This window comes from Lycium barbarum, chromosome 11 (genome assembly GCF_019175385.1).
Source record: "Lycium barbarum isolate Lr01 chromosome 11, ASM1917538v2, whole genome shotgun sequence".
Taxonomy (NCBI): domain Eukaryota; kingdom Viridiplantae; phylum Streptophyta; class Magnoliopsida; order Solanales; family Solanaceae; genus Lycium; species Lycium barbarum.
The window spans coordinates 54486716-54558804 of record NC_083347.1 but is presented as its reverse complement, the minus strand read 5'-3'; the positions used below and the strand labels follow the sequence as shown (position 1 = coordinate 54558804).

The window sequence follows — 72089 nt, the reverse complement described above, 5'->3', positions numbered from 1 at the left end:
CAGTGTGGGTTAGATGGTCTCACAAGATGTTTTCACATGCATGTATATTATTTTGATGGCCAAGAGGCAAATGTATATAAAGTATTTATGTTTTAATTAAATATGATTTTCATACAATTGGTATGTAAAATTGATAAAGGAGTATTAAATGAGCGAGACAAGTGGTAGAGTGAGCGGTGCTCGGTAACTAGCTCCGGGTACCCGTCGCGGCCCCTAGCTAGGTCGTGACATATACTAAGGAGATAAGGTATGTAAGGCTAACTCTTTCGTTCTAAAGGCATGATGCCTTTACTGTGAATCCACACATAGTATCCATAATGTCCTACTCTTAGAAATGCTAGAAGCTCATAATTCTCAAAGTTCCTATGATATTGTTGATAAATGCCCTCCATGATGATGATGATGAAAACGATGATGATAATGATCCTATTTCTAAAGATATCAAAGCTTATAGTTCTTGATGTTCCCGTAATATTATTAAGCTTGTTCCATGATTATTAATTTTACTGATTGTTGTTGATCATATCGTATAATAATTGTTCTTTCAAGGTGAGATATAGCGATGATGATGATTCCATAATGAAAATCGGAGGTTTACCGACCTTACGTCACTCCGATAGAGTAGTAATGTTTCATTGGGCTCTCATGCATGCTTTATATATATGTATGTATTTTCTCACACCGCGCCGCGCTATAGCTGGCTGGCAGACACATAGATGTACAACCACTGCAGTGGGCAGCATATGATATCGCCCCGGATGCGGGATGCCCGGACGCCGGATATATGGAACGGGCTGCACGTTTCGTAGCAATATATATAATGATGATATGATATATGGATCGGGCTGCACGTTCCGCAGCAGTATATATAATTATGATATGACATATGGATCGGGTTGCACGTTCCGCAGCAATATATATAATGATGATGACATGATGATAACACCGCGCCTATATGGCCGGGCAGTATACTATATATATATATATATATGTATGTATGTATAAGATGTTGTTTGAAAGAAAATTTAAGCATGCATGATATCCGCCTTAAGAGGCAATCAAATGTACAGGTTATCTCTCTTATCTCGTGTTACTTTCCATATCCTTATTATATTGCTATTCCTGCCTTACATACTCAGTACATTATTCGTACTGACGTCCTTTTGTTTGTGGATGTTGCGTTCATGCCCGCACGTAGGCAGGGAGACAGATCAGATCCTTAGATACATCATCAGCGGAGTCTCAGAAGCGCTCCACTTACTTCAGAGCTGCAGTCTATTGGTATTACCCTTTTCTGTACATACATGGGCACGACGGGGTCCTGTCCCGTACTTATGATTTCTTGTACTCTATATAAATGCCCGTAGATATATGTGTATAGTTAGACGTTCTATAACCTTCTCGGCTTGTATATATGTACATGGGCTTAGTTACTGATGGTCAAATAGACGAGCTATTATTTTGTGGATCTATGCCCTTTTAGATTATGATATTCATAAGTTATCTTTCATGCTCCACCTAGAATCTTGATGAGAAGTATGCTAAGAGGTGCTCGGTAGGTTAGATCCGGGTACCCGTCATGGCCCTTCGGTGGGGTCGTGACAGAGTCCCATAGTGAGGCCCCATCTCAGCCTACTCAGAGCCCTTCCATCCCAGCGGACCTTAGAGGGGATACAACTACAGTACCCCCAGTTCCTCCACATGATGCATCAGGCCAGGAGATGGGAGATGTTATTCAGTTATTGACTCAGTTAGTGGCCGCTCAGGCCCAGCGTCAGGGTACGGGTACTGGTTATGTTGACAGGGCTGTTAGTGTCAGGGTTTGAGGCTTCATTAATTTAGATCCTCCAGTATTCTTTGGATCAAAACCAGATAAGGACCTTAAGAATTTTATAGATCGAATGCTGAGGACATTGAGGGTAATGCATGCTTCTGACACTGAGTCAGTAGAGTTGGCTTCTTACCGTTGCTGAGATGTTTCTGTCCAGTGGTATGAGACTTGGAAGTTTTCTAGAGGGGATAATGCACCCCCAGCAGTAAGGCAGGAGTTCACAGAGGCTTTCCTTCGACATTATTTGCCAGCAAAGGCCCGACGGGCTCGAGTTGATAGGTTTCTGAATTTACGCCAGGGGAATCGGAAGTAGCAGCAGCGAGCTGATTGAGAGTGTGATAACGGCCAGAGTAAGAGGGCTAGATCTTCTGGTTCCTTTAGTGAGTTTAGGGGTGGTCAGATACAACAGTTCCTTAGGCGTTCAGCCTATTCAGTGGCTAGTGCCCCTTCACAGTTCCCAGGACTGAGGTTTGATAGACCCACTTATTTTGAGTCAGGCCAGAGTTCCAGGGCTTTCGGTTCCCAGTCTAGGGGTGGTTCTGGCCATATGAAGCCATCTCTACCATGATGTGCTCAATGTGGTAAGTTGCACGGCAAACAGTGTCGGTTGGGTTCGAAAGTGTGTTATACCAGTGGTCAGTCAAGCCACATTATGCGAGATTGTCCGTCGAGAGGTGGTGGAGGTGTAGTTCAGCCAATAGGATCTGCAGCAGCTTCTTCGTCATCAGTACACCCTCGGGGACTGGGTTCTCAGACATCAACTAGCTGTGGTAGAGGCAGAGGTGGAGCGTCTAGCTCGAGCGGTCCTCAGAACTATAACACCTCGTATCTTTAAACTAATCTACGTTCATGACGGGGAGTTTTAGCATTAAAATTCATTTTAGTTCAGCGATCCCAGTTTTACAGACCGTAAATTATTTACGACCCATAAAACGGATCGTAGATGGACCCCAGAAAACCCAGCTCACTGTAATTGATTTACGATAGGGCTTTACGGTTCGTATAATTTTTACGGATAGTAATTTTGTACCGTAAATATGGAGGAGAATTACCAAGTTTCTGTAACAGATTTATGGTCACCTTTTACAGACCGTAAATAGTTTACGAATCGTAAAAAGGTACCCTAAATTAGCCCGATGGCTGGACACTATATAAACGCGTCTTTTAGTTCTTTTTTCATATTTTCATTCTCTCCAAGCCCTAGAACGAAATTCTTCTCCTCTCCTTTCCTCTCCTCATCCTACTACGTCAAGGTAAGCCTATTCCAAGTATTTCAAGTGAATTGTAGCAGACATACATGAATTCTAAGTAGAGAATCATTGCTCTAACCTAGGGTTTTCAAGAAAACTCATCACAAGGATTCAAGATTAAAGCTTTTGGATTTCTCCTTTAAGTTCAGACCTTTTATACAAATTTTGGAGCGATTAAGGTATGCAGGGTTTCTATCTACGTGTGGAAATATCATTGTTCTTCCCCATGTCACGTTCGTCCATGATTATACGAAAGTTTACCAAAACTAGGGTTCTAGACATGCTTAAGATAACCCTAAGCTCGTGTACCATGATATACCATGTTTGTATTGAAAATTTGTTATTGTATTCTTGATATTCCATTTTGGTTATTGAGAATCTGTCCGTAATCTATAAAAACTAATACTTTGAATTCCATGGGTTCTTACATGCAAGATATGAACTATTATGATTATTTTCATAAAAATCCTATATGTCTCCATGTTGTCATGCAAGTTATATTATGTATATATGTTCATATTAAACTATAATTATAAACCATGTTACAAGTCATGTTCATGAAATTCATAGGCTTCTAAGCCCAACTATATCCATGTTCATGTTTTGGGAGTAGTACAGATTATCGAGAAGTCTCAGACAGCCTAAAACTACGTTTGCCAGCGTAGGATAAGAATCACTCCGCCCAGTTAGGACAATACCTTCATGTTTACCCATTGCAGCAGCTTATTCGATCCATTCATGTTCATGTCTTGTACCCCGACAAAGAACAGGATGGCTTAGCTGATCGGGCAGAGATCAGACACCACGTACTCACATGGTGGTTACATGTCGGTTATACTAAGGCTCTCCCACTTAAAATGTTTTACTCATGTTATATATATACACATGTCAGATATACTCATGTTCATGCTTAGCATTCAGTTTCAGTTTCAGTTCTATTATTTCATGTGCCATGCTTTGTTTCATTCAGTTGCTTTACATACCAGTACAATTCAAGTGTACTGATATCCTCTTTATTTTCCCGGAGGCCTGCATTTTACGATGCACATTTACTGGATGACGGATCAGCATGTTAGGACTTGCTCGTATCAGCTTTTGGTGAGCCCTATTCTATTCGGGGTGTTATCCTTATTTATGTTTATTTCAGTCATGCAGTAAAGGTATGTCGAGGAACAGTTTAACAGTCAGACTCATGCCAGAGGTTTCTGTCACGACCCAGCCCCGTGGGCCGCGACTGGCGCCCTACTTGGGCACCCGGACAGACAAACATACCAAATTCACATATCCAATTATCAAACCCAAACTTAGCTCAAATTTCATAATATCCATTTTAAACATAATTTAAATCAAAACTTGTCTTAAGCGGTCGCGCGCGCAAAAATATCATATCAGAACAGAAGGGAGCGGCGGAATGCACATCGCCGGTAATATGTACAAATATAAACATAAGGGCCATTTTGGCCACCATAACAGACGGACCGCATTAAGACGCAAGTCGAAAACAAACAGACACATATAGGACCCTCGACCCACATATATGACTACAGGCCTCTGCAAATCCAGAACGAAAACATGTGACGGGACAGGGCCCCGCCGTACCCAAATAGTCAGATATACAGAAGTATATGTACAGCAAAAGACATATATACCAAACTGTGGGCTCCGGATGAAAGGGAGCACTCCGAAATAGCAGAAAGTGGAGCCTACAGTGGTGGATCACCGGTGTGTGTACCTGCGGGCATGAAACGCAGCCCCCGAAGAAAGGGGGTCAGTACGAAAGATGTACTGAGTATGTAAAGCATAGAGTACAGAAATATAAGTCACAACTGAAAAAAAACAGGATACAAAAGGGGAAATACTGGATAGTATATAAAACCTGTACTGAAAACATATATACATAATGCAGATAAAATCATGCAAAAGCTCAGGAACGTGGTCACCACTCCGACGCTGGTGCCACACACAGCATAACACCAGAAAGTTCAAATCTCCGTACATCCCCGAACACACATATCATCATAACATATCACCCGCCATATCACAGCATAACTCCAAACGGAACCCGGCCCTATGGCGAGGTCTCGGGAACCGTAACACAGCATACGGCCGAATTTATCATAGCGCGCACGAACCATAACCGGCCCGGGAACCGGTGAATGAAATCATAATAAGGGCACGAGCGGAGTCGTGAGCAACAATGCAATTTATATATATCAAAACACCTTTTGAAACTTGATAAAATCATATGTTAACTCATTAGTCAAAGTAGTTCGAACTATTAGCCAATACGGGGTTAGTCTCACAAAAATATTTCCCAAAATGGTATTTATGGTTCAAAATATAATTTAGAATATCGTGGCAATCAAAACATTATTTTACAATAGCCAAATTCATAATCAAGAGTCCATTGCCGACATTATGCAAAAACGAGCCCAATAGAGCAAACAAAGGAATCTCGGGGTTAGCGGGCCCACCTCGGGTCGAGTCGAGGTGGCGGACATGAATCACGGACATTTGGGGTCTATGGAATCATACATAGGAGTTTCGAAGCGATTCGATTACATTTACAAAAGTTTCGGACATTTGATCACTTTTCAACAAAATATGAGTTTTATAGTTCAATTCAATTGAATGAATGGTTCTCGATTTCCAATTCGGATTTTCATGAACAGGATTGCCTCCGGGGCTCAAAAATCGACCTAGTATATCTAGGACATGCCAAAAGAAGGAATGGGATAGCCTTACATACCTTATATGCGTCTTACGCCCGTCAAAACTCAAATTCCGTTTCGCTCAGAATCTACAAATGGTCAAAGTTACCAATTAGGAATTTCAAGATCTCAAGAATTCATCTAACTATGTATTTGTCTATCGAAATTTCGGCAGCACTTCCCCTATACATATAACATCCCCGAGACTTAGCTCGGCTCAATAACAACAACAACAACAACCCAACCATACCAAATGAATCAAGAATCACAACAAAATAGGTTCTAGCATCAATATTCTTCCTTTCTACATAAGGCGACAACTTCCATTCAAACTCCACAACATCAAACTAATATCAACATTCCCATATTCATTAACTAATTCAACATTATTCAATCATAATTCAATAGCATTTCAACCAATATTCAAGGATTCAAACAATTCTGCCAATTCCATATTCTATCCGAAACTTCAACGAATACAACAACACTACCAACTCGCATTGTTTTCTTCCAAATTCATCAACAACAATAATGATTCACATTCTAGAACTCTACTTTCATAATTATATAAAAACTATATAAAAAACATATAATTTTCCATAACAACCCACAACCATTTTCAATGCCGACTCGATTCATTAAACCCTTATTCACGTCACAAATGCAACAACGACGCAGCTAACAGACTAAACAGAATTTAATCCATCACTTTCCATGGCACCATACTACACACGGCCACACACCCACTTACACACCCACACGGCCAAGCACACACACACCACAATTTCATGATTTTCATGCACTTCTAACCACTATAACATATATACTTTTTCCATAACATAAAAGATAAAATTTTTACCTTTTTCTTCAATTTCTTCACTTGCCACCAAAATACTTTCTTGCCACGAAAATTGGACCACGTTAAAGAGGGTCTCGAGCTTAGTAGGAATACAAGAAAATTTTGATTTTTGGACCAAAAGTTGAAGAGCAAAAAATTTTCCTTTTCTTTTCTTCAATGGCCGAATGGCCTTTTATTTTTTTCTCTCCATTTTTGTGTTCTTGAACCTTCTTAAAATGAAAGAATTGTAGCTCATCTCCTTATTTAACACATGGTTAATATTTCCCATGGGCTTGGGCCTTCAATGGCCGGCCACTCTATTCTTTTTTTGGGCCAAATTCCTCTTTTATTTTTTGAGCCCAAATAATTATGGATCCTATTTTATTTTATTTTTGTAATTCCCGAAACTAATTTTCAAAATTCCAATTTTGCCCTTAGCCTTCCTCCGTATTTCCGCATCAATATTTTTCATGAATATCACACATATATGAAATAAAATCAAATATAGCCCTCATTTCCTATAAAGAAAGATTGTTTCGAATTTTCCAAACGCACAAAGACACGGGATATAACATTCTCCCCTCCTTTAGAGCATTCGTCCTCGAATGTTAAATTAGCCTTATAGGGTCCGACAAACATTTCGGGGAGTTTCTTTTTAAGAGTAGCACATATCAATTACTCACCAACCAAGATAACAAATTTAGAAATTCAAATTACCAGTAGGTATAAAGAACAAGTAAGGATACTTCTTCTTCATTTCGTCCTCTGCTCTCCAGGTTATTTCTCCTCTGTTATTGTTCCGCCGTAAGACCTTAACAGAGGGTATGTCCCTGGTACACAACCTCCTCACCCAACAATCCAGAATAGCTACAGGTCGTTCTTCGTAAGATAATTCCTCCATCATCTGAATATCTTCTACAGGAAATATTCTGGAAGGGTCACCAACACATTTACGGAGCATGGGTACATGAAATACCGGGTGTACTGCCTCCAGATCGGATGGTAACTCTAGCTCATAGGCGACCTCGCCTATCTTCCGAATAATCTGACACGGCCCGATATACCGCGGACTAAACTTACCCTTCTTACCGAATCTCATTATCCCCTTCATGGCGACACTTCCAGAAATACCCAGTCGCCAATCTGGAACTCTAACGATCGACGTCGCATATCTGTAGGTAATTTCTGTCGACACCGGGCAGTCAATAACCATTCCCGAGTGAGTTTTACCCTATCGACTGTTTGCTGGACCAGTCAGCTTTGTTTCACCCACATCGAACCAATCAATCAGAAATTTGTACCTTCTACCATATAGAGCCTCATACGGTGCCACCTGGATGCTGGAGTGATAACTATTATTGTAAGCAAATTCAATAAGCGGCAATTCATCATCCCAGTTACCTCTAAAATCAATAACACAGGCCCGCAGCGTATCTTCCAGTGTCTGAATAGTACGCTCGGCCTGTCCGTCAGACTGAGGATGAATTTCTGCGTTAAGACTCACCTGAGTCCCCAATCCTCCCTGGAACGATCTCCAGAAATTCGCTGTAAACTGAGCACCTCTGTCAGTGATAATAAGTACAGGGATTTCCGTGAAGTCTTGCTATCTCTTTAATATACTATCTGTCATAATCCTCGGCCGAATATGTAGTCCCAACCGGAAGAAAATGGGCTGATTTCGTCAATTAATCAACGATAACTCAAATAGAATCGTACCTGCGTGGAGTGTACAGTAAACCTATAATGAAGTCCATATTAATCATTTCTCATTTCCGAACTGGGATTTCCATTTCCTGTAGTAATCCGCCGGGCTTTTGATGCTCGATCTTGACTTGCTGACAATTTAGGCATTGGCCAGCGACTCTGCAGTGTCCCTTTTCATACCGTCCCATCAGTACAAACATTTAAGCTTATGGTATATTTTCGTTGATTCAGGATAAACAGAATACCGAGAATTATATGCTTCGCCCATAATTGGCCGTCGCAGCCCTGCGTCAGGCACACATAATCTGCCTCTGTATAATAATACCCATCAGGTGAGACCTCAAACTGGGTCCTTTCCTTAACAAGGGTTGTATCTCTATATACTGTACCAAAATAGGGCCCTCCGGCCGACTCTGTTTTACCTTTTCCATAGTTGATGATTCAGCAATTTCTCGAACCAAAATCTCAGTATCTCTAGAATCTGAACGGACGTTGAGGCCAGTTAATCGATAAATTTCACGAACCAATTCTTTCTTATCAGACTGTACATCAGTCGAACTGCCCATGGACTTGTGGCTAAGTACGTCATCTACCACATTGGTTTTTCTAGGGTGATACAGAATATCGACGTCACAATATTTCAATAATTCAACCCATCTTCCTTACCGCAAATTCAGCTCCTTTTTCTTAAAACATACTGGAGGCACTTATGGTCCGTATAAATATCAACGTGGACCCCATGCAAGTGATGCCGCCATATCTCTAAAACATGAATCATCGCAGCTAATTCTAGGTCATAAGCGAAATAATTTCTCTCGTGCGGTCTGAACTGTCGGGGAACATAGACTATAATCCGACCATGTTGTACTAGTGCAAAACCTGTCCCAATACCGGAAGCATCATAATAAATAACTTGCCCGTCTGCCCCTTTAGGAAGAACTAGGACTGGAGATGTAATTAATTTTTCCTTCAGTAACAAGAAACTGCATTCAAAAGTACCGGTTCACTGAAATTCCACTGCCTTATGAGTTAGCTTCGATAATAGTGTCGTAGCAGACACAAAGTTCTCCACAAATCTTCTGTGATATCCGGCCAATCTCAAAAATTATATACCTCAGTCGATGTTGAAGGCCTAGGCCCATTCTTTACTACTTGATCTTCTGTGTGTCAATTGTTTCCGTTTATACGTGCTTTACTTTCATCCGCTTCCCCCTTTGGGGTTATACTCATACCATATCCATGTCTTTTCTTTCTAATCTATAACTTGATTTTCTTCGTATAAGACCTTAACAAAATCACAAAACGATGAAAACTCTCAACTATATAGTACAAAATTTTATCCGATAGCTGGCACTCAAATAATGTAATTAACATAGCGGTTTATCTTATCTTATCTTTTAATAATCCTATCCTTTCTTCATACCCGTTCCTTATCCGTCGTTCTGTTTTTCTCGATATCCGAATTATTTGATATTCACGTGATTCATCATTCCATACCATCGGTTTTCCTTTGGCCTGCATTGTTACATTCTAGTTCGTTTCCGCAAATAATTTCGTGCTTTGCCCGTCGCCTCTTTTAGAAGTTCTGCTTAATTACGTTCCTTACTGTTCACTTCTCTGGCATTTTGACCTTCTTATCTTCCACTCAACTCTCTTTTCTTTCCAAATATCGTTGTATTAGAATCTTCCAATCTCAACCGGTAGCAAAATAAACATCAGTTTATTTCGTAACATCTGCACCATACCTTTCGCTTTGTCTCATAAGTTCTGTTCGGGTAATGTCTCCCATATATTACAACATTGGCTATTAGAGTTTACCAATCGATCGACATAGTCATAAATGGGGCCCTACACATACACACATATATATATATATATATCACTGCCATTTCTTTTACAAGACATCTTCAATCACTTGCTCAAACTTACTCTAATTCCGGAGCTGCGTTGTTCTTTCTCCCTTTTTTACCAATCTAATCTGTCTCAGCTCACGCGACCCCTGTGAAGTTTCTAACCACTCCATATACTCTAATTTTCTTTTAGGTTACCCCAATTTCCTATTCGTCCCTTATATCTATATTCGTGAAAATTTTTGTATTTCCCAGGGGGTCACCCATCCCAGATTTGCTCTGGCCCTGGCACGCTTAACCATAAAACTTTAATGTATTTAGACACGTTAAGGCCGGTATAATTGCATCAATTACCCCGCACAGCCTTTGTCACATGATTTAAGACAAGTCGGGGTCTTAACAACCTTCAGAACAATCTCGTAGCGGGTCCCGCCCCGATCTAGAGAGGATTCTTTTACTTTTCTGACTATATAGTCACCGTGTCGCCCCCTGTAAATCCTCAATATTTTCCCTCATGCATATACATATATAATTTTAGACAGCCCACAAATTTAAGTTTTCATCCCACAAATTCCATCTCCAATTAGTAGATGAGAGCTGATAAAATGTTACTGTAAGGCATTCTCCAACCACCAGCAAAAGAAAACTAAAGTCCGACGAACATCTCGGAATCTTTTAGTACGTAATTCACATACTTACCTCCATATTTATTTTTATTTTTAAGTCGTGAGCGAACCATTTAATTCCCAACTGCCTGTCATACATTTAGTATTCTTCAAATGAATCGAAACTTAATCGTTGGGCATTTTTGCCCTCCAACATAGGATTTTCTAAAGCAAAATGGGGTTGGAACATATTCTGGTCCGTTTAAATAAGTTGCGAATTGCTGCTCATATAGGCTTCCTCGAAATAAAATTTCCCAAATAAGGATGAGGCTTCTCACGAATGACATGGAGGGTATCTATTGAACTTTAGGCCAACATAATAGATTTACCCTATCGGTATCGACTTTCAAGACATATTAAGAATTTATATCTTATTTTCCTGTTTATATTTCTGGAAAAATTTGGGCAGAGGTTCCCCTGTATTTCTTACTATCCCAAAACCTGCACGCAGGAAATACCAACCATGCCTCACAGGGCCAACACACATACGTATATACACATCATATTACATCATATCGTAGCCACACAGGGCTAACAATTTCAAGTAAAAGTATGAGATGTCGAAACTTACTTCACATGCCTAACTCAAACGGCATCGGAGGCACTTTCCTGTTTGCTTTCCCTTTCAATTTTCAACTTCAGATTTCAATTGTACTTCAAAATACCTTACCCAGCATACATCTTTCATACCATTGCTTACCTGTATACTGTGTAGCTTCCAATATCATCAGTCACTGTCTTACGTCGATACCGTTCTCCAGCTGAAATTAAGGGTTAGTAAAAGGAATTTCATTTCTTATGGCTGGCTCTATCGCACGATCTAAGATCCAAAGAAAGGTAACACCCTAAATGTCCTGTAGCCTCCTGTTTATAGATGTGGTGCACAACACACCGATAAAAAAGACTCTACGAGACACGGCCTGTAGACATTCCGAGGACAAACCGCTCTGATACCACTTTGTCACGACCCAGCCCCGTGGGCCGCGACTGGCGCCCTACTTGGGCACCCGGACAGACAAACATACCAAATTCACATATCCAATTATCAAACCCAAACTTAGCTCAAATTTCATAATAGCCATTTTAAACATAATTTAAATCAAAACTTGTCTTAAGCGGTCGCGCGCGCAAAAATATCATATCAGAACAGAAGGGAGCGGCGGAATGCACATCGCCGGTAATATGTACAAATATAAACATAAGGGCCATTTTGGCCACCATAACAGACGGACCGCATTAAGACGCAAGTCGAAAACAAACAGACACATATAGGACCCTCGACCCACATATATGACTACAGGCCTCTGCAAATCCAGAACGAAAACATGTGACGGGACAGGGCCCCGCCGTACCCAAATAGTCAGATATATAGAAGTATATGTACAGCAAGACATATATACCAAACTGTGGGCTCCGGATGAAAGGGAGCACTCCGAAATAGCAGAAAGTGGAGCCTACAGTGGTGGATCACCGGTGTGTGTACCTGCGGGCATGAAACGCAGCCCCCGAAGAAAGGGGGTCAGTACGAAAGATGTACTGAGTATGTAAAGCATAGAGTACAGAAATATAAGTCACAACTGAAACAAACAGGATACAAAAGGGGAAATACTGGATAGTATATAAAACCTGTACTGAAAACATATATACATAATGCAGATAAAATCATGCAAAAGCTCAGGAACGTGGTCACCACTCCGACGCTGGTGCCACACACAGCATAACACCAGAAAGTTCAAATCTCCATACATCCCCGAACACACATATCATCATAACATATCACCCGCCATATCACAGCATAACTCCAAACGGAACCCGGCCCTATGGCGAGGTCTCGGGAACCGTAACACAGCATACGGCCGAATTTATCATAGCGCGCACAAACCATAACCGGCCCGGGAACCGGTGAATGAAATCATAATAAGGGTACGAGCGGAGTCGTGAGCAACAATGCAATTTATATATATCAAAACACCTTTTGAAACTTGATAAAATCATATGTTAACTCATTAGTCAAAGTAGTTCGAACTATTAGCCAATACGGGGTTAGTCTCACAAAAATATTTCCCAAAATGGTATTTATGGTTCAAAATATAATTTAGAATATCGTGGCAATCAAAACATTATTTTACGATAGCCAAATTCATAATCAAGAGTCCATTGCCGACATTATGCAAAAACGAGCCCAATAGAGCAAACAAAGGAATCTCGGGGTTAGCGGGCCCACCTCGGGTCGAGTCGAGGTGGCGGACATGAATCACGGACATTTGGGGTCTATGGAATCATACATAGGAGTTTCGAAGCGATTCGATTACATTTACAAAAGTTTCGGACATTTGATCACTTTTCAACAAAATATGAGTTTTATAGTTCAATTCAATTGAATGAATGGTTCTCGATTTCCAATTCGGATTTTCATGAACAGGATTGCCTCCGGGGCTCAAAAATCGACCTAGTATATCTAGGACATGCCAAAAGAAGGAATGGGATAGCCTTACATACCTTATATGCGTCTTACGCCCGTCAAAACTCAAATCCCGTTTCGCTCAGAATCTACAAATGGTCAAAGTTACCAATTAGGAATTTCAAGATCTTAAGAATTCATCTAACTATGTATTTGTCTATCGAAATTTCGGCAGCACTTCCCCTATACATATAACATCCCCGAGACTTAGCTCGGCTCAATAACAACAACAACAACAACAACCCAACCATACCAAATGAATCAAGAATCACAACAAAATAGGTTCTAGCATCAATATTCTTCCTTTCTACACAAGGCGACAACTTCCATTCAAACTCCACAATATCAAACTAATATCAACATTCCCATATTCATTAACTAATTCAAGATTATTCAATCATAATTCAATAGCATTTCAACCAATATTCAAGGATTCAAACAATTCCGCCAATTCCATATTCTATCCGAAACTTCAACGAATACAACAACACTACCAACTCGCATTGTTTTCTTCCAAATTCATCAACAACAATAATGATTCACATTCTAGAACTCTACTTTCATAATTATATAAAAACTATATAAAAATCATATAATTTTCCATAACAACCCACAACCATTTTTAATGCCGACTCGATTCATTAAACCCTTATTCACGTCACAAATGCAACAACGACGCAGCTAACAGACTAAACAGAATTTAATCCATCACTTTCCATGGCACCATACTACACACGGCCACACACCCACTTACACACCCACACGGCCAAGCACACACACACCACAATTTCATGATTTTCATGCCCTTCTAACCACTATAACATATATACTTTTTCCATAACATAAAAGATAAAAAGTTTACCTTTTTCTTCAATTTCTTCACTTGCCACCAAAATACTTTCTTGCCACGAAAATTGTACCACGTTAAAGAGGGTCTCGAGCTTAGTAGGAATACAAGAAAATTTTGATTTTTGGACCAAAAGTTGAAGAGCAAAAATTTTTCCTTTTCTTTTCTTCAATGGCCAAATGGCCTTTTATTTTTTTCTCTCCATTTTTGTGTTCTTGAACCTTCTTAAAATGAAAGAATTGTAGCTCATCTCCTTATTTAACACATGGTTAATATTTCCCATGGGCTTGGGCCTTCAATGGCCGGCCACTCTATTCTTTTTTTGGGCCAAATTCCTCTTTTATTTTTTGAGCCCAAATAATTATGGATCCTATTTTATTTTATTTTTGTAATTCCCGAAACTAATTTCCAAAATTCCAATTTTGCCCTTAGCCTTCCTCCGTATTTCCGCATCAATATTTTTCATGAATATCACACATATATGAAATAAAATCAAATATAGCCCTCATTTGCTATAAAGCAAGATTGTTTCGAATTTTCCAAACGCACAAAGACACGGGATATAACAGTTTCATAGACTAGTCAGTTATGTTATGTCAGATGCTCAGAATCGTATAGCCATTTTTGGCTCAGTATTGATCATGTTTATTCAGACTATATGCGCATCATATTTTTAACCAGTATCTTCATTACTATTATGAGATTTCATGCTTACTCAGATCATCCGTGTTTTATATTATATTCCACATCATCTTATGTCCCATGTTGATTCAGCAAGCCATGTGGTTCGCTCGATTACATGCAGCAAAGTACCGAGTGCCTTTTTACTCCCAGGTCATGGTTCGGGGTGTGAAAAAGGTTGGTATCAGAGCCTAGGTTCAAGTGTCTTAGGAAGTCTATGAAACCGTGTCCAGTGGTGTCACTTTTATGTGTGTGTGGCGCCCACACATATAAACAGTTGACCACCAAGACATCTAGGATAGTCTCACTTCTTTCATATTCTAGATCGTGTACTTAGAGCTATGCTTTCAGGAATTATTCTAACTCGTGCGTATTCCATATTTCAGACAATGCCTGTGAAAAGAAAGTACACCAAGAGGACTACAGCTACCAGCCAGAGGGCTATCGCTAACGTTACTCCGGAAATGGAGCCTCAGACTCAGAGGTTGCATCAGATACTGCACCCCCAGCTATAGAGAGGCCTGCGGATGTCCGTCCCACCGTCACTCTGCAGCCCAATGCTTCGGACATGGATGTTAGGGGAGATATTCAGCTGCTCACCCAAATTATTACTAATCAAGCTCAACGTCAGGAAACGGCTCCTAGCACAGGTGCTACTGGAGGGCAGAACAATTCTAGGACCAAGGAATTTCTAAACATGAAGCCTCCAGTGTTCACAGGGTCTCTTCAGGGAGAAGATCCCCAGAATTTCATCGATGGGCTTCAGAAATTCTTTCGTGTTATGCATGCTACTGAGACAGAGGCCGCAGAGTTGGGAGCTTATCAGTTACAGGATGTTGCTCATATTTGGTATGAGACGTGGGAGTAGTTCCACAGGGAAGAGGCATCTCCAGCAACTTGGGATGAGTTTGTCGATGCTTTCGTTAACCACTTCCAGCCTATTGAGGTCAGAGAGGCGAAGGCCTATGAATTTGAGAGACTCAGACAGAATGGTATGAGTGTGAACGAGTATTATCTCAAGTTTGTCTCCTTGTCTAAGTTTGCTCAGTATATGCTTCCTGACATGAGGGCCATAGATAGGAGATTTGTGTTGGGCCTTATACCCAACTTGTATGGTGAGGCAAATATTGCTGCTCAGAAAGGGACGATGACTATCGCCAGGATGGTTGCTTTGGTTCAGGGACTTGAGGACTAAATAAAGGAAGAAGAAGCTCTTCAGAAGGAGAAGGACAGTGAATTCAATAAAAGAGCTAAGTTTGCCCGTAACTTCAATCATGGGGAAGGTGGAGGCCAAAAATTCTTCAAGAATAGATTATCAGGACTCGCTCAATCTGCAGCGAGTGCCCCAGCGCCAAAGTTCAGAAATGATCAGAAGAGACAGAATTTTCAGGCTAACTTACTCCTATTCTCCGGCTAGTGTGGGTCAGCAGACTTATGATAATTCGATTTGCAGCAAGTGTGGTAAGAGTCACCCAGGGGAGCGTCGTATGGATATGGATATATGTTATAGGTGTGGCCAGTGGGGCCATTTTCAGAGAGACTATCCATTAGCGAGACAAGGTACCAGAGGTAATGTGGCTCGGTCCATAAATTCAGCATGTCCTCGAAACTCTCAAGCCCAGTCAGGGCATGGTAAATGTAATTCTGGCAATGCAGGCGGAGCTCGAAACTTCTTGTATGCTTTAGCAGGTCGTCAGGCTACAGAGGAACGTGCAGATATTAGCACAGGTACACTAACAGTCTTCACTTTCGAAGTTTATGCCCTTATTGACCCAGGCTCCACCTTATCTTATGTAACCCCATTTATTGCTAAGAAATTTGGGATAGAACCAGAAAAGTTGCATGAACCTTTCGAAGTGTCCACACCAGTTGGAGAGTCAGTTATAGCTAGACGTATCTATAGGGGTTGCCCAGTTTTAGTCTATTACCGCAGATCCATAGCTGACTTAGCAGAATTAGAGATGGTAGACTTTGATGTAATCATGGGTATGGATTGATTAGATTCATGTTATGCCACAGTGGGCTGTAGAACCAAAATAGTAAGATTTGAATTTCCTAATAAACCAGTCATAGAATGGAAAGGTAATTCGGTAGTACCCAAGGGTAGATTTATTTCTTACTTTAAAGCCAGAAAGATGATTTCCAAGGGGTATATCTATCACTTAGTTCGAGTAAGGGATACAGATACCCAGACCCCAACTCTCCAGTCCGTACCAGTCATTAATGACTTTCCAGAAGTCTTTCCAAAAGATCTTCCCGGAGTTTCTCCCAACAGGGAGATAGACTTTGGAATTGATCTACTTCCCGGCACTGAGCCGATATCTATTCCGCCATACAAAATGGTTTCAGCAGAGTTAAAGGAGTTAAAAGAGCTAAAATCCCAGTTGAAAGATCTCCTTGACAAGGGATTTATTAGGCCTAGTGTCTCACCTTGGGGTGCGCCAGTCTTATTTGTCCGAAAGAAAGATGGTTCCTTACTCATGTACATTGATTACTGTCAATTGAAAAAGGTCACCATTAAGAATAGATACCCTCTTCCCAGAATAAATGATTTGTTTGACCAACTTCAGGGTGCACAATGTTATTCCAAGATTGACCTCAGATCAGGATACCATCAGTTAAAGGTTAAGGAAGTTGATATTTCGAAGACCGCTTTCAAAACCCGTTATGGTCAATTCAAATTTCTTGTCATGTCTTTTGGGTTGAAAAACGCACCAGCCGCTTTCATGGACCTCATGAACAGATTCTTCAAGCCTTACCTCGATCTTTTCATCATTGTGTTTATTGATGGTATTTTGGTGTATTCCCATAGTGAGACTGAACATCTCAGATTAGTATTGAGCAAAGCGCTCTACATTTAATCGTGGTGGCTTGTGAATAGATCTCCCTTTATTGAGTCTTTAGGTGGTGAGCATCCATCATGATCCTCTATTAAGGTGTTAGCCTCTTTTAAGAGAACCTGCGTTGATTCCACTTGTTGTGCTACACGCCCTACTTCTATCTTAATCAATACCAGATTTTCACCTCTAGGATAGAACACGTTACGCTACCTGTTCCTGGCTAGCCTTTGTAGAATAGTAAAGAACAGTAAAGTATAAGATACAACAATTTTACGTGGAAACCATCCGGCTCACAAGGGTGAAAAAACCATTTTTCCCTAACTCCACTACAACTGTAAGCCTATGCAAATTCAAGTCAAACTCTGTAACCTAGGAACTAACCTCCAATTTCTATCTCACTAATCTCCCTAGACTAGTAAGCAACCTTCAAGTTATCCCAACTTGAAGTTAAATTTGACTAACAATTTATACCTATAATGTATGCTTCTATAAAAGCGGAAAAAGGTACAACTCGATAAGCAGCCTAATACACAAGTCTAGACTCAAGAACTGTAAAACATAAACTCTGTAAAATAGCTTCTTTAATCTTCTTCGTAGTATCAGGTCGCACTACTGTAATCAGAACTTCTCTCAATTATAGTTATGACAACTTTTGCTCAACTTCTTATTTTCTCTTTGTAGGTGCGCAAACTTTCTTCTTAGTAAGACTTGGATATATATAGCATTGAGTGCACAATAGTCATCAAAACCTAAACCCTTCGTGAATCGGCCCATTAGTTGTAATAGGGTTTTAGTTGACTTAGGATTCTTGCCTTTCCATCCAGATTCATTGTCCTCGTAGGAGTCTGAAGTATCTTGATAATTATGGCAAGAAATCCTACAAATCTTGACCGCCAAGTCTTTATCATAAAACACAAATTCGATTCTGAGTAGGACTGTGATCTGGAACATGTTCTTGAACCCGGTCCAAGAACCTGATTCTTTCTTCTCTGAATCTTCTCACTTGTCTGAGATGGAACATGTCCATAAGTCTGTTTCACTTGCCATTGTTCTGCAGCTATCTTTGGCTCATCTTCTCTCTCTCTCTCTTTCAGCTGGCCCCTTACTCTGAGGCAGCACATGTTCTCAGCCATAATTTAATCAGCTCCATCTTCATCAGAGTAAGCTTAATCCAGGATAAGCTTAATCACATTCTGCTTGCAGCTGGACCTTTCTACTCTGACAAACTTCTCCCCCTGTACTTGCCCATTACTGCATATCTGAACTCTGAAGAACATACATCTTATCTTGCTAATTCCCCTGATCTATTTCCTGCACTTGGCACTGTGTTGGAACACGCTTGCAGACCTGGTTCATGTGTACAGTGTTTTGTATGTTTTCAACCTCTTGAGTAGATTATATCACCACACTTGATTCATCCACCTTGTTTAGTGGCTTTATGATTTGCCTTTACCTGGTTCAATCACTCCATCTGTTTCTAGATCTGGTTTATTGTCTTTGTTCATTTTGCTTTATCAATCATCAAAACACATATGCTTAAGTCAACAGAAAGTATGGAGGTAAACGATAGAGTTTTTTTTTGTAATTCAATCATCCTGGCCAGCTCCACATTCTTTCAGGATTTCCTCTATATGTAGTTGTTGAATCCTACTACACCTACTATTTCTTTGTCAAAATAAGATCTGAAGTTGATTTCCATAGCGATAATTGGAAGGTAAGATAACATAATAGTTGTCTCCTTTTTAACTAGCCTTCTTCTTTCCCGAGTAAATTAGAGATGCCATTTACCGATAGAGAACACTTTGCATGAGCTAAAAGAGGATCCTCTTGGAAAAAGAATAGATACTCTATATATAACATAGTTGTTGCTAAAATGTATCTTTTGCTGTAAATATAAAGGTTCTTTTTCTTTTTTGTCTTTGGGAGGGGTTTAGATTTTCAAATGTGATACAATCTCGGATAGCACAGCGAGCATAAATTGGAATTCAGAACAATTAAGAGGGTGTTTCCCGTGCTAAGACCAAGAGCATCCACGTATTTTAAATCAGGGAACTCCGTGATCTTCAAGATACGGTTAGATGATGTTGGAGCCATCTTGAAGATTCTTACAAAGATTACAATATTTGGGAGCTTGAGAACTTGGTTGGAGATGTTGAAGAACTAGGCGCTTGGAATTCAGCACCAGAGGGCAAAGCTGGCATTGAGCATGTTTCATTGGTTTATACACATAGCGCTGAGGGAATTAATACCCGAATATGAAGATCTAGAATTTTAACTTGATAAGTAATTGAGGACACGAATTAGGTTAGAGAGTTAGTTAGTAATTGAGTGTTTTCTACTTATCCTTGCATACTGGTAGTTGTAGTATTACGCTTGTAGGCCCTTGTGTTTGATAGTAGTTTTCCATGTCTTGTTATACTGATTTGGATTGCTTGTTCTTTTTTTTACTACATCGTCCTATTATCTTGAGTTATTACTGCCTATTATTACTATTTATTATTACTGATGCTTTTTCATCTCCCTGTTACAATAATGTGCAGGATTATATGGTTGTTATGAAGATGCTGATGATGAGTGATAGCAATTCAAGAAGAAGAAGATGATAACTGAAGTTGACAGCTGGATTCGAGTTGTTCCAGAAGTTAGTTATGATTTAAAAGTTAGTTACTAGTCCATTTGTTAGTTAGCAGTTCCAAGTGTTACTTACAGTTTGTTATATTGTTTTGTGTAGCTAATGGCAGCTATAATCTTGTAGATTAGATGTTAATCACTCATAAGTGATCTATAAATACTTGTGACAAGATACAACTCATCTTTCATGAATATTCAAGATCTTTTCTTCTCTCTATAATTTCTTTACTTAGCCTATTCTCGGATTGTTTCCCTGAGTTGCTAAACTGCAAATCTTCGATTAAACTCCTAGAATTGTCTGTCCTATTGATCATTAATCGATTGCATTACAATATATACATCAGTCTCCTTGAGCCGGGGTCTATCAGAAACAGCCTCCTACCCGTAGGGCGGGAGCTAGCCCTTCGGGCGTGGGTTCGGCCGAACCCAATAGCTTTCGTCCGAATCATATTTTTGTATTAAACTTTTTTTCAAATATGTACAAATTATTAATTTAGAACCCAATAACATTAAAGAATTAGAACCCCGAAACCACAAGCTTCAAATCCTGACTTCATCTCTGCCTACCCGTCAAAAGGTAGGAATAAGGTCTGCGTACACTCTACCCTCCCCAGACCCACCTGGTGGATTATACTGAGTATGTTGTTGTTGTTGTAAGTTTAATCTTTATGATTTTATCACCATACTCATTACACTTTTGGAATTAAGGTCCAAAATGTAATATTTACCGCAAATTTAGTGGTTTTTTTTAATGTATTTCTAAGCTACATGCTCGGTTCATTTGAACCCATACTTTATTAGCTGCATCCACCGCTGATATCGCCCCGGGCAAGGGGGGGGGGGGGGCACCGAGGCAGGAGAATGAAAGTCCACTCAAAATGCAAGTCTAGGCGACACGCTGAACCTTGCAATTTTGATGCAGTGGTAGTTTGGGCAATTCTTTTTGTTCTTACTATTAGCTATAAATACTGGTGGGACACGTTTTCCTGGGGAGATAGTAAATTTTGAAGAGTGATAAACATTATTGTAAGATTGTAAATTTTATTATTTGGTTGAACTTCATGCATTACTGTCAAGTTGTTTCCTTGATGAATCTTTTCTTTTCAATCTTTATATCTTGTTTCTTTCTTGTGCTTCTTTTAGGATGGTTGGTTTGTGTACCAATTGTTACTGCATACACTCAGTTAGGGTCTGACATTCTTTCTGCTGAAATTTATCTTGTTATTTTCGTTAATTTATTTATTTGCTAATTATATCGTTGCGTGTATCCTGGACCTTATCAAATTGGTTGGAGACTCAGAGTCTCTGTTGTATGAAATAGTTGTAATCATCTCTCTTTCTAGTTATATCTCTATCTCTTTTTAAATGCTGTAAGAATAATGACTTAGCCTCCTTTTTAAATTAAATATTCTGTTTCTGTTGATCTGTGCAAATTCCTCCATAAGCAGCAAAGAAAGATTTGATAGCTGATTTTCTTGTTGAAAGAGAAGCAAACATTATTGTAGCCAGTTGGAATGAGTTTTCCTTTTCCCTCTTTTTCTTTTGCACCAGTGAAATGCATTTGAATATTTAGTTTACTCTAAATCAACTTTCTTCTAGCAAATTCATGTCACAGATTTCAGAATGATGTACTAGTTTTGACTGCTTAAGTACTCCAGTGATGACAATAGTTTGGTTTTGATTGGTTATTTGGTGAAATGTAGACTATACCAAGTTTTTTATGAACCTCTGGTGTATAACTAAACATAGACTTTCTTGAACCGTCCCGATCATCTCAGTTTCTTTTCTGTATTGGTTCAGTAAGATTTATGTCTGGTACTTCATTTTAAAACGTCGAATCGCACATGCTGCTAGATGTCTAACATTTTACATAAAGAATAGAATATCACCTTTGTCAAATCCTGACTCCTTCTGCTTCTTAGAATAGGATCTTTCTATTTGGAAAATGCAGACTGCACTAGTGTGCAACTCAATGCGATGACCAGAGGCCAGGCACTTCCTCAGCATCTGCACATTTATTATTAATCAATTACAGATGCTCTTCCATTATCAGAAGGATCAAATTCATATTCATAAAATGTTCTAGTTTTCTTGATGATTCTCCCTTTATCTTGTCCAATCTCATAGAAAGTTCTCGCAGGACTTTTACCTTTTGCACTGTATGAGAATTTCAGATAGATTATTTAGCAAATTGTCATGGTAGAATTTCTGTCATTTAGGTGATTCCAGCTGGAATTCATCTTTTGCTCAAGTGCATCTTAAGGTGATGTCATAATCAGACAGCTGTATGTGCATGGGGCTTTGTCAAAAGTACCAAAAGCATATTATGGAGTCTGGGGAATCAAGTTCTTTTCCTTTCATTTCTTTCCCTTCAAAGTGGAACCTAGAATTTGCTTCTTCTAGGTATATTCTCTTCTACTGCCAACCCTGTCCGCAAAATCAACCTTTCTCAGGCTTATAAATTCCTCGTCTGAAACGCTAAAGTATCTGGGTCTCCTGCTCGGGCCTCCTCAATTATTATCTTTCAATATGGTAAGGAAGTATTTCTCTTAATTCTTAGATTGATAGATTGATTGTCATATTTGAGCAACTAGTGTGTTAGTGATTTGATTGAACATGAGAGTGAATTATCTTTTGTAGAGTTTCGAGAATCATGGAAAACAAACCATATCAGTTGGACCATGGGGAGGTGAATATGGATTGCACTGGGATGATGGAGTTTATTCCACCATAAGGCAACTGGAAATAGCTCATGGAACAGGAGTTGATTCTCTTAAGGTTGAATATGACAAAAATGGAACCTCAGTATGGTCAGAGAAGCATGGTGGCAGTGGAGGTGCTAAAACAGACAAGGTTCAGATCACTTGTGTCTTGTACTATTCTTAACATATAATTCTGTGAAAGTTTCTATTTCACTGAATTAGTGAGACTATTGGTGAGCTTTCATATAAGTTGTTTTAATTGTTTTTAAGACTATTTGATGTTCTTCTTGTGCTTTTCTTCCAGATAAGACTTAATTATCCAGATGAGTTTCTAACTTCTATGCATGGATATTATGGTAGCTTGAATGAAAGGGGGTCAGTTTTTGTGCGATCGCTTACATTTCACAGCAACAAAAGGACATATGGACCATATGGTGTCCAGCAAGGAACATATTTCACTCTGCCAAGTTCTAGAGGAAAAATTGTTGGCTTCCATGGAAAATCTGGCTGGTATCTTGATGCTATTGGAGTATACATAGATCCTATTTATAAATCTTTGCCAATTAATTCTGTAGTTCAGTCTCAGCAACACCATAACATCGTTCATTCCCAACAAAGTATTGTCCAAGGGATGGAGAATTTTGAATACTCAACGATACAAGGAAGTCTTGGTAAAAATTTTGATCTCATTGTTGCAGTTAGACACAAAGAGGAGAACAGCAAAATTTTACCTCCAAGCACACTTTTGAGACAAACCTCTAGTTCTAGTTCTAGTTCTGGTTCTGATCATGATTCCAGCTCTAGTGAATCAAATAAAAAGGTAGGATAACAGCTAGTAATTTTCTATTCATAAAATTGTTTTTTCAAATTCTGCGTATTCTGAAATACACTATATATATATGTTTCAGGTGGCAACTGTAGCCCCTGCCCCTATTGAGAGAGTCCCGTCAAAAACTGTGAAGGGTGTTGTCACATATTGTCCCTGGGGTGGAAATGGAGGGAGTGTGTTTGATGATGGTATCTATGATGGTGTTAGGCAAGTTTACTTGTCACGCAACGTGGGAATCGTTTCGATAAGAGCTTGCTATGACAAAAATGGACAAGCAGTATGGGGAAGTAAAAATGGAGGCACTGGAGGATTTAAAACTGAAAAGGTTTGATGAGTCCTATTATTATCTAATAGATTCAAATTTAGGCTTGTTCTTCTTTCTAATTCACACATATCCTCGCAGATAATATTTGACTATCCATCAGAGATTTTGACTCACATTACAGGCTACTATGGACCAACCATGATTATGGGACCCAACATTATCCAATCACTAACTTTTCATACCACAAAAGGCAAGCATGGACCTTATGGAGAAGAACAAGGACAACAATTCTCAACCAAATTGAAAGAGGGTATGATTGTTGGCTTTCATGGGAGGAAAGGATTGTTTCTCGATGCACTTGGTGTTCATGTTTTGGAAGGAAAAGTTGTTCCATGTTTACCTCCAGCTGCAGCCCCCAACACCATTAAACCAAATGCTGCGGCGTCTGTACCATCCTTAGCTTCCCCAGTCCCCCCAAAATCCATCAAACCAGTTGGAGCAACTGTGCCATCTTTACCTACCCCAGCTCCCCCGAAACCCGCCAAACCAAAAGCAGCGTCTGTCACTGAGGTTGATGATAGCCCACAGTGGTCCTTTAAACTGGGAAAGAAAGGGCTCAGCGAGGAGGTATGGAATTATATGCCATGATATTACTAACACACTTAACTGCTAGTCTCTCTGTTCTATTTAATATGGCGGTGTCTGGAGTTGAAAAAGAAAGAAAGATTTTTGACATGTAAGTCAAGTGTATATAACATACCAAAAGTACCGTTAGTCTTGTAGTCTTCAACTTAGCGTGTGCAAGAGCATGTCATGAAGTGTAGAATTGAAATGTTTAAATTAACGAGTTTCTAAAATGTGTCAATTTTTTTGGAACAGACCAAAAAGGGAAAAAGACAGATAATACGGAATGGAGTGAGTAACAGACGTGCCTGGACAATGCCCCCCATCCCACATAGAAATGGGAAAATGAAATAACTAATACTAAGGCGATCTTTTTTCATGTTTTTGGTTTTAATGGCAGGGAGTCCAAAGGATAGTGAAAGATCCAGCACCATATGGACCTGGTCCATGGGGTGGAGAAGGTGGGAAGCCATGGGATGATGGAGTTTTCACTGGGATCAAACAGATAATTCTAACACAATCATCAGAGGCTATTTGCTGTATCGAAATTGAGTACGATCGAAATGGACAATCTGTTTGGTCAGTAAAGCATGGTGCAAATGTTGGAAAGGTCACAAATAGGGTACGTAATCACTTATTTCTTAATATTTGACTATAAAGGACTTAATTCACCAGTTGGAATTTAAAAGTAAGAATTGCCTTATATTAACTTTAACAAGTCTTTTGCAGGTAAAATTAGAGTATCCTCATGAAGTGCTAACTTGCATTACTGGATTTTATGGTCCTATAAGCAAGGATATGGGGTTGAAGGTGGTAAAATCACTGACTTTTCACACCACTAGAAGGAAGTTTGGTCCCTTTGGGGAGGAACTAGGAACATATTTCACATCATCAACAACAGAAGGAAAAGTGGTGGGATTTCATGGGAGGAGTGGAATGTATTTGGATGCAATTGGAGTGCACATGCAACACTGGTTGGGCAACCAGAGAACCTCAAAGCATTCTCTTTTGAAGATGTTCCATTAAAGATTGATATACTTCTGTTTTGAATAAAGAAAAGCCAAAAATAGAACAGGACCAATGAGTTCTTGTGTGGAAGAGTCCAAGAAACATCTTCTTATTTGGCTGTGTGTGTGTGAGCATAAATGAAGTTATATTGTAATAACACTCGCATTATTTATATAATCCCGTTGGTGCCTTCATTAGCTTGCTTTATCTATAAACTAGATGGCCCGTGCCCGTGCAAGGCACGGGCATTTTCCGAACAGATGAGATAAAATAATGGAAACATGATTAAACTAAATATTAACATAATATGCTTCATCGTGGAACAAAGTTATATGGTTACATTTTTGAGCTTGCTAGGAAGGCAAAAACAGCGAGATTGTAGATGAACCAACTTATGCAGGAGATATGCTGCAATCGCGTGGAATCTGAATTTTGGCAGCCATAGTGGTTAACAAATTCAGCAGCCATAGTTGATAACAAAGTGAGTTGTTCCAGGATGAAACTCTTCTCCCGGCCTTGTCAAAAGAAGAGCTACCTGTCAAGAAAAGTAAAGTCTAAAGGTGCTTTATATTTGCTCTAAAATGTATTAAGAGTATTGACACTATTTATTTTTAGTGTCGAAAGCCCCAATTAGCGAGAAGTCAATGGCAGAAAGCAAGAGTATACTATCAACAACATATTGATAGTTGCAACAATGTACATATGAAAACATTGTATTCCTGTGATTCTTCATTTGTTTCCAATCAATACATGTTGGTTCATCAATATCTCATCTCCAACAACAAATGTTTGACCGGAATGATGTTGCACAAAATGGGACTTCCAGTTACTCTTATTAATGAAAAAGTTTCATCAAACAAGTAGTACCCGTTGCATTAAGCTTTAAGTTCATGATGCATATAAAGTACAGCAACATTGGATGCACTATCAAATTGTAGACGCATCTAATAATTTTGGATCATGAAAATGCCTTTCACTGATGAACCTGTCAAAAAATAGTTGAATACTAAAAAAAAATAGATTTAAAAAAAAAATAATAAGACTTCTCTTGGTAACAGGGATAGACAAAGGATCACATATTAGGAGAAATAATCACACAATTTAAGATCTTGTCATCAACCATGTCCACTGAATATAAACATTAAAGTAAAAAATTTAAGGAACCTAAGAATAGCAATTGTACAGTAAAATTGCGTAGATATCTATGAGGCTAATAAAGGGAGCACAAATCCAGTAGGCATCTTACGTTAAGATTCCCATGATATCCACAAAAACGAATTTATACATGTACAAGGTTCAAATGCTTTGAGCAATATAACTCATAAGCGGGACATTTGTATTTACTTCACAAATAATCATATTAAGATGCCAAATGGCATTTGATGTTCACAAAAAGCATATTGAGATGCCAAATTGCATTACATGTAACGAACTTTTCGATACAATGTCTACATGTATTATATGTATAAAGTAAAAATCACAATAAGAGACATAAATATTTTCACATCAAACAATTTCTTCACCATACTACAAATAAGAAATTCTGGGGAAAATGAAAAATAAAATCATTAGGGCTAAACTTCAGTGACAAATATTAAATAGAAGAGACATTTCTTATAAGCTTCACATAGAATCATTAGAACTGCACTTAGGCTTTAGCATTCCTTTTGTCTTATTGGCATAGTCGTACTATCTCTTATGTGGGCAAGACAAAGGAGTATTTCCACAATCCTTTTGTCTTATTGGCATAGTGGTACTATCTCTTATATGGGCAAGACAAAGGAGTATTTCCACAATCAGATCCAACAGAAGTAAAGTAAACTACAGTAGAAAATAATCTTTGCAATTTATCAACGTTGAGTAATTTTTCATGGCACTAATACCATGACTCAACTCCAAAAAGAATAGAGTTTCTTCTCTACTGATTCAATGAAGTAGCAACACAATATTAAGCTGAACAAACATAACGAAACGATTGAACTCTAAAAAGAGCTACTATACTGAGTAATCCTACTTCACTAAATTTTAATTACTTGTGGCAAATTGACATATTTTGGAAGATTTTAAGTTTCTTCTTCATAACTTTAGCAATTACATCTAAAAAGTAAGCCTAATAACCATAAATTAAACATCTTACTGTCTAATCATTTGGGGCCGATGAGCTAGTCGATGCAGAGAATGACATTGAGCTTTATCTGTCACCCTATATTTCTAATTTGCTTTATCTATCACCCTATATTTCTAATTTTCTACATAAACAGAGTTCAAATGTGACAGATTTAAGAGAAGACAAGGACTTTAGAAGGGACAATCCTGATGCAGGTACAATTTCAACAAAACACGTATATATATTGAATCTATCAAAAGTTTAACAAAAAATATTGAGTGATTGTTTCACCTTCTTATAAAGAAGGCAAAAGGAGAACATAAAGTAAGACTTATCTCCACAAAAAGAAAAATGAAAACATGAAGGGAGTCTATTAATTGTATTAATTTTTTCTAATAACACACTTAAAAAGCTCTTTAGACTATTATCTGTTGAAAGTTATATCACAATGGTCAGCTCAAATATGACCTGTAAAAGGAACCAAATCCCATGTTTTTTGGTCGAGCAATGAAGAAAGTGGGATTACAAGGGCAGGGGCTTAGATGTTAGTGAGACCATGTCAAGTTTGAAATTAACATGATAATTTAACGCCTAGATTACCAGATGATGTAAAAGAAAAATTCAATCAAGTTTTTGTCTCAAGACCTCTTACATTGCAGATTTTTTTTTTTAAAATAGTTTTTACTTACACTTCTTTGAAAATGCAACATGAACTTAAAAGGTAAACAGGTGTAGTGGAATACGTTGAGTGCAGTGCTAAGACACAACAGGTAATATTTGAACCTTCAAGTGTCATTTGAAGTGTAGATGCACTTCCAAAACAAGTGAACATTCTTCTTGTATAAATGAACAAAAAATTGTACAACATCATTGATGAGTGTTGTTTTAATGGTGTAAAATCTTAAATTTGTACCAGGTAAAATGCTTCAACAACTAATAGAAACTATTCACAGAAGACAATGCTCAAAGTTTACCTAGCTTCCTCTAAGAGATTCTAAAACCAAAAGAATGTTATAATGTAACAGATCCAACAAACGTTTCTAAAGCTAATAATTTAGGACAACAGTTACCCCAAATGCAGCTCGTAAGTTGTCATGATCTTGAGCCAAAGCCATTGATAAACTACTCTTTGTAATGTAGAATGCGAAGGCTATTTTGATACTGCAATCAAGGTGATTCTTCAACCTCCAAAGACCAATTATCAAAGCATAAGATATGAAAACATGGTTAAGGAACAAATGAATGAATGTCGGAGTATCTCAGATGGTAAGAAACTTTGACTTACACTCTAAGATTGTATCATGCTTTTAGATGTGAACTGCAAGATAAGAAAGAGAGAAGCACAAACTTGTGAGCACATAAAGTAGCATGGATCCAATCTACAGTTTCAGTTTACCTGCAGCAAGACACAAAACACATCATTAAAATTTCTCTTATGACTGAAGATGCTCCTTAGTAGAATTCGAATAAGATCAACATATGAAAGTAAGATTGTCAAAGTAATTCTCACCAATCATTTTGTTAGAGAGAGCACTCACTAGAAACTAAAAGCACATCATCTGATAGGTATTGCACGACTGAAGCTAGAGCTTCCGAATATCTCTTGACTTGCATCAGCTTCAGTCTCTTCCTTCCAACTTTTAGGTCTCCGAGTTATACTGAAAATTGGGAATCTGTATCAATGCACCACAAGATATTGCTTTAGCTTAAGCCTTCTCCTATCGAAAGTTATCCTTACAACACAAACAAAGTTAAGAACCTGTGCATGCATTCAAATTTGTGTAACCATTATATTCCAACTAAATTTTTCAAAATATTGTGTAATGTCATGTATTGCAATATAAAAATCCATTGCATCTATAAGCTATTAAATTATAAAAAATAGTATCAACTCTCCCCCTCCTGCATAGGAAAGGCATTTTTGCAAAGCAATCACTGACTTCCCCATTTTATCCAAAATTCTGCAAGAAGAATTTTTTCAAAAAATGAGAACCCACTATTCTTGGTGAGAAAAAAAAGACAACCCACTATCCTTCAGAGACCCCATCAAAGAAAAAGTGTGAACTTTAAATCACATTCCATAATAAGTGTTTTAAATACACTGCAAATGGGGATATGGCTAGAGATGAAAATGGTGAAATTTAATTACTTGGTTAGCCGAAATTCCACTACCAAGAGAACTCAAGGTTTCCTAGCCGACGATGAAATTGTTTCGCCTTTGCCCATGCATGTCAGCCTCAAAATTACTATTGTTCGTTCCTGAATGAAAGTTCAATTCAATTCTCAAAAAATCAATTTCATACCTGAGGTTTACATCATAAATTCCATAATAAAAAGAGAAGGTAAAAAAAAAAAAACTTACCTACAAGCAACGATGAGGAAACCCATAGCAAGTTAGCAATGACGGCAGAGGAACAAAAGCATGATGATGTATCAAGTGGGTAAGTAAAAGGTGTAAATTGATGTGGTAACCTAGCCGAATCACACAGCCGAACTCAGTGAGTTATGGACGCAATCTATCTAAATGCTTAGCATAGTAATTATTCAAATAACCATTACCAAATTTAACCAAAACACTCAAATCTTAACCCAGAAAAGAAACCTACAGCAACAATTCAATATATACATATCAAACGAACAAGAAAACATGGACTTGAAAAGCCAAAAAGTACCTTAGGATACACAAACAAGTAAACTGCAAACATGGAAAAATAAATATTCTGAAACAACAGAGCGAGAAAGAGGGGTTGAGAGTGAAGAAACAATTGAAGGGAGAGTAAGTGGAGACTGGAGACGAAACACGTGTCGTCTGTATACAGTGTACAAGCTTAACAAGAAGCAACAGCTGGACTCAGTGCAATTACGGTAATACCCTTCGTCGTACCAGCTACCCACACTTATTGAGTTGTTGCTACCCGGTCTTGTTAGACCAGAACCAGCAACATATTGAACCAAACGGCGTAAGAGAAATTTTATATCACCTTCAAAAGACAAATAAACACTAACCATCTGAGTAGTTCATTCTCAATATCTTTTTTCAAATGTCCAGTACATGAAAAGGCACACAAATACTTCCAGAATTGTATTTTATATTAAGCTAGCTAAAAAATTTGACACCTAAATATAAACGGTAAAAGATTCCATATTTTAAATATTTTCCACATAAGAAATTTTGTTTGGGCAAATTCTTTTACTCTTCCATCCTGAATTGAATGATGACTTTTCTTTTATCGGTTATCTTCACAATGATACCCACTTACTCATATTGATCACTACTCATATTGTAACTTATATATGCTCAATTGTGCACAACAAAAGCAAAAGCAACAGATTCCATTACAATAAATTATTAAGAATCTTTATAACTATTTTAATGTTTTCAGTAATTATTTCTAAGTAAGGGAGTAAGGATATAAATCTTGAATCCAGGAAAAATTGAAAGCCCCAAGGATAAAGTTTTATAGCTTTGTTAGTAAATAAAGAGGAACACAACCATGTCCTCTTTTTTCCTTACCATTTTCAGCATAAATCAGTTTAAAATTTCATATTTATATCGTAAGTTGCTAAGATAATTTATGTATCTATGTGACCGGGTATGCTATAGGTAAGGCTACTTGGTATGTAACATCCAACATTCTAAAGCAATCTACTTAAAACAGAACTGACATTCTAGTCCATATGGTCTTCTTAATCAAAGATCAGCTTTAGCTCTATCAACATTCGAGATTAGCTATAATTAACAGATTTTCAAGCACTATAAAACTTCCTCTTACATGTTCAAGCTTCTATAAAAATTTGCATATCTTTTCTCAACATTTATTGAACTTTCCTGATATCAAGAAATAGAAAACTCAATTGACATTGTTTGATGTCTATCTTGTCAAAACATCAAAACTTTAAAATTTCAAATCAAAAACTACCTACCCGCTAGTAAAAAGGCCTTAACAACTGCTATACTTTTATTTCATAGTTTACTGGGAAATGATCTACTCTTAAGTTAGCTCATAAAGCATTCACGTTGCTTTCAAATGAATTCCTTAAATATCAACAATAACAGCACAATAACATACCCAGTGAAGTCCCACAAAGTGGGGTCTGGGGAGTGTAGAGTGTACAGACCTAACCCCTACCTTGGGAGGTAGATAGGCTATTTCTGGAATTCCTTGAATATCATAAGACCAATAAAGCACTGTATTAGAAGAGCACAGAAAACTTTTGTAAGAGCTTACCTTTTGAAAGCTAAGCTCTACAGAGCTATCCATAGACTTTTGAACATGGTTGATATTTTTTATCTAACTTTGTATTATTCGAGTGCAGTATTTCTGCTTTCCAAACTTCCAGAAACAGTGAACTGCTTGCCGGCTAGTTCAATGTAAGCCAACTAAAGAAATTGCACATAGATTTAGAAAGAAAAACAAATGTTTAAAAGAAAGAAAGAGTAAAACTCGTCATATAAAAACTAAAACTATGGAGCCAATTTAGAAAAATTACAATATGCCCGCTTCACAACCATACATTAGCCTGATTTAATCATTCTTCTTGCACTTTTTTCCTTTTCATGGTAAAAGTGCATGTCTTTCTTATTATAATAACTATTTTACAGCTTCGTTTTCAGCTCAATGACAAGGAAAGCAATATCTGCCAGAAAGGATTAATATGTTGAATGTAAATTTGAAATCGGAAGTAAAATATTAAAATCATCATTAGTCCAAGATCCAAGCTTCTTTCAAAACAAATTAAAATAACAAATTGATACCACTTCCAAAAACAATTACTTATATGTCCATTTATTTTTGGATAATGACCCTGAATATATAATCTCAATTCTCAACCTCGTAAAGATTCATTTTAAACTATCATCGCGTCTATAAACTGTGGCTTCTTATCTGTATAGAGTTGTTCAGCAACCAAAGATATTTTACATACCTGGAGTCATGGACTACTAAAGTATTAATAACTTTTAACATATTAATGAACTGCCCCTTTTCATCAAATGTATTTAACTTTCAACTGAACAGTGGAAACCCTATAGATCTACCAAATCAATACAAAAAGAAGCTTATAACGAATGAAAATATTGGACTCCTATTTATGTATATTCTTACTTTAGTTCCATTCAGTGGGAAGGCCTGAGTATATTGCTCAAGAAGCTATCCACTGGGACCACCAAGAGCTGCAGCATTACAAAATTTACCTACATCACATATGTCCAAAATAAAATATAAGGAAAAAAGGGACCTAGATGGATAAACCTGATTATTTCACATTAACATATCACGGACAGGGAAACATGTAATCCATACTCACTGAACTGTTATTCTATCTACATAATGTAACAAAACATCCTGAGTTGGTTATAAGTCCACTGGCTATAACGAATGAAACAATGTTTATTTTCAAAAACAAACTTGCCAATTCCAGCGCGTGTCTTTCTTCCGCCGTAATTACCAAGGAAAACTTGAAAACAACAGTATTTTCATTCAAAAAACACTGTTTTCCACATGGGAGATCAATGCCAAACATGATACTATAATATGATAACCTATCATAGGAGGAGTGGCATGAACTAAAAAATGCAAAAGGACAGTGAAACCTTGTCGAATCAGGAATCGACATTTACACAATAAGGCATACAAAAGAAACAATTCCTAACATAAGTGGAAGAAACAAAGAAAAATATAATTTTGATTAGACAATATTGATACCATAATTCATAATCCTATCCTAAGCAACAAAGCCAACTACTCAGTACTTTCTTATACATTATATGATTATATATCATGCACGAGACTTACGCAAACAGAAATAACTAAATTTTCAAGTTAACTTACTATATTGAAATTTCTATGTCTTAATTAGTATTCCTTCCACCAAGCCTACAAAACAAGTTTTTTAAAAAAAAAGCATTTGTTTGAGACGATAATTGGCACCATTTCCTCTTTATCTTTAGGAATCAAAATTACTAATACTGTGCAAAAGTAAGCAACTTTATAACAAGGCTAAAATTGCATGTACCACATGTACCAAAAGTTCCCTCACAATACCTGTTAATGAGAACATATATATTTCATATGGATAAACATCCTCTAGAATACTTAAACATTGGGACTGGTTAGGTACTCCGATTCAGAACGTCGAAGGCCAGAGTGCAAGAATTAAAATTCAAAGTGTGTCACTCATATCAAGCATTTCTTGCTAGAGTTTAATTATCCATACCTCTCCATCAACAATTCTTGACAGAATATTCTATCTCATGTACATGTTGTAGTCTCAGATTCAAAACTTCTGTGTCTACCTATGTCTGATATAAACGCCAGTATAACATTTTACCAAGAGAGCATAAGTTTTAGCAATTAGTATCTTCAAGAGACCATATAAACTAAAATCCAGGAAATATTCAATTGAACTGGTTAATTTAGGTTTGCTAAATTTAACCAGTGCCATATTTACAATCATTCACATCATCCTCAAATGATATTATTTTCAGGTGACCCAGTTAAACCTTCAAAAGCATAATAAACTATCTTGCTTCTACTGTTTAAGAAAGTCCAAAGTAACTCATTTTTCCAACTCTCATGCAAAACAAAAGTAAGCTGTGCAAGACAAATTAAAAAAAATTGAATAATAATCTTTTTGCGGATTTAATTTCGGAGGATTTAGACACTTCGAATGAGTTCTTCTGGATACCCACCGATTTTTGCACAATTTGACACAAAAATAGTCAATTAATCAAATTCATAGGAAATCCTAGAATAACAATTGAAGAATCCAGTTCCTTCTTGAAAGTCTGTGGCGATGCAGCAAAGATCATCCATGGAGGATGTAAAATTAAGAAGAAAAACAAAGAAGAGAGCCCATAAATTGGAAACAAAAACTCAGTAGAAATGAATTAAAGATTTATCACAAAAAATTAAAGGAATTCCAAAGAAGTATCAACTCAGCAAGCTCACCTGAGAAATTGAAACATAGAAAGAAGAACTACGAGAAAAAAAAAATAGATAAATTGCTTACAGAATTACAAGAGTGAAGCCAAATATCACCTTCTGTCTTCCTAGAATGGACACATGCAAAAGGTGAAAGAGAGAGTTGGCCACAGCATCACATGGTATTATACAATTGGGAACCGAAAGTGAGTTGGATCAGTTAACATAATGCCCATGAAAAACATATTAATTACTAAAGTCCCATTCGTCGTTCACCAAAACTTCACTTATTAATAGTAGATAGTAGAAATATATGGATTTTGAAGAAAGAAATATAGCATGATTTGAACTTTGAACATGAAGGGAAGTAAATGGCTTGAGTTGGAGTTGCAACTATCTATCATCTCGGAGTTGCAGCATCAAGTCGAGCTTCTTATAATATCGAGTTGAGCTCAACCGAGCTTTGTTAAAACATAACCGAGCTCGAGCTGAGCCGAGCCTAAGTCGGCTCTTTAATGTTTAGTTTCGCGTAGAGCTACGCCATTATAAATAATTAAATTCATGCTGTAATAAATTGGCTTGGTTAAGAAATACTTACCTGTTTAATTAAATTGGTAATTTCATTCAAGTGTGATTGGATTATATACATTATTAGTTTAATTAGAACAGAAATTTAACGAGGTTAACTTTAAATTGAAAATGGTATATAATTCTAGCAAAACATTAAGCGAAATAGCAACAATACATTCAAAAATTGTATAACATTAAATTTCATTAAAGTTAATTCCTAAATTTAAAATTTTAATTACTTCACATCACTTATAAAGTTGTCTTAGATAATGATGTTTATAAAAAAATAATTCTATTAGATACTTAAACAAATTATAAGAAAACAAACAACGAAATTAAAGTTTAGTAAGAGTTGGGTGAGTTGGGATATGACCGTTAAAATTTCATGGGTTACCTATTTGGATATCGCTGTTTAACTTGTACCCAATTTTTTTTTAAAAATTCAACAACTACCTACTTTGAAACAACTCATGTGATGTCAGAAGTTATGCTTGCCAAAGCCTAACCTCAGATAAAATTTGACAAAATATATGAAGTTTCATGTGGCTGAAGATCAGACATATCTGCCTGAAGTTTAGGCAAAATGATTGAACTTTTGCTAAACTTCAACCATATATGCATGGATTTCTGGTAAAAGTGTCTGAACTTTAAGCAAAAACGGCTGAAGTTCGGACAAAAAATGACTAAATAGTGCCACGTATGGGTGAATTCAACAAATATGACTAAACTTTAGCCATATGTGCTTAAAATTCAGCTATATGACACTTGAGACATTTCGTTGAAGTTGTCTCGAAGTGGGAGAGTTGAAATTTTTCAGGGAAAGCTACACAAACTACCCATAAACACCAAAATAATTCCCCGTATCTACCCCTTCTAAAGCTAATTACATTAAATCCTCCTAAATGGGTGGGAAAAAAAAAAAAAAAAAAAAAGCTAATTACATGAATGCCTATTAGGCACTAAATTAATACCCGCATATCCATGCACAGCTTTGATTATAATCATGAGCTTTGTCTTTATGCAGCTTGGATCATTAATGAGGTAAGGATTGAAGCCACAACTTTGTCTTTATCCTTTAGCTTTTACTATTTTTTTTCATTATTTTCTCTTTCTTTTTTTTTTTTTTTCTTTTTAAAGATAAGAAATTAGCTAATTATTTTTATACTAATAAAATACAGAAAAACTAAATAACTAGACTATAACAAGAAGTAATTAAGAAAATAATAAAGTCACTAATTTATTTATTAAAATCTTAATTAATAAAAATATATTTTTATGAAAGTAATTCTTTTGCAAATGAAAACAAAACTTATATTTAAATATGACCCTACCTATTTTTAGTTTTTCTCAAAATTAAAATTTGCTAAAAATGATAGAAAAACTAAAATATTAAAATCAATTAATTATTTTTGTATTTTTTTTTTATAATATTTTCTTGAACGAATGAACTTGTCCTCTATGATACCATGTCAATATATGATATATACCATGTTAGTATCATAGAGTATTAATGAGTTTTTTGAAGGAATGAATTAGTCCACTGTGATACCCTGTTAGTATATGATATATATCATGTGAGTATCATAGAAGATTGAGAAATGTTTTTGTTTTTATTTTCATTTTTACTTTTAAGGAATAACTCACTCTTTATGATACCCTGTCAGTATATGATATATACCATGTGAGTATTATATATGATTGAGATCTTTTTTTTAGGAATGAATCAGTCCTCTATGATATCTCAAGGATATGATATATCATGTGGGCCAATCATCCATGATACCCTGTCAGTATGATATATACCATGTGGGTATCATAGAGGGTTGAGTTGTGTTTTTCTTGAAGCAATGAACCTGTCCTCTATGATACCTTGTCAATATATAGTATATGATATCTATCATGTGGGTATCATAGAGGATTGAGGAGTGTTTTTCTTGAAGAAATGACACATTCATCTATGATACCCTATCAATATATGATATATATCAAGTTGGTATCATAGAGGACTGAGTATTTTTCTTAAAAGAACGAACTGTCAGTCCTCCATGATACCATGTCAGTATATGATATACCATGTGGGTATCATAGATGAATGAGTAGTATTTTTTGAAGGAATGAATCAATCTTCTATAATACCCTTTCAGTATATGATATATATCATGTGGGTATCATAGAGGATTGAGTTGTGTTTTTATTAAAGGGATGAATCAGTCCTCTATGATACACTATCAGTATATGAATACCAAGCTGGTATCATAGAGGACTGAGTGTTTTTCTTGAAGGAATGAATCGCCAGTCCGGTATGATACCATATCAGTATATAATATATACCATGTGGGTATCATAGTATACTACAACAGTATACTTCAATTGCTACTGATTTGATATACTATATGCTAGAACAAATTATTTTTTGAGAAAAATAAAATAAAAAAACATATATATCAATTATCCTTTCTATTGATATAAAAAAAAATAAAGAAGCCAAATGAGAGTAGAATTAGATTATGAAAAAAAAAAAAAACACATGAGGAAAAAAATAATTTGAAAAAAATAAAATTAGAAAAGGAGAAAAAAGTAAATGAACATCACCATAAATTAAAAAGAAGAATAAATAAAAATAGCAAAAAAGGTGAATGAAATTGGATTATGGAGATAAATGAAAAAAGAAGAAGAAATAAATGAAATTAAAAAGAGAGAGAGAGAGAGAGAGAGAGAGAGAGAGAGAGAGAGAGAGAGAAAACGAAAAGAAATGAGCTAGAATTAAATATGGAATTAGATTATGGTGAAAATGAAAATAAAAAATAGCATGATTTGGGAAAAATATAAATGAACAAAAAATAAGAAAAAAACGAGAAAAAAGAAAAGAAGATAAGTAGAGAAAAAAAAAAAGAAAAAAAAAAGAGACATTACCTATAAAAACTACAATAGGTATAAAGGTTAAACAGTTTTGGAGGTATGAAAGTAAAGGGCGGATGGAAGGATAATTATTTTGTGTGAAGTGGGCATTGGATTGCGAGTATGACTTAAATAGTGGTCCCATAATCGCGTATCTGTGCACTTCGACAATTATGGCTCACTATTTAGCTCATTTCAGCCTAACCCGTTTGAGCGCAAGTAAGCATTGACTCGCACATTTCTTAACTCAATTTAATTTGACCCCTCCAAATACAGCCCAACTTGCTGATTTGATAACCCTAGGTGGAAGTGGAACTCTATTAGTCTTATTTTCTCTTCGTCCGGAACGAGTCCATTACTCCCTCTGTCTCATTTTATGTGATGCATTTTGACTGGACACGAAATTTAAGAAAAAAATAAAGATTTTTGAAATTTATGATCTAAAACAAGTCATATAGATTTGTGTGATATTAATTCATTTCATTAAGGTTACCATGAAACGTTTAAATTAAATTGTTTTCTAAATATAAAAAGAAAAGCATGACATAATTAGGACGGAGTGTTATCAAATAAGCATCAGTCAATGAATTAATTGACCTTAGTGCCAAACGATATTAAGGTCAGTTATAAGATTCCTCTATATCAATTCTACTGATCTAAAGCTAGTTTATTCTATTGCTGATAATTATTAACTTGTTTTTGGTGCTCTAATTATACAATCTGTGTTCTCTCTTCTTCTCGGCTTCACATCTTTTTGAATTTCATGCATATAGAACTATTGTTCATTTTTATACCTTAGTTTTTCAGCTCTTGTGAAGTTCTTTGTGTTTTGTTTTTTGACGACCTTTAAAACTAGAACGAGCAAGTCTTTCGATGGTGATGTTTATTTAGACAATCAATTAATGTGACCTTCCACGTAAGGTCAAAAAAGGTACATAAATTGTTCAGACCCCGTAACGTGGCTGACACAATAATTCTGAATTGGTTCATTATATTGGAGCAAGTAGAAACTGAAACCAGAAACACTTGAACACCTACTCTAAAGGAAACTTATATTTCTGTCTAGTTGACACGGTCACGGTATACTATGAAAAGCTAGCATATGAGAAGCTATTATTAGAGGATTTGGTAGCAGAGGAGTAGTTGATTTCTTCATGGAAACTCTGTATAAATCACCCCATGCATTTGTCACAGAGATATGCACTTCCATTAAACAAAAACTTGTTTGTCTAGTTACTCAATTAGAATCACCAATGGCTTCTCTCAGAGTTTTTTTTACTCTTGTAGTGATGTCCTTTCTCTCCTCTACTATGTCCCAAGCTCTTTCAGGTCTTTTTCCAGAATTCTATGAGTTTTCATGCCCACAAGCAAATGAAATTGTCATGTCTGTTTTGGAAGAGGCTATTTCTAAAGATCCAAGAATGGCTGCTTCGTTGCTCAGACTTCACTTTCATGACTGCTTTGTCCAGGTATAAACCTTATCATATATGCATTGTCTTTTTTCTATTTCTTTCGCTTTAGGCATTTGGTATCCGAACCTCACAGGCCGACCTATCTGGTGGAACCTTAAAGGGTAAAGCATATGCATTCTCTTTTCTTTTTGTTCGCTTTAGACATTCAGTATTTGAAACTCACTGGCCGACTAATCTATTAGGCCCCACTAAAGAGGTAAAGCACTCCCCAGCCGGAGTTTATCACATAATATGTATTGTCAAATGTGAAAGAGTAAGTTACTAGTGAAGGTTTCACCAAGAATATTTCTTTCTTTTATAGGGGTGTGATGCATCAGTGTTGCTAGATAAGACTAGTGCATTCAAAAGTGAAAAGGATGCAGGACCAAACAAGAATTCCATCAGGGGATTTGAAGTGATTGATGAGATCAAAGCTAGACTTGAACAAGTTTGCCCTCACACTGTCTCCTGTGCAGACATTCTAGCCCTTGCTGCTCGCGACTCCACCGTTCTAGTATGCACCTTTTCGTTTCATCTTAATAACAATAGAGTACAAGTGCTTTTGAATTCTTGAATTTTGTAAAAGAGATTAATGCTGCTAAAATAATATGGTGAAACAGAGTGGAGGACCACATTGGGAAGTGCCACTAGGAAGAAGAGACTCAAAGGTAGCAAACCTCAAGAAAGCAAACATAAACATTCCTCCACCAAATTCCACTATCCACAGCCTCATCAAACTTTTCGCCCAACAAGGCCTTGATGAAGAAGATCTTGTTGCTCTTTCTGGTGAGCTACTTAATCCTCCTGCAAACTCTTTTTACCTAGATGAGATAATGCTAAAAGTTTTAATAATTTTATCATGTAATAGGAGCACACACCATAGGTATGGCAAGATGTGTGTCATTTAGGCAAAGGCTATACAATCAAAAGGGTGACAACTTGCCAGATGCAACACTAGAGAAAACTTACTACACTGGTTTAAAATCAACTTGTCCAAGAAGAGGAGGAGACAACAACATTTCCCCTCTAGATTTCACATCTCCAGTCAGATTTGACAATACATATTTCAAGCTGTTGCTATGGGGCAAAGGACTTTTGAACTCAGATGAAGTGCTACTGACTGGCAAAGTAAAAAAGACAAAGGAATTAGTGAAGAGCTATGCTGAAAATGAGGCACTTTTCTTCCATCATTTTGCAAAGTCCATGGTGAAAATGGGGAATATCAAGCCACTTACTGGATCGAAGGGTGAGATCAGGAAGAATTGTCGCAGAGCTAACTAACTAAATATTTAGTTTCTGTGTATCTAAGAACTACTATATGGATTGTCATGTTTGCTTTAGTTTCTGCTCAAAGCCCGAGCTAGCACTATTTTTTAATTTCAATTGATTTGCTCAATTCCTGTGGATTATTAAAGTTTCTATAAACTAAATTAAAGTAATACTCAAATTTTAGAACTATAGCATATTCTAAGCAATATAACACAGGGGGCAAATTCAGAATTTAAAATTAATTGGTGCAGAGTGATTGTAATATACACGTAGTATCTTGAAAACGTTGTACGCATAAATAATTATTTAAAAAATATTGAATTTAGTCGAACCAACTTCTTGTTGAACCCGCCACCACATTTAAGGATCATGATCGACGTAGGATGTTTCTCTCCTTATAGCATAAAATGTTGGAAATAAACCTATTAGCAATGTAAAGAATAAATAAATTCTCTTTTCCTCTCTTTATTTTTGTAGGTCCGTTTTGCTTTATTCATTCTTATGTATGTGAAAGACACTTTGTCATTGGTGGTGGAAAGAACTTTCTTTCTCATTATATTGAATTGTGTATTATTGGACTAGTAAAGAGCTGGCAAAAGGGAGTGGCCTCGCGCACATGAGAATTGGGCTTGCAAGACGAAACGAGTTGATTTGCCCCCATCGTGCGAGATATACATGAAGCCTAATTTAAATCTGATTTTACAAAATATTATTTTTGATATTTTGAGCCTATGCGGAATATGACCAAATACGTTGTTACAAGAATATGTCTAGGTACATTGACAAAATTCAAACAGTAAGCCCTCTTTAATGGTCGGATTAATGATTCATCAAGTCTCCCTTGACCCTATCTGGACTATATAAACTAACCCTCTTCTTCCGATAGTTTTCTTGGCAATTCGCAATCTCCAAACTTTTTAACCACAAGTGTACATGTTTGGAAGTGAATGTGTAACCTTGGGATAAATTTATACCGTCAACCAAACACAGTATAAATTTAATCCCAGACTTAATTCTGAATATCCCACCTCATCCCATCAAATTTGAGATTATTTTATCCCACCTTCTAGATTGGCTAAATTGGTCCAAAAATTATAGTCCCACGACTATAATCCCGAAATAATTTACTTTGCGAACCAAACTACCCCTAAAAATATAGATATCTGTCAAGGAACAGATGTATATTTATTAGTTCCGGACTCCCAAAAGCTATCTCTGCTCTATATTATCTTTGCGAAACCCTTAATATAGTCATTTAGTAGCCTCAATCATATAATTATTTGTTTGAATTACTAGACATTTTTCACAAACTTGACTGACGGAAACTCTTATTTCCATGTTTCTGATTCGTTAGTTTAATTTTGAAGCTATTTTTTGGCAAAGAAATGAATCTTTTGAAAATTATACATCTTGAAACGTATACTCCCATAGAAGGAATGGTCAAATTGAAAAATTAATTTTTTAGATCAGTTGCGGAGTCGATAAATTATGTCTTTTAGTTAAATCATAAGAACTTATTAATTAGGATTAATTCTATAGTTAAATCATAAGAACTTATTAAATAGGATTAATTCTAACTTTCTCATGATGAAAATATGTAAAAGGTCCCGAGGCGAAAATGATCCAATTAGACATCTGGACACTGATTAACATGAGAAAGGGGAATTTTCTTCATTCCTCCCTAAACCTATCACTTTATTAACATTCCTAAAAGGAAATAAATTGTGTTGTTTTTTAAAATATTAAATATTCTAAAACAAATTTAATTTTATTAAAACGACTAATATTTTGGGGAGGAAGGAGCAATTTGTATATCAGCGTCCTTGGAAATCAATTTAATCACAATCTTATAAAATCGTACGTTGACATGGTTATAAAGTATATAAGGTTTGCTTCCATCTTCAATATGCAAAATGTTGCTGTAAGGCAATCCCAGCTAGTTCATTCATTTGAGTTGTTTCTACCATCATTTAATTAACATGACAAAATAGCTTGTTAATTATATAATCCAATTGGAAGGACAAGCTTCCCTTTTGTTTCAACTTTCATGCAATAACATAGCTATATATAAACTACTTTTATAATATTTCGAGTCGATCAATCGAACTACGTTTCTTTACTGAGTCCGCACCAAAATGACACCTTTTTGGAGCTTAAAGACAAAAATGGCATGTCCTTTTTTTTATACCATAATGGGTATTTCGTTGGATATCCAACAAAATGGTAAAAAAAAATAACTTTTCCGTCAGTTAAAAAAAAAAAAAAAAAAAAACTGTTGCATTTCGCGAGGCCTGTAGCGAAATGCAAATAAAAATTTTGTTTCACATTTCACCACCATTCTAGTGAAATGGAACAGATTTTTTTATTATTATTATTTTTACTGATTTCGTTACAACACTAGCGAAAAACATACATTTTTTTTTGTATTTCGCTCCACGTGTAGCGAAAAACTTTTTTTATTTTTTTTTACCGTTTTCTCAACCTCTCCACTTTACCCTAAATTTCATTTTAACTCATCACTGCGCCGCACCTTCTTTCTCCATTCTCCATTCTTTCTCATCTTCCTTTCTCCATTCTTTCTCTTCTTCTACGAATCCATCACAAGAATACCTGAACTTTTGCTCCATAATCTTTTTCAAACTGTTTTGAGGTAATTTATTAATTTTATAACTTTTTACATATATTTTTTGATTTAGTCATTATAAATTAGTTTTTTTTTTAAATATAAACTACGCATTTTATTCATCTTCCAAATGCCAATACAAGAGCTTTGAGGGAGTTGATCTATACGACTAGCTCCCTTACAAAAGAAGAATAGGCATGCCTATTCTTGATACAAAAGAGAGACGAGGTAAATGCGCGAAAGGCAAAAATCATCTATGTTACTAGCTTTATAGGCTGGGTGACTGTATATCCAAGAGGTGGGAGACCTCCTGTTGATCCTACTCCTATTTCTAAGTTAAGTACATAATTCATTCTTTAAGGCGGCTCAAAGGTGATATCTGCCTTTCTTTTGTTAGTCTTGCGAATGGAAGGTAAACTCCATCTATCAACTGTCATGAGGCCCCTCACTATACTGGGCAGTTCTGCAAAAGCATTGAAGTCCTGAGGCTGCTCAAAATTATGGTTTAAGGAAGCAAGTTTGTCCGCAACTTGATTTGCTTCCCTAAAGCAACGCTTAAGAATAAAATTAACTTGATTCTTGTATCTTCTTAACTCTTCCACTTCATCCCAGATGCTCCATGGAGGCTTTGTAGTACCATTGACAGCATCAACAAGGACTTTTTAATCACTTTCAGCATAAATTTCCTTATGCTTAGCAGCTATGCACCATCGAATTCCATGTAGGAGGGCTAGTGTTTCTGCTAAGTTGTTGGTTCCTGCACCTGCTTTCACTGTATAGGCATGAACGAGGTGGCCTTGGTGATTTCTAATGACTCCACCACCTCCACACCTTCCTTCTTTGCAGCTACCATTAGAATTCAATTTGACAAAGTTCACCGGGGGTTTGAGCCAGCTCACAGTGAAGGTTTTCTTAAAGTTAATGTTGAAAGAATTGAGGTATATCACTTTGTTCCAGCTATGGTTTCCTTGAAAGTTGTTGAATTGATTTTTTATTACCTGTAAAACAGAGAAGGATATGAGACAAACAGAGTTGTTAAAATTTATAGGTTCATTACCATATTTTGCAGCACATCTTGTCCTCCATATTTCCCAAGAAGTGGCAATGGGAATGCATTTCACAAGAATATTTATGACTGGATTTGGGGCCTTGATCTTCCACCAATTTATGAGAATCTTCCTATAGGAGCTCTGTTCAACATTGATGCCAAAGGGCCCCCATATATGTTTCCACAATTGAAATGCATAGTCTCCTGCATAAAAAAGATGATTAACATTCTCAGTATCCGGGTTTTTACAACATATACATCTAGAGGGGTTTGCAATGTTCATTTGAGAGATTCTAGCATCTGTAGGAATTTTATCTCTCAAAGCCCTCCAGACTATGAAACACATCTTAAAAGGAAGATGTTTTTGCCATGTCATGGTATCAATCCATTTTTTCTGCCCTTGCTTTCTAAGGATATTCCAGGCAGATGCAACAGAAAAAAAGCCTTGTTGATTAGCTTTCCAGATAGGCTTATCGGGGATATCGGGATTCAAAATGGAGTTGCTATTTAGGATACATTCATATACTTCATCAGGTAGAATTCTTTCCCAAAGTCCTAAATGCCACTGCCCATTTATAATCTTATATGAGATTTTTGCTTGACCTGGTTGATCCCTTCCAGTAAAAACTTATATAAGGGACCAATATTGGTCCAGTTGTCATACCAAAATGCAGCATCACCCCTACCAATTTTCCAAAGAATGAGATGATCAATATTATCCCTAATGTGGCTCATGGCATTCCAAGATTGAGATTGTCCTGAATACCAGCGTTTGATCAAAGGATGGACTCTATGAAAATATTTTGCCATACAAAAATTTCTCCAAAGAGAGTTGCCAGTCCTAAGATTCCACCATTGCTTAGCAGTAAAGGAATCACACACATCGTGGATCTTCCTGAAGTTAGCACCCCCCTCTTCATAAGGAAGACTAGGTCTATCCCAAGAAGCCTAATGATACTTTCTTTTCTCACAAGAACCACTCCAGAAAAATCTAGCAATCATTTTGTTTATCTGGTTAAGGACTCCTTTTGGAGGATGAATGACTGCTAGTATATGATTGTGGAGTGCCATTAAAACATGTCTAATGAGTGTTGCTCTCTCGCCACTGAAAAGATGCTTGGTATGCCAACCAGACATCCTTTTGATCACCTTTTCCACCATCTCAGAGAAATAAGCAATCTTCTTTCTCCCCACATAAAGAGGACATCCGAGGTATTTGATAGGGAAAGGTTGATGATTCATCCCTGTTATTCTGGTGATCCTAGAGATATCCTCTTTTTGAGAGTTAGGATCCATAATCAAGCAAGATTTATTTTTGTTAATTTGTTGTCCAAATATATTCTCATAGACTGAAAGAGCTTGCAACATCAAAGATAAAGAGTATCTGCATCCACTGGAAAAGAGAATTATATCATCAGCAAAGGCAAGGTGGTTGATAGAAGGACCATGTTTACTCATGTAAAAGCCATTAAAGTTAATATTATTATTCAATTCATTGAGTTTTTGAGAGAGAAATTCAGCACATAAAAGAAATAGTGAAGGGGAAATAGGATCTCCCTGTCGTAGTCCTCTTTCTGATTTAAAGAAAGCCTGTCTTGTACCATTGACTAGAAGAGAATACCAATTGCTTGAGAAATGTCTGTGAATCATATCTATCCACATTTCACAGAAACCCATTCTTCTCATAAGAATACAGAGGTATGGCTACGAAACCCTGTCATAAGCCTTTGCCATATCTAATTTTAGAGCAATATTGCCCTTGTAATTATCTTTGTTGATGTCATTGATGATCTCTTGAGCTAGAAGGATATTCTCTGTGATGGATCTCCCTTTCCCAAAGCCACTTTGGTTGTCACTAATAATTTTAGGAAGGATCTTACTAAGCCTTGCATTGAGAATCTTAGCAAGAATTTTACTAGTGACATTACAAAGGCTGATTGGCCTAATGTCTGAAAAACTCTGAGGAGAAGACACTTTCGGGAGCATTACAATGCAAGTATGGGTAATGAATCTTGGTAAATTAGCACCACAAAAGAATGATGAATAGCCTTGGTGATATCAACCCTTACAATACTCCAAGTTGACTGAAGAAACGAGCAGTGAATCCATCATGGCCGGGGGAGCTATTAGGATCCATGTTCCCCACACATTCTTTAATTTCTTCCTCGGTGGGAAAAGCCACTAGTTCATTATTATCAACATCAGTCACAGTAGCATTAATACTGTTTAGCTCAGAGTAATCAGTATATTCAGGCTCTTGGCTAAATAAATTCTTGAAATATCTTACAGCAGCCTTTGAGACTTGTTTAGTCCCTTCCACCCATTGATAATGCTCATTGTGAATTCTGTTGATATTAAGCTTTCTTCTTCTTTCTTTAATGACACTACGAAAGAACCCAGTATGAGAGTCCCCATCTGTGAACCATTTGACTCTAGCTTTCTGTCTGAGCATAGAGTCCTGATATTTAAGGTACTGAACATACTGAGCCTTGGACTTGTTTAGCATGGTTCTAGCAATACTTGAATTATTTTCAATCATATTGGCCTCCTGATCAATAATTTCCTTTTCAAGTCTGTGAGCTTCAAAGTAAATGTCTCCAAAAGCCTCTCTAGACCATATACTGAGTCTAGTAGCAACTTTCTTAAGTTTTTGTTATAAATTCCACATTGGGTTACCTTGAAAGTTCTCCTCCCAGCAGCTTCTAACAACTCTATTGAAGTCCTCATGTTTGGTCCAGAAATTGAGAAATTTGAAATACTTGATATGTTCTTCACTGCTCTTCTTGAAGTAGATTAGAAGAGGTGTATGATCAGAACAAGCTCTAGCTAAGTGAGAAACTGTTGTGTGGTCAAACATGGTATACCATTCACCATTATAAACCATTCTGTCTAGTCTCTTCCAGATAGTGGTAGGATGCTCCCTGTTGTGGCACCAGGTAAAAACATTTCCTGTGTAACCAGCATCTTGAAGGCCACATTCATTTAGGCAGTTGATGAAATCAAAGGATTTGTCAATCCTGTAGCTGGTTCCACCTTATTTCTCTGTAGCATCAGAGATCACATTAAAATCCCCTACAATTGCCCAGGGACCAGTCATATCGTTGGCCAGGTTCTCTAAATCACTCCACAAGCCTTTCCTTAGGAGAGTTCTGCACTTAGCATATACAGTGGTCACATGATATTCTTGGCATGTGTTAATATAAGTGATTTTGCAAGTAACTTGTTGATCAGTATCATTAATGATATCAATGATGTAATCATTGGACCAAAAGATCCAAATTTTGTTGTTGATATTGGCATGGCAACCTTGCATACCTAAAAGTCTCATATACTTATCCATGTGTTCAACTTTAACAAAAGGTTCTTAAAGAGAGATGAAAGATATGTTGTATTGATTTTTTAGAGTCTTTAGTCTCTCAAAAGCACTGAGTGATTTAACACTCCTAATATTCCAGGATAATGTGTAAATCATTTGGAAATTGAGGGGTTAAGACCTTTACTTAAAGGTCCGTTGTGGTTGGGATTGATCACCCGACTCCTTCTTGTTTGATCTTTGCTCACTGTTTTAGTATGGCTAAATTTCAGTTTAGCAGTCACCTGTTGGGTAGGAATCGTAGGTACATCCAACTTTTGTTGATCCTCTTCCATCTTTTCAATTTCAATATCCGGGGGATTAGCTTCAGTAGAGGTTTGAGTTTCTTCTACATCTTCCTCAGACTCAGATTCAAAGTGAGCATATTCATCTTTGCCCTCTCCTTCCTCTTGAGACTGAGCATCTACAAATTCAATATCATTTGTTTCATTGTAGACCTCACCCACCCCAGGATCAGGTGGTTTTTCTGGTAATCTGTTCACAATTCCAAAAATGGAGTCCTCTGGTTTGTTTTCTTTAGGATTCCTATTCTCAGTTCCATGATTCTGTATCATGAGATTGTTATCAAACTGACCATCCAGCTCTGAAACACAAGTCATCTGAAAAGAATTATTAGTTTTGGGTCCCAGAACTAGAACCTCTTGGAGAGCAATTAGCTCAAGTGAAGTATCTTCACCCTTATTGCTAGACTTGCTTGTTGGATAAAATTTTTTCCTTGGCACTTTTCTTTCATAAGGTGGTTTAGATTTCACAAATGAAGAGTTTTTCTTAGTTCTTGTACTCCTCCTAAAAGTTAAGGTATTGTCATTGAGAGTGAGTTCTTTTCCTGAATTAGTAGCCTCCATTTTTTGGTTCTCAAGAGTAAACTCAATGAGCATTTCTTGGTTCTGACTTTCTTGGTTCTCAACATTGTTCCTCGTTGGCATTTCATGTGTTTGTTGCGTTTTCTTCTCAATACTTATCTCTGTATCTATAGTTGTTGTATTGTCTTCTTTCTCTTCTTGATTCTCATTTTGCCCCCGTTGAGTTTCAAATTTGTTGCTGATTTGAATACTATTTGTACCAGCCTGTTGAGAAACTAGAGAATTGTTTCTTTGCTTGTGCTTGCCTTTGTCTTTTCCTACTGTTGTCCACCCTTGATCACCTTCAGATTTTCCATTTTCATATTATTGGTATGAGAGTTGACAGTGTTGATGATAAGAGCATCAGAATTGTCATCAACTTGCGTCGTATTGAGGGAGGTCGGGTCTTTGTTATTACCCTTGTCCTCTAACTTTCCAAAATTCACAACTGTGATTAGCATTTTGACATTCTTCTTTAATTCAGGGTGAAGGATTCTACATTTGTTCTCACAATGACCTTGGATTTTGTAATGGTTACAATATTCGGGGATAGTTTCATATTCGATTCTCTAAGGAATGATCACTTCCTTACCAGTGGAATCATTTGTTTTGATCATAACTTCATGACGAAGAGGCCTAGTCAATTCAATTTCTACCTTCACCTTAGTAGTGGTGGGTCGGTCTTTGACAATGTCGCCTTATCAGTGATAATGAGAGCACCTATGGGATCGACAATTCTTCTCAAGGCATCCCATTCAAAGTAGTGCCATGGCAATTCTGGCAGGGGAATCCAAACCGTGGCAAGAGAAGTTTCTTTGACGGGTTTAAAATCGGTGGTCCACTTTTGAAGTCTCATTTGCATACCACAAATAGGAATTGCTTCCCTACCATTAACATTCCTATGGTCTTCATCCAATTCAAAATCGATGAAAACATGGTGCATGTTATACGCTCCAATTTGAACAGTACCTTTAGTTTTAATGATTCGATTGAATTCAGAACGAATGTGATCGATAAAAGGTCTGATTCGAGGAAACTTACCAATAACAGTCAATCGACATGTCTCCGCAAGTTTGTCATGTTCTTCCTTTGTAAAGCTTACTATCGCTTTTCCTCCAACAAATTCATATGGTCTGAGTTAGCTTGATCTTTCTCTTGAAATTATTATTTGGTTTTTCCATAATATTCAGAAAATTCAGAGGGGTTGTTGCACTTGCTGAATTTGGGGCATTTTCTTTTTGATTTGCAATGACAGTGGTAATATTGAAAGGGGCATTATTTGGTACAGTAGGAAGTCAGGGAAGAGGGGGAAAAGCTTGAGCTAGAGACAGAGGTGGGTCAGAGGGTGATGGGGTTGGTGGTCTAGGTGGGACGCAGGTGAAGATCGGTCTCATCTCCGGTCGGAGATGACCGTTTGGTCACAGCAAGTTAACGTTGGAAAAAGAGTACCCAAAAGCTAGAGAGAAGCAAGACTTTTTGGTACTTGATTATAAATTAGTTCATATTAATTTTTTTATTTATATATATCTTGTACTTAGTGTAGTAGATTATTATAAAGAAAACAAAAGTGACAAGTTTAATTAATCAATAGTTGCTAATTTCAATTGTTGCTTCAGTTAAAAAAATCTTTAAAAAATATTAGTAGAGTTCATTGGTCAACGAACTGCAATTAAAATACTAAAAACATCGTAGAAGTTACTGGTTAAAGAGGTATAAATTCCTATATAAAATGTTCTTTTAGTTAGTCATTTTCATAGAACATCAGTAAAAAAAAAGTAAGATCAAGAAATTGTTAGGAAAGTAAGATCGTTAAATATAACATGAAAGATATTTGTATCATTTGTTGGGTCATTTTCTATGTTCAAATTGTGACTAGTCATTGGAGATTATTTTCTCTTGATAAGCATGAAGAATTTTCCTGGTACACCTTGGAAATTTCATGTCGTCGCATAGTGAATGAACCAGTGCGAGCTTGAGGGTAACAGGAAGTTATTAAGACTATAAGACGAATACTTGGTGGTCTTATAATGCGTACGTCAAGATCTTGAAGTTATATGAATTGATGAAATAAGAATTGATAAGGACAAGTGGAGTATAAGTGAGGTTTAGGAAAGGTTCCGTAAATTATTGTGTTAAGGAGTGTTTGGTAAGGTTTTGAGGACGATTTATCGGGATGTTTAGATCATTAATGAAGTATTAAACAAGTTTTAAGAAGGTTGTATAAGGATTGGAGATCAAACGAAACGACGCGGACAACTTCGGAAAAAGTTGTGAGTTCCACGACCCCTTTCACGGACCGTGTGTCACGACCCAGCCCCGTGGGCCGCGACTGGTGTCCTAACTGGGCACCCATACGTATCTACCTGACAGAGTTAGCGTACTAACCAGCTAATCAAATTAGACATACACAGATTCATACGGATACAGGATACATCGCACAAAATATATATATACATAGACTTAGACATAAGCCGTTAAGGCTATCACAGCAGGCAGGTCACTTAAGTCGCAATCTCACACGTACCTACCAGAACAGTGACAACCCACAACCCACAAACATGTATACAGGCCTCTAACAGACATAACGGAATCATATGACGGGACAGGGCCCCGCCGTACCCGAAATGACCATATGTACAGAAGATGAAAACGACAGAAGATATATACCAAAATATAAGCTCCGGATCAACATGAGCACTCCCAAGTAGCGGAACAGGTGTCCTAAGCTGGTGGCGTATCAAAAGGAGCGTCTGTACCTGCGGGCATGTAACGCAGCCCCCGAAGAACAGGGGGTCAGTACGGAGAATGTACCGAGTATGTAAAGCGGAAATGTAACAAATAAAATCATAGTCAAGAACAGGAGTACAGAATAATAACTGTCAGAACCACAGTCAGAGCCGGTGGTACAAAGATATAGATAGCAGAATCATACTCGGAGTCGAAAATCCAGAAATAAAACAGACGGAGCTATAGTCAGAGTCCGAAGTACAAAAGGTGAATACCTTATCCGAGACCTCAGAAAAGTAATGTCAAAGCATAGATGATGCATGCCAAATCATATAACATCATATAAACACATATAACATGTCCCGGCCCTCTGATAAGGGACTCGGTGGATGAAATCATGTATAACAAAATCATATATCATATATGCAAATAGCGTGTCCCGGCCCTTTGTTAAGGGACTCGGTGGTGAAATCATGCATGTCAGAATCATGTACTGTGTATACATAACGTGTCCCGGCCCTCTACTGCGGGTCTCGGTGAATAATCATCATGTGCCATCCTGGCCGCCATCCCCATATCATCATATCATAAACATATATAAATAACGTGTCCCGGCCCGCAAGTACGAGGGACTCGGTGAGTAATGCAGACGAGTGCGCACGAGTTCATGTCCTGGCCCGGGCTCAGTGAAAAGACATACTATAACTTGCACGAACAGAGTAGTGCAGAAACATATGCATATAAATCCAGACTCACTAGACAAACCAAACAATAAATCATAGAATGTACCTTTCGTAATTTACGACGGATTATGTCAAGCAGAATTTCTGAGATTGTTCGTACATAACAAATATACCATGGGGTTCAACAGGATAGTCAGAATGGTCGTTCTTTAACGAATGGAACAGTTCAAATGACAAACCAGTTGAAAGAAGTCGGACGTTAGTCATAGTGTACATGTATGGCCTTTTTGGGGATGGCACGATTCATCATATCAAATCATGTTTCTAGAATCATAGCACGTATCAAAGCATAATACAGATTCTTCACATTTATTATTTGATAAACGGAACAATAATCCAAAGTTTCTTTTAAGCACTGTATATATATAAGACAAATAAAGCAATAGTAGGAGGTCTCGGAATCTGCAGGCCCACCTCGGGTCAATCGAGGTGGTGAACTCAAGTTATGAATCATAGACCTTATAGAATCATTTATGAGAGTTTTGGAACCATTCGACTTCAATTGGGAAGGTTTCATACACATAAGTCATTTTGACGACAATTTGTAAGGAAACTAATTCAATCTTACTGAATGAAATGAGGCCAATTTCAATCTTGGATTTCGAGAGACTGAGTCATATCTAAGGCTCGCGACCGATCCTATTACGTTTAGAACATGCCTAAGAATGAAGGGGGAAACTTTACATACCTTAGTTGTGCCTTACGCTCGTCCCATCTCAATTCCCGCTTCGTCCAAAAGCTGCAAATGATCACATTTACCAGTTACTATTCATGAGACTTAAAATTTCTAACCTTAACCGATACTTGTCTATAAGAATTTGGGCAGCATTTCCTTTATAAATTCAACATCCCCAAAAGTCTAACGTAGCCAAAACAATCCACAACAACCCAACAACAACATCAATAACAACAACAAGTACTACAAAACACATAATATGGCATAACTAGCCATCTTTCCGACATAACACAATATCTTTCATTCCGGCCTTACACTTCCAAACCAATCTTACTATTTTCATATTCGTTACTCATCAAGATCATTACAACATGATTCGAAGGCATATCATATCATCTCCACAAAATATTCATAAGGTATACACAATATACAAGCTTCCTACCAAAGGCATAATTCACCCACAACTTCTAATCTTTAGCCAACATGTTCATGACATATTTCTATCTTCCCACTTCATCAATGATAATCATAATTTGCATTTTTCTACTTTCATTTCCACATTTACATAAACTACGATAAAGTTGCATACTTTCCTAGCACAACTTAACAACTATTTTTCCATGGCAACAAGAACCATTTTTCTTCCATTCACTTCACAATAACACAATTAACACACTACATAATTTAATCCATGTTCCTCTTCCTTCCATGTAGTTCACGGCCATACACACACATTCACAACACACAAAATTTTCATGCTTTTCATTCATTCCCACACACTACAACATATATACATATATTCCATGGTATAAAAATGGTAAAATTCTTACCTTTTCTCAACTCTTCCACTTGCCACAAATGGTAGTTTCTTACCAAAATAATTATATCACCTTGAAGAGAATCTTGAGCTTAGTAGAAATTCCAAAAGGGATGGATTTTTAAACCAAGGATTTGAGCTCCAAGATTTTTTTTTTTCCTTTCTTTTTTTCTCCTTAGCCGATTGCTCTCCTTTCTTTTTCTCTTATTTGCTTTGTTTTTCTTGAACCTTCTATGGATATAGATAACTTATATAATAATTTATCACATGGAAATTAATTAAACCTTGGAGGCTTGGGCCATAAGTGGCCGGTTGGGCTCCCTTCTTTTGGGCCTCACTTTTCTATTTTTTTTTTTGCCCAATTGACTACAAATCTTGTTTTGTAATTTCCGAAACCAATTCCCAAAATTCCTATTTTGCCCTTGGCATCCTCTCGTATATCCATATCAATATTTTCCTGAGTAACATATGCATTTTGGCTAGAATCAAAATATGGCCTCATTTCTCACAAGCCACAAATCATTTCGAACTTTCCGAGTGTTCGAAATTACGGGATATAACACCGTGAAACCTTCCACGGACCGTATACTGGTCCATGGAATACCCAGCATAGATGATGGTCTTCTGGTGGTGATCCACGACCAGTTCCACGAACCGTACAATAGTCCACGGACCGTGGAAGTGTCCGTGGAAGTCCCGACGAGCTAAATAAGTTCTGATTATATATATGTGTTCCCACTTCATTAAATTCATTTTCCCAAATTTCTTCATTTCTCTCAAGACCTCTAGAAGGTTCCACAAACTTCATATACAAGAATTTAAGGGAAATCCATGATCAACTACATCAAAACCACGAAATCAAGTGTATTAAACCTAGTAAAAGTTCATCTACACCAAGAAATTTCAAAGGAAGTGAGTTAGGGTTTTGGTGTAAGAAGAGAAGTTCCATTCAAGGGTTGTTCCTTCATCATCTAAGGTGAGTTTTATGATCATTCTTTTTTGTTTAAGGTGTTGAAAATTTGAAAACACTTAGATTGTAGAAAGACATAGGAGATGGGTCATGAAAGTTTGAATTGTGACGTTGTTGAGTAAAGGTTGGGATTGAGTCATGATTAGTGATGTATTGTGATTGTAAATATGTTATGAATGACATTTAGAACATGGAATAAGTATTATATGTGAGAAAATGCAATAATGAATTATGACCACGATTATGGAGAAATTGAAGAGGAATTGTGAAATGCGAATAATGTGAGTGAATGATGATTGTTGCCTATTATATTATGAATGTTGTTATGAACGTTTGGGAGTTGATATAGAATATGGGGAAAGTAGTATAAACAAAGGAAATGCTGCTCAATTTTCCCTAAGAAATAGTAACACGTTCTTATAGTTGATTAGCTAATGTTCATATGACTTCTCTTGAAGGTAGAAACGTGGGCATCAAAGGAGAACAAGCAAGTGATAGATTAGCTAAACGGAAAAGGTATGTGAGGCTAGTCCTTTCTTTATATGGCATGAATCCGGTGGTATGATTCTTCTTTCTTCTCCATGAATCTCCCACATTCCGGGAAACTAATAGTTCATGTTCATGAATAGCTGTATGAGATAAGAGATATGTTGCGAGCCCAATAATGATGATGATAAGCTTGAGTCTAAAGATTCTAGAGTCCATGATATGATGTTCCTCTAAAGTTGATGATGTTATTTGTTGTACACACTCACCTTATATACTATTTCTTTCAAGGTGAGGCAGAATATGTATAAATGCTCCATAATGGAATCGGGGGTTCACGACCTTATGTCACCCCGATAGAGTATAATTGTCTTAAGTTTCCAGTCATGCATTATGATAATAATATAATGATAGTATGATAAGCCTATGATATGCACATGATGATGATATTACACCGTGCCTATATGGCCGGGCAGACACTGCTAAGGCGGGCAGACATACGATGATATTACACCGTGCCTATATAGCCGGACAGACACCGCTAAGGCGGGCAGACATACACACCATTATAGTGGGCATCTTATACCCCGGACGCGGGAGGCCTGGACGCAGGCTTATACATTATCACACCGTACCTATATGGACGGGCAGCTTATACATTATCACACCGTACCTATATGGACGGGCAGCTTATACATTATCACACCGTACCTATATGGACGGGTAGCTTATACATTATCACACCGTACTTATATGGCCGGGCAGCTTATACATTATCATACCATACCTATATGGATGGGCAGCTTATACATTATCACACTGTACCTATATGGACGGACAACTTATACATTATCACACCGTACCTGTATGGACGGGCAGCTTATACATTTATGCATATATGATATGATGATGGATATGAAGTAAGTCAGCATGTGTTATTTCTTTCATAAGTGACAGTCATATACAGTTACTTCCTTATTGATGTTTCCTTTATCTCATTGACGTACTATTATTGTTTATGCCTCTCATACTCAGTACAATGTTCGTACTGACGTCCGTTTTCTTTGGACGTTGTGTTCATGCCCACAGGTAGACAGGGAGGTGATCCTGATCCATACTCATAGCAGCTAGCAGCTGATTGAGAGCACTCCATTGTTCGGAGGTGCTCATGATTATTCTATTGTGTATATGTATATTTTGGGCATGACGAGGTCTTGTCCCGTCCTTATGTCTAGCACTCCAGTAGAGGCTCGTAGATACGCAGTGTGGGTTATATGGTCTCAAAAGGTTATTACTGTATATATATATATATATATATATATATATATATATATATATATATATATATGTATGTATATTATCATTTTGATAGCCGAGAGGCTTATGTATATAAAAGTATTTATGTTCTCAAATGAAAAATGATTTTCTTATGATTTGAGTATGAATTTGATAAAAGAATGTTTAATGAGCATGATGAGTAGTAGAACGAAAGGTGCTCGGTGGTTAGCCCCGGGTACCCGTCACGGCCCCTAGCCGGGTCGTGACATTTACTTTTTAAATTAAAAGAATAAGATCAAGAAATTGTGCGAAACTTGGACTTGTGGTTTTTTTAGATAATCATCTTGTACTAACTTGACTAATCCCCTCTCCAGTCATATGGTTTGTTTTAAATAGAAAAGCAGTAGTTATATATAAGATGAATACTATCATGGCAATTAATTATAATGTTCTTAACCAAAAGTTTAATTACATTTCGTTGACCACATATCGAACTGCAATTAATTTTTGACAGTTGTACTCTCATTACATTTTTTTTTATTTTCTCATGTGATTATATATCTTATAGTTTGACCTTTGTTGACTTTCCTATTGAATATATAGCAAAAAAAATTGTGTAATTTTCTTGGTTGTCAATTATTCTAATAGTAGTGGCTTCACGTTGCAATGTTATAGGTATGGATCCCCCAAATGTCACTGTACATCCCGGTCCAGAAAACTATGATGTGTTAATACTCCAGCAACAGCATCGATCCCAGGCTGTGTGGGATGGGAAATTGATTGGACAGGACGCGTGTTTAACTATACGTCGTGCGAATCATGAATTCTGGAATCACGTGAGGCAACACCCTTTACATAACCACATCTTTAATTACTTTGAGAGATGTGGATTTAGGGGAGTTTTAGAGGTAGGTGATATGCAATATGATGAAGGAATCATCGCTGCACTTATTGAGAGATGGCGTCCAGAGACGCATACATTTCATATGTGGACTGGCGAATGTACTATCACATTGCAGTATGTCGAGGTCTTATATGGCATTCCCATGGATGGCCACCCATTGGTGCAGAGTGATGTTAAAAAAATAACTAAATTAAGGTGGCAGCAATTGATGTACGAGATTATTGGTTGGTTGCCCGAAGCAGAAGCAATTAAAGGTAGTAGCTTGTTGAAAATAACAAAATTATCTAACCATTTGGAAACTTTGATTGCCATGAATGATATTATTGATGAACACACCGATGAGTTTGTGGTGCAAAAGAGGGTCAGGTTGTACTTGCTTTGGCTGATCGGTGGCCCGATATTCCCTTGATGCAATGGGCGGGAAAGCTTGGGGAGCAGCGACATTATCATACTTGTACAATTCTCTATGTCGTGCTTCGATGTGTAATAGCCATGATGTTTGAGGATTTATTGCTTTGTTATAGGTACGTGAATTTCAATATTATATTGCTCTATTTTCATTATCCGTCTTATTTAATTGAAAAAATATTTATATATTTAATTTACTTATACAGGTTTGGGCTTAGGAGCGAATTATCCTGATGCAGCCATTACTTCGTCCTCTGAGAGTAAACGAACGAGATATGGTATTTGCGCAGAAGTGGACTCATCGTGGAGTTTGTAAAAGCGAGGCACGAGCTGTGCTAGTATTTTGTAGGGATGTTTTAGACAACCTAACTGATGATCAGGTATTTTTCTTTTTTGAAAATTTTTTGAAGATGTAATTTTATAAGAAATGTGAAAAATATAACAACAATAGAGTTTTTGTAGATTTTGTTCAGTTTTCGCTAACTCGTACTGTGATAATGGGTTGATTTTGTATTAATTTGTTATACTATAACACTACCTAGTATAGCTAATTTTCTACAACTTGCTACTGGTTGTGATATTTTTTATGAGATTTTCTTCTTTTAGCACAATTAGTATTTTGTCTAGGTTTGTTTTAATGGCTAGAAAGTTACTAAACCATATTATTTTGTTTTTATTTCCATCAAAATCCATTATGCAATTTTCAAGTTAGCCTGTTCTTGTTATGCTTTGGAACTGAATTAAAAAGAAGTGCTTCTAGCAAGGATTTGGTCATGGTACTCTTTCTACTATTGAGTAATTTTTGCTTCTTCATTTGCATGGTTTGGAAATGATGAAGTTTTGTGTCGTCAGAAGGAAGGAAATTGCTTGAATGTTCTAATCTTTACTTAACTACCCCTATTTTGTGAAAATGCATAATGGATGTTTGTTGTAATGGGAAAATGTATAATTTGTATTATAAATTATAAATGACTGTATAATATTTTTGCTATCATAGTTTGTGTGGGAGCCTTATAAAGAGGCCATCAATAATGGACTTCCGGAGTGGTGCCGACGTGGTCAAGACATTTGGAGGGCGCAGGTGACACTCATTTGTGAGATCTACCGAGAGTGGCACATGGCGGGTCTCAGACAATTTGGTATGGAGTAGCCTGTTCCGGGACCATACCCACCACATAAACCATTTCATTTTGAACTGGACAAGCGATTTAAGATAAGTTTGGAGATTCTGGATAATTTTCAGAGAACTGAATATTTGTGGGAACATCGTCGGGACATAATAGTTGAAGCTAATCGTACTAATGTAGCGCCTGGACCGAATTTCGAATATTTTAAATGGCACCGGAGGCACTCCTGCACTTTCACAGGAAATCCAGAACATACCGTGGATAGGGATATCAACACCTCGCAGGGAGGCACGAAGCACTGGTATGTAACTTTTGGTGCATGTCAAGTTAAATAGACAGTTAATGATGTACTATATAGTTTTCCAACATTTGAGTAGAAACAAAATCAATGCTAGTACTAATTAATATATCTTGACTTATAGTCTAAGAATTTGACTTACTACAAATCTCATTCAATGCCATTATTCAAGCAAATTTACCATGATTCTCTTAACCTAGGTGCTTCAATTTTTATACTTTTTCTCCTTCGTTATTTAGCAAAAGAATGTATGATATTACTATAGATAGTTAAAACTAATTAAGTTTTTAAAGTATTGTTGGCTATTAGTTGACACAAATTTTTTTTCCTTTCAAAATGAATAAACATTGACCATGATTATGAAAGTAATTTAATTATTTTTTCTAACTAAATCATCATATAAAGGATTTGGAATCGATTTACATACAAATACATGTGTATCATATATATTAAATATTTTAGTAATATTAATAACTGTACATATATGATACACATTAATTTCTTTTTGTCAATCAATGGCTTTCTTACGTCACTGTTTGTTATATATTTTTTTGTAGGCTCGTGGAATTCATGGAGTTAGATATTTGGCTTACAATATTCAGGAAGATCCATCACAGTGGCCTTCAGATTCTCAGGGTATAAATGTATTGATGCAGAGGTTTATTAACATGTCGACTGAGTCTCTAAATGCTGCTGCAACGGGGACGAGGTTGACATTTGATCCTAATTATATACCATCAGCAGATTATATGGCACTGCCTAAGTTGCCAACTGGATGTCGGCAACGTGCAAATGTATGTGGTGCTAGTAACCTACGGGGTCAAGGTCATGTGGCGCACCAACTTGTTGATGACAATCACGTTGATGGTCTAGAGCCACACCTAGGTACGGATCATTCGATTGATTTTTTCGGCCCATCTATGACTGCTCCGTATCATTCAGGTACGGCTGTATCTATTCCATATCACCTACCTACGAATTTACCCAGCCCATATCACCCATCTAGTCCACATCACCCACCTACTAATTTACCCAGCCCATATCACCCATCTAGTCCACATCACCCACATACGAATTTACCTAGCCCATATTATCCGTCGATGGATTTTTCCGGCCCATATATGACTGCTCCAGAAGCTCCATGTCACTCATCTATGGATATACATAGCTCCCACTATCCGACCATGGATATATCTGTCCCATCTACGATTCCGTCTGAGGCTCTATATAACTCGTCTAATATATGGTCACTCCACAAGCAACATCAACATTAAAAGGTTTTACCCCATTTAGCAAATCCCCACAACCTTGGAGCCAAGAGGCTTTGGCGAACCTCCTTTTCCACGTTCCTCAGACTAGCACCTCATCCCGACCTCTAGTTAATTTTCCCTGTGATGGAAGGAGGCTCAGTTTTAATGATGCATTAGCACCTACGCCAGATGTTCGGGACTTAGAGGCACAGGTTTGTTTTGAATTTATTTTTTTATGTATATATTTTAAGTGTTGCATTGAAAAGTAATTTTTATTTTGTATGATATTTATAGGCTGTGGTAGCGATGCATGAGGGGGTTCCCCCGCGCAGATCTCGTAGGGATCGCCAGCCAACACAATGCGGCATTGGTTGGAGGAAAGGATGCACACGTAGGGATGCATGAGGAGCTTTAACAACTTATTTTGAAAATTTATTGTGTATTTATGACTATTTAGACTTCTATATGAATTATTATATTTTAATTTACTTAATGCATTGATTTTTAATTTTCTTACGCGAAGTAGTTAGTTTAATTATTAATAATTGATGACAACCAGTGAAATGTTTTTTTAATAACTATAATTTTTTTTTACATTTAGTATATAGTAACGACATACATTCCTTCAACATGAATTATTGTGTATTTCTGAATAATTAGACTTCTATATGAATTATTATGTTTTAATTTACTTAATGCATTGATTTTTAATTTTCTTAAGCGAAGTAATTAGTTTAATTAATAATTGATGGCAACCAACGAAATGTTTTTTTAATAACTATAATTTTTTGTACATTTAATATATAGTAACGACATACATTCCTTCAATATAAATTATTGTGTATTTCTGACTAATTAGACTTCTAAATGAATTATTATGTTTTAATTTACTTAATGCATTGATTTTCAATTTTGTTAAGCAAAGTAGTTAGTTTAATTATTAATAATTGATGGCAACCAGCGAAATGTTTTTTTAATAACTATATATTTTTTTTACATTTAATATATAGTAACAACATACATTCCTTCAATATGAATTATTGTGTATTTCTGACTAATTAGACTTCTATATGAATTATTATGTTTTAATTTACTTAATGCATTGATTTTTAATTTTCTTAAGCGAAGTAGTTAGTTCAATTATTAATAATTGATGGCAACCAGCGAAATGTTTTTTTAATAACTATTAAAATTGCATGTGTGGTTTAGACCTTTTTGCACCCTGTATTTTTCTATAAATAGTCTTTCATAATACCTCATTCATTTCACCACGCTAAAACAAACTCTTTCAAAATGTCAACGTGGAATCCATTCTTCTGGCAACGCAGCCCAATGACATATCACCCAGGTGACATTTTTGAGTCAATGGGTAGGAAATGGGTCTTGGAACGTGAATCTGAGTACTCGCTTAATCCGAGTGAGCGGTACAATAGATAATACATTGGAAAGATGAGGAGAGAATGGAACTACCGTCTGGATAAAGCTCATAATATTGAGCCCGATTTAAGAAGTCGTGGCCTACATCGTCCAAAACGCCGTGCAATAGGCATGCCGCTCACATCACCCCAAGAACTGAATCTTGCTTTGAACCGCATTCGCGAAGAAAATAATAGGATGCGTTTGCGATGGTTGCGTTTGGAGGGACACAGAATGGGGTTATATGTTACACCTGATTGGAACTCGGACTGCGAAATGTCTGATGAAGATGATTTTCCATTATCATTTTCTGTTGTTATGTCGACTAGTTAAGTGTTGTATTTGTACCTTTTTCATTTTTCAATGTTATTTCAATTTGAATTTCAAGTACATAAATCCGACTACATTAAAAATATAAACGATATCTTATTAATCTAAGTATTCTAATCTTCGTCAGTGTCAGGAACGACACTAATGCTATCGTATTCATCTTCATCTTCATCTTCACCTTCATCTTCCTCTCCATCTCATCCATCTTCATTGCCGGGTGAGCGATTTCCCCCCTCCCATCCGAGAGCGTCGTAGTCCAAGCCCCACAGTTCACAGCGTTCTCTCATTTCATCGCTATCAAATAAAATTTCCTTCGTCAGGCTTTTGCAGCACCAGGGTATCCCTCAATTGACACTTCCTAGTAAATATTTTTCTTGGTCGTTCCACTCCGGCAAGTCAGGATAGATTGGGTAAGAGTTATCACGATGTAGTTTCTCATTTTCCAACACTTGCCAACATTCTTCCTCGGTCCCTCCAAAATTAAGGTATTCAAGAGCATGATGGAGGGATAAAGTTTTTTCCAACTCCAATATGTCTTTGTGCAATGCCAAAATAACCGACGCTTCGTCCTTTAGATAATTCGTTTGGTAGGTGGTTGATAATGCTTGGACCACCGGAAGACTGTGCCAACGACATAACACCTCGTAGTCGCACCGCTTGGAGTATAACTCCACCCACTAGAGCTTTTCTCCCCATATGCCTACGCCGGGAGGCTTGTAGTCGTGAACCTCGCCTTCAATGATATGTCCGGCGTCTCCTAGTGGTTGGATGATATTTATTGTTTCATTTTTCAGGGGGCAAAGTACACCATAATATTTTTGTGAATGCAAGCTAGTATAACAACCAAACATATTTGTTTTCCTAGATATGGTGTAATTAAATTTATTTTTCCGACCCTCCCATCGGGGTTTCTTGAACTCCCCTCTCCTTTATGTTTTTTTTTTTTAAACCATCAGCTGAAAAAAGGTTTTTTTGACATTAATGAAGTTAGCTAGTTTGAGATATAGATAATTGATTACGATAAATATTGGTTGAAAGTTTATATTTTTTGGTTCGATTATTTATAGATGGATGAATGCAATAAGAAAATATTAATTCTTTCAAAAAAGAATTGGATACCTCTATTTTTGAAATGCAACGAAATGTAAAATCAAAAATTGAAGTAATCACAGTCCTATTTCTAGCTTTTCGTCATGCACTTGTCAAATCAAAAATATACTTCCATATTTGCAAACTGTAACACTCAAAAATTGGCTTGGAAAGAGATTCTTTTTTTTTTTACAGGGACAAGTCAAATCCAATTTTTTTTTTAAGAATCTTTTCAGAAGCTTTCTTGTACTTATCTTTTCCAAGCTTTTACATTTCGTTGCATAATTTGCGAAATGCAAAAGTAAAAAAATTGGATTTGACTTGTCCCTGTAAAAAAAAAAGGAATCTGTTTCCAAGCCAATGTTTTTAGTTTTGCATTTCATAAATTATGCAACGAAATATAAAACCTTGGAAAAGATAAGTACAAGAAAGCTTCTGAAAAGATTCTTCAAAAAAATTTGGATTTGACTTGTCCCTGTTTAAAAAAAAAAAGGAATCTGTTTCTTCAATTTTTGGGTGTTACAGTTTGCAGAATATGGAAGTACATTTTTTATTTGACAAGTCCATCAGGAAAAGCCAGAAATAGGACTTGGATTACTTGAATTTTTTATTTTACATTTCGTTGCATATGCAACGAAATATAAAAAAATTATGTTACAAAGTATTCTAACCGGTCATTGTTATCTTCGGGTGAGCATTTACAAGCAAGAGCCAATTTTTTTAGTTTTGCATTTCGCAAATTACGCAACGAAATGTAAAAGCTTGGAAAAGATAAGTAAAAGAAAGCTTCTGAAAAGATTCTTCAATTAAAATTGATTTGACTTGTCCCTGTAAAAAAAAAGGGAATCCGTTTCCAAGCCAATTTTTTTAGTTTTGCATTTCGCAAATTATGCAACGAAATATTAAAGCTTGGAAAAGATAAGTACAAGAAAGCTTCTGACAAGATTCTTCAAAAAAAATTAGATTTGACTTGTCCCTATAAAAAGAAAGGAATCTATTTCCAAGTCAATTTTTGGGTGTTGCAGTTTGCAAAATATGAAAGTACATTTTTTATTTGACAAGTCCATGATGAAAAGCTAGAAATAGGACTTGAATTACTTCAATTTTTGATTTTACATTTCGTTGCATATGCAACGAAATATAAAAAATTTACATTACAAAGTATTCTAACCGGTCATTGTTATCTTCGAGTGAGCGTTTACAAGGAAGAGCCAATTTTTTAAGTTTTGCATTTCGTAAATTATGCAACGAAATATAAAAGCTTGAAAAAGATAAGTAAAAGAGAGCTTCTGAAAAGATTCTTCAATTAAAATTGATTTGACTTGTCCCTGTAAAAAAAAAAGGAATCCGTTTCCAAGCCAGTTGTTTTAGTTTTGCATTTTGCAAATTATGCAACGAAATTCTTAAAAAAAAAGCTTCTAAAAAGATTCTTAAAAAAAAAATTGGATTTGACTAGTCCCTGTTTAAAAAAAAAGAAAAAGAAATCCGTTTCTTGAATTTTTGGGTGTTACAGTTTGCAAAATATGGAAGTAGATTTTTGATTTGACAAGTCCATGACAAAAAGCTAGAAATAGGACTTGGATTACTTCAATTTTTTATTTTACATATAAAAAATTTACATTATAAAGTATTCTAACCAGCCATTGTTATCTTCGGGTGAGCGTTTACAATCTATTTACTATCCAAAAAATGTCGAAGAATAAAGAGAACACTCCTGGAAGCTCTTCCACACCCGTTGCTTGGGCATTCCCGGAAAACAGGAATGATAGCTCAAATTCAGAGTCACCCAACAGTGACATTGGAACATGGGATCCATATGATTTTGAGATGGACATGTACAACCCACACATGCTTGACGAACGAGAAGATAATTTTCGGATGCTGAAAAAAATCAGATCCATGTAAGTACTACTGCGGATTACGACGTGAATGGGATCATAGGTACCATGAGTCAAATAGGCTCATTCAAGAGCTTGAGGAACTGGGGGCACCCAAGCCACATCGATTCTCTGTGTGGATGGAGCGCAGAGATATAGTAGAATATAAGGTAGTTGTGAAACAAATTCGAAAGGAGAATGATAGGATGTTAGTGAGACGTTGTAGGTACTATATGCTTAAGCTCGCTGAAGAACAAGCTGCAGCAACAAATCGCACGCTAACAGAACATGAAAGACCAAGTGTTTTAGCACACGAACTTTGCAAATTAGATGATGACATGCCTAACGAATGCCCTTAGACCAACTATGTGTTATGTGTTTTAATTTTCAATTATAATTTAATTTTATGTTCATTCAATAAAGTATTGTATAAGTTTTATCAAACAATAAGTGTTAAATTAAAGACACAATTAAACTCCACAATACGAACCGTTTATATTTTAAAATAAGGACAACAACATATTGTTGAAGATTACACAAGAAAACAAAGATTACATAAGATAACAACAACATAGAACTCATGAAAAAACATAATAGGAAACAAGCAACAAAAACTACTGAGTACGATTAGGGAAACGATTCTTGTTATGACCGGTGTGCCTGCAAGTACTGTACCTCCTAGCTAGGCGAGCAGGAGCAATATCCATTTCATTCCTCCTTCTAGTTGTTCTCTAGGCTCCAGAAGTTCGCTCGTATGTAGTGTTTGTAATTAAACGGAAGGGACTTGTAGGCCAATATGCCTCATCACCCAAAGGAGAAAACTTTCCATTGTATGTTTGCTTGTAATACCTACAACTGTAGTACTTTCTAACATAGTCCTTAGGCTGAATTTTACAGATCCGGCAAAATTTAATTGAATGGGAACATGGCATGTAGTAGTTTTTCCACTTCCCACACGAACACTTTTTTCCATTGTCAGATACTTTATGAACATTTCCGCCCTTACCTTCGTGTGCAAATGTCATAATCTCAAAGACCCCATTCGCAGCGTTGTAGTTCATCACATCAGTGTGCATGTTGGCCCTATCCCAATATTCATGGAACTTCTTATCAACAACGGGCGGCCAAGTCTTTTTATTTGCCATTAGCAAAGCCGCAAGGGCACTTCTTTTAGCAAAATGATCAACAAGATTTTTAAAGGTCATGCGAACCATGGTTGTAACAGGCAATCCACGAGCTTTCTTCAATAAACCATTGTAAGACTCAGAGACATTTGTCGTCATATCCCCCCACCTATAACCACCGTCCTTATACAGTGTTCATTTTTCCTTCGAAAGCTCGCTTAACCACATATGCGCTAGAGGTGACAAAGTTTTGATTTGTTGCATCCTCGTTTGGTATTTCTTCTTCTGGTGCTCTGTAGCCGCCAACCACATTAGGTTCTCAAGATCAGAGTTAAGAAACTTTTTGTTAAAGTTGCTTTTCAAATGTCGAACACAAAATCTATGGTGTGTGGCTGTAACCATTCATGTGTCATTACACATTGCAAGATCCGTTGATGACAGTAAAAAATTAGTCCAATTCCCTTTCTGTCACAAACAACATGTCTTCATAATAAACTGAGAAACCAAGTCTATGACTCATATCTCTCACGTGCAACTATAGCATATGCAAGTGGAAAAATATTTCTATTTGCATCAATTCCAACAGCAATCAACAATTTCATCTCATACTTACCATAGATATGGGTGCCATCTATTGAGATGACCGGCCTGCAACTTTCGAATCCACCGATGCTTGGTTTAAAGGCCCAGAAAAGATACTTGAAGATGTTTTCGCCTTGCATTGTAATTGACTCGTGTGTCCACTCAACAATAGTGCCCGGATTGAAATGTTGTAGGGCAGCCATGTATCGAGGCAATGCCCTAAAAGAACCTTAGAAATCACCATAGACCATCTCAAAAGTTTTTTATGCCCTTTTTGCGCTTTTCTATAACTAGGAGTATAGTGATGGATCCCTTTTATAGTTTCCTGAACAGCTAGACTTAATACTAATTTGTGCGTTGATCATAACAGATGGTATCAACGAAGTAGCAATCATGTTGCTATTCAAATTGGAATGATCCTCTGTATAATCATCCGTGTCACAATTATATGGCTCAACCACTTTGCCTGCTTTCCACATACCACTTCCGATCAACGAAAAACGGATCATCCAACTACAACCTAACTCATGCCGCTTGGAAATAACCTTCCAAAATGTACCTTTGGCTTGATCAGTTTTAAATTCTTTTTTGTGGGCTATATTGTAGAGTCTCACTGCACCTTTCATTTGCTTCTTGTTGTGAAATAACATACCTAGTTGCATGTACAAGGAAAAATATCAACTTCTAATTACACTAATTAAAATCACAAAATTCAAAAATAATATATTATTAAACAAATTAGTCACACCAAAATAACCTGATTTGATAACTTTAGGATTACTGGAATTCCAAAGTGCAGCCCGGACAGACCCGTTATCTCTCATGTATGCAAAATCTTCCGGTTCTACTTCTTCTGTATTATCCAAATATGGGATCACATTTGAATAATAATTAACACTAAGATCATTGGGGGCCGCAACATCTTCATCAGAATCGTCATCGTCGGCAGACGATTGATCATCGTTCGTCCCTTCATGATCTAATGGACTATCGCTATCCAACTCATTTATTATATCATTAGCTAAATCGTTATTGCTCCCAATTTCAATGTGGGCTTATCTTCAAAATCGTTGTGCCTATAAATAAGGAAAATTCATAGAATTTACAAGTCAAACACAATTATAAGATTCATGAATAAAGTGAACAAAATATGATTATATTTACCTATCACCGTCCAATTCACTTGGACCTAGATGTGAAGGGTGTCGTACATTACAATTCAAATTATGCAACTGTGTAGTAGCATTACTTGGTCCACCCGTCTCATGATTATGCCCACTCCAATCAAAGTTATGATAGTGCGTTGAAGCCACACCATCATACTGTGTACCATAATTAGTTGTATCATTTGACTGACTACCAAATCCTACCATTGTTTGTTGTTGAACTACACCCCTTAGAAATCCAATATTCAAACTTGGGAGATAGGTAGTACCTCCGAAATCGACCTCATTGTCGGTAGGTACTTCAACCTGGGTAGAGAGTTGAACAGTAGCATACATGTCAAGCGCCGCTATGCATATGTGATTTTTAAAAATCTCAGGACTACGAAGAAATAATGATAAAGATTCATCGTCCGTAATCGGCATCTCACCATAAATTGGTAAACCATCGGCTGTAAATGAACTTGGACATCGTCCGGTTATAACCACTAAAAGTTCAGGATCATTTACGAACATTTTACTCCTTAAGACGCGTTGCAGACGATCATATTTTGGGGAAATTGGAAACCTTTGCCCTATTTTAGGACCTCGGCTGTATCTAACCGAACCTGCTTCATACACAACTTCACCACCCCAAAATAAATACACTTTAACATGAGTTTCCGTCATCTTTTATGAAATATATGAGAGAAAAAATGAAAGTTGAAGGATATGAAACATATAAGAGAAAAACAATATATGAAAGATATGAGATGGATCAAAGAAAATTGAAAGATGAAGGATATACCATAGGTAAAGATAGGACAATATTTATTAACGGATAAAAGTAAAAAAATTCGCAAATTGAGTCACGAAATGCAAAAGAAATTATTTTGATGTGACCATTCAATGCTCGTCTGAAATTTGAATCTAAAGTTCATTTTCTTTTAAGTCATGAGAGTCACAATATAAACGAAATGGACAAAAAAAAAAAAAAAAAAAAAAAAACCACACTCACCGATGTGCCAAAAAAAAAAAGGTAAAGAGTTTTTCGCTACACGTGTAGCGAAATACAAAAAAAAATTGTATGTTTTTCGCTAGTGTTGTAATGAAATCAGTAAAAAAAATATAAAAAAAATCTGTTCCATTTCGCTAGAATTGTGGCGAAATGTGAAACAAAAATTTAATTTGCATTTCGCTACAGATCTAGCAAAATGCAACAGATTTTTTTTTAACTGACGAAAAAGTTAATTTTTTTACCATTTCGTTGCATATCCAACGAAATACCCATTATGATATAAAAAAAAAAAACATGCCATTTTTGTCTTTAAACTTCAAAAACAGGCCATTTTGGTGCCGGACTCTTTCTTTACTTTGATACACAACAAATTAAGCACGTTCGTGAAGATTGTTTAGGTCATTGCTCAATCACATCCCACCTAATCAAAAGAAAGTAGTATATGGAAATATTAACTTTAGGGCTTTTAGTGTATGGAAAAAAGGCAATGGCCATGAGGTCATAGGTGGAGGATTTCACCATCACAATTACCTAACTCCATGGAGATTAATTAGACTCTTCCTTGGATATCACAGAATATGATGATGAATATGCCATTTACGTTAGCATGCTACTTTGGTCATAGAATAGCAATCATATAATAAGACCTGAAAATTGGATAACTCATGTCCGACAAGACTTTAATTAAGTAAATATTTCTTGGCTCGCTTTCTTATTTTTTCTGTTATAAATAAACTAATGAAACCTTAATTAACTTCAAAGATGGAGGTACCAAAATAGTTGTGCACCACCTCCTTGTTAGATACATAGCCGAAAAACTTATTTATATTTGGTGTTTAAGCTAAATCATATAAATTTATCATTTAGTAAGGTCAAGTGGCGAATTGGGGTCAAAATTTTATTAATTATTAGTTGTGATATTAAGTGATAAAAGAATAGTGAGAATTCTTGATCTCTCTCAATTCAAATTTGAATTGATGTTTTCTCGTTGGTTCCTCCTAAATTGCATAGATTTACCGCAAAGATTTCATTTGAATTGAAATTTGGCTATTCACAAACGTCATTTATATATATATATATATATATATATATATTCATTAATTAGTTTTGCTTAAATATCACATTTTAGTAATTTTTTTTTTCCACAAACGTTCAAGATAATGAGCAAAGTGGGTCGACACTATTATGATATTGCACAAACCCTTGCAGAACCCGTCCCTTCATGATACCATATCTTGTGGTTGCAAAACCAATGCGAGATGTTAATTATATATACAACAAGATTGAATATAAATCTTTTATACTATCAGGTTATTCAAAAGATATCAACAGGCAGCCTTTCATAAAATATAAGATTTGAAAATTAGGCAGGTTACTTGCTATAATATGCAAATGTAATATGACGGTGTAAAATTCCTTTACACTCCCAGTCTATATAATTAAGTTAATTAAAACTCATAATGTTGCACCAAGAATAAAAAAGAAGAAGTTAAAACTCATAATGCTATAACAAAAAGGATTAATTGTCATCAATTAGCGCTGTTTTCTTTGTTTTCTCTCCTCTAATATTTCCCTTCTGGACCACTTCTACAAAGTTGTAGCTGCATGTCATCGCCATGCCTATCGTACCAGACAACTTTACTTAAAACATTTTTTAATAAGATATTTTTGTATTTAGTCTACTACTATAATTTTGTAGCCAGCAAATATGATCCACTCTTTTGTTAGATCTATAACCTTCATGAATCTTGATCTTGCATGAAAGATCATTGGTTACCTTCACACAGCTTATAGATATTTCTTAAAGTCAATTCTCTTAGTCCTTAGATGCAATAACCACCATGAATCTTGCTCTTGCATGAAAGATTATTTATTAATTTCCACAGCTTTTAGATACTACTGTTCATAAAGTCATTCAGGACAACTTCTAATGAGCATCTGACCAAGCAAAATACTTCGAAATTTCTTAATCTCAACTGTGCCATTCCTTTTAAGAATTCAAGTAATCGTGATCACTATCTAGTTGTTGGAATAGTGCGGTAAATTTTAAGCTTTGAGGCGTGTACGTAGAATATTATCTTTGTTTACCCTAAAAGGAGAACAGTTGAATTTGTTTGTGGTTTAAAGGATACGTGAATTGATTTGTTATAAGTAATGAATAAAAGCTAATAACAACTAGAGAAATCAAATGAATAAATCAGTATGAAATTATAAAGCGATAATGAAATATTTAAGCCTGGGCTTTATTGATCCTTGGAGTGAAACCTCTGGTGGGTTTTCCTCCAGTGGAACAACTATACGCTCTGGCCTTGAAGAATAAATATTAATCCGGTACAAAATGACAAAATAATCTAATTGTAAAGTACTGAATTGTATGAATGTGAGTAAGTAATTGTGAGTCGATGCTCCTTTCCAGAGCTTTTAGGCTCCTTTTATAGTACAAACTCCTCAGCACTTAAGCCGTGACTTAATTCCAATGATGAGTAATAATAAACAATAAATGCTGCTTTAATTCTAAATCGTAACGTTTGCTTCGAATCTGGACCAGTCATATAACGTTAATCTTCCATTAATGACCCGAGACAACTCCCTCGGAAGGTTTGCTCCGGGTTTATCCGGGGCCTCTCATTCCAACTAAATGAAACAACGAAGCAATGTTTCACCTCCAACTGCCACGTGTTCTATTCCCATCATGCCATGTGTCGAGCTATATCTTGCCATGTACACAAATAGTCCCCCCACTCTCCGGTGGAGAGAAGTGACACCGGGGAGTGGACTTGAAACGTCACTGGACCTATCCCTACTTAATGGCGGGAAAATGAATTGTCCCGATGGTTCATTAAAAAAGGCAACCGTCAAATCCGAAATCAATGCCTCTACTGTGAAACGCCGACAACCTTTGAATTACGATGACTGTCTTAAAGCTGCCATTCATAGAAAATTGTGTCCCTTTGAATACCAAATGTTTCATCTTCCATAGATGAGT

General features: G+C 36.5%; 2 protein-coding genes and 1 long non-coding RNA gene across 25 annotated transcripts; 2 read left to right on the top strand and 1 right to left on the bottom strand.

Moving 5' to 3' along the window:
* Nucleotides 1-21158: 21158 nt before the first annotated feature.
* LOC132620346 (jacalin-related lectin 3) lies at nt 21159-25931 on the top strand. 3 transcript variants are annotated; one of them, XM_060335010.1, is made up of 9 exons: nt 21159-21335; nt 22529-22841; nt 22950-23162; nt 23316-23831; nt 23920-24165; nt 24244-24732; nt 24985-25020; nt 25130-25351; nt 25459-25931. In XM_060335010.1, exons 2-9 carry the CDS (start codon nt 22839-22841, stop codon nt 25753-25755), a joined length of 2022 nt encoding a protein of 673 aa, XP_060190993.1. In that variant the 5' UTR covers nt 21159-21335; nt 22529-22838; the 3' UTR covers nt 25756-25931. The 3 variants fall into 3 exon arrangements, with proteins under 3 accessions (XP_060190993.1, XP_060190992.1, XP_060190994.1); XM_060335009.1 differs by having other exon boundaries at nt 21159-22841; XM_060335011.1 differs by lacking the exon at nt 24985-25020 and having other exon boundaries at nt 21161-22841.
* A 77-nt stretch (nt 25932-26008) lies between these two features.
* On the bottom strand, nt 26009-35174 carry LOC132620348 (uncharacterized). 20 transcript variants are annotated; one of them, XR_009574804.1, is made up of 8 exons: nt 34856-35174; nt 32950-33038; nt 30207-32225; nt 29994-30103; nt 29355-29517; nt 28915-29240; nt 26605-26722; nt 26009-26291 (listed from the first exon to the last, which is right to left on the bottom strand). It is a non-coding gene; the product is annotated as an uncharacterized LOC132620348 (long non-coding RNA). The 20 variants fall into 20 exon arrangements; XR_009574802.1 differs by having other exon boundaries at nt 26009-26272; XR_009574807.1 differs by having other exon boundaries at nt 26009-26722; nt 28915-29029; nt 29130-29240.
* Nucleotides 35175-39211: 4037 nt separating this feature from the next.
* On the top strand, nt 39212-41141 carry LOC132617312 (peroxidase 9-like). Of its 2 annotated transcripts, XM_060332285.1 has the most exons (4): nt 39217-39704; nt 40009-40200; nt 40307-40472; nt 40555-41135. In XM_060332285.1, the coding sequence occupies exons 1-4, from the start codon at nt 39390-39392 to the stop codon at nt 40965-40967; spliced, it is 1086 nt and encodes a 361-aa protein (XP_060188268.1). In that variant the 5' UTR covers nt 39217-39389; the 3' UTR covers nt 40968-41135. The 2 variants fall into 2 exon arrangements, with proteins under 2 accessions (XP_060188269.1, XP_060188268.1); XM_060332286.1 differs by lacking the exon at nt 40009-40200 and having other exon boundaries at nt 39212-39704; nt 40555-41141.
* The last annotated feature ends 30948 nt before the right edge of the window (nt 41142-72089 follow it).

What these genes read in the sequence shown, in the direction of transcription:
- LOC132620346 (XM_060335010.1), top strand. An exon ending in GACAGATAATACGGAATGGA is followed by an intron (nt 25,021 to 25,129) that starts GTGAGTAACAGA and finishes TTTTAATGGCAG; the next exon opens with GGAGTCCAAAGGATAGTGAA. An exon ending in TTGGAAAGGTCACAAATAGG is followed by an intron (nt 25,352 to 25,458) that starts GTACGTAATCAC and finishes AGTCTTTTGCAG; the next exon opens with GTAAAATTAGAGTATCCTCA.
- LOC132617312 (XM_060332285.1), top strand. Translation starts at nt 39,390, where the DNA reads ATGGAAACTCTGTATAAATCACCCCATGCATTTGTCACAGAGATATGC. An exon ending in CTCGCGACTCCACCGTTCTA is followed by an intron (nt 40,201 to 40,306) that starts GTATGCACCTTT and finishes ATGGTGAAACAG; the next exon opens with AGTGGAGGACCACATTGGGA. An exon ending in AGATCTTGTTGCTCTTTCTG is followed by an intron (nt 40,473 to 40,554) that starts GTGAGCTACTTA and finishes ATCATGTAATAG; the next exon opens with GAGCACACACCATAGGTATG.